The sequence below is a fragment of the Podarcis melisellensis genome (genome assembly GCF_964234715.1).
Source record: "Podarcis melisellensis genome assembly, chromosome: 6".
Taxonomy (NCBI): Eukaryota; Metazoa; Chordata; class Lepidosauria; order Squamata; family Lacertidae; genus Podarcis; species Podarcis melisellensis.
This window is the reverse complement of record NC_138538.1, coordinates 93426078-93484926: the sequence shown is the minus strand read 5'-3', so window position 1 is coordinate 93484926 and position 58849 is coordinate 93426078. Positions and strand designations below refer to the sequence as shown.

At 48.5% G+C, this 58849-nt stretch overlaps 1 protein-coding gene across 3 annotated transcripts; it reads right to left on the bottom strand.

Annotated features, from left to right (window-relative positions):
- Positions 1-507: 507 nt before the first annotated feature.
- On the bottom strand, positions 508-41217 carry LOC309371938 (ADAMTS-like protein 2). Of its 3 annotated transcripts, none has more exons than XM_081915064.1 (18): positions 40903-41217; positions 35679-35821; positions 33425-33500; positions 28972-29074; positions 27691-27836; positions 25772-25895; positions 20918-20998; positions 19842-20017; positions 18157-18568; positions 16546-16969; positions 15123-15229; positions 13168-13294; positions 11258-11471; positions 8280-8435; positions 6649-6819; positions 3708-3884; positions 2319-2463; positions 508-1763 (listed from the first exon to the last, which is right to left on the bottom strand). In XM_081915064.1, exons 1-18 carry the CDS (start codon positions 40987-40989, stop codon positions 1645-1647), a joined length of 2988 nt encoding a protein of 995 aa, XP_081771190.1. In that variant the 5' UTR covers positions 40990-41217; the 3' UTR covers positions 508-1644. The 3 variants fall into 3 exon arrangements, with proteins under 3 accessions (XP_081771190.1, XP_081771192.1, XP_081771191.1); XM_081915066.1 differs by having other exon boundaries at positions 35679-35816; positions 40903-40998; XM_081915065.1 differs by lacking the exons at positions 508-1763; positions 2319-2463; positions 3708-3884 and having other exon boundaries at positions 6655-6812.
- Positions 41218-58849: the final 17632 nt, after the last annotated feature.

Genomic DNA, 58849 nt, shown 5'->3' with positions numbered 1-58849 from the left:
TGTACAAATTCCCACAAATCTTTGACAGGAGTGATGGATAGTGATAACTGAAAGGCAGAATGCACAGCCTCCGATCTGTGGGGTTGGGATGAATCAATGCTTGCAAAAAAGTGAGGTAGGGGATCCTTCCAAGTAATATTTTTCAAGAGGCCTCAAAGAGGGATATTAAGCTGCTTGTAGACGCCCTGCGTTCTCCCGATGACCTCTCCCAAGGTCACAGCTTCATCCTTGGAAGAGCCCATCTCAAAAGGCTCATCCTCATCAAGAAGCGTAGCTGCGCATGTCCTGTGCCTACCTTGGGTGCGAGATATGTCCCCATCATTCCAGGCCGAAATCCCACCCAGCAATTTCACAGAAACATTGGAGAGCTTCTCCCCTCCCCTCAAATTCCCAAGTCAGCCACCTCCCCATTCCTGCTACTTCTTGCCACAGAGGTGCAACTTCCATTGCACGGGCCCTTTTCCCATCTCCTCACATTGTGGAAGCACAAGTGTGTTTTTTCCCCCTCTCTCTTTATTGTAAAGTGATTTTAAAAAAGATTTTGTAGATTAATCACAGACAACTTGCTATATCTGTAGGATGGAACATTCAAAGCATCCCCCTTCTCTCTCTCCCCTTTTGTTTATCCATGCTGTGGCATAGCTTTCCTCCAAGCATATGTCTGCACATGAGATTCCTGTGTACCAAGTTCCAAGACTGACGCTGGGCAGAACACTTGATGCACCCTAACCAAAGAATGTTTTTGAGCAATGTTCTGCTTCTCCTGCCCTGTATGGGGTCCGCCTCTCGTCTCCATGAATTCCCAACTGCTATGCGCAACGCCAGAGGCATCGTATGGGTGGTATAGATGGATACTACGCAGCTTGCAGTTGTGCAGAATTGTTGCAATGGCACCGCTCCGAAAATCTCAGAGAGCACACGCTCCCGTTTTCCTTTCGGATTCATGAACTCTCCAGGTGGCCTTCAGCAAAGAACAAATTCATGAAGGAAAGTTCTATCGGGTGGTGCTAGCTACAACAGCTAAATTAAATGTCTCTGGAGACCCAGAGCAACAGCAAGAGGAAACCATCACGTCCGGTTGGTGAGCTTCCCAAAAGGAATCTGTTGCCCAATGTGAGAAGTAGAATGCTGGACTAGCTGGTTTGATCCAGCAGGGCTGTTCTTTACATTTGAATGACTGCAAATGCTCCTTGCAATCTGATGCACTACATAAATGCAAAGGCCTGGATTCACCTAGATGCCAATATCAGCAGGGGACTGCCTACAGGCTAAAGGAACAGGTAGCAGTAGCAGTTTATTAAGCCCCAGGTGTTCCACAATATGGGGGAGGTCAAGGATTTTAGCATTTCACGTAGCATGATAAAGCACCTGCGAGGGGCACTCTGAAGTCTGATAGTTAGATGTTGGTACTGTGGTTTCTAGAGACCTGATGTCTTTTTTTGAAAGGCCGTGTAAACAGGGTCCTTTTGACTGCTACATGAAAAAAAAAATACTTGCTAGCTGGCTAGGATGTTCTCTAGGGTTGTTGCAAGTCAGGAACCATGGCTTCCGGTCTAGAATGCAGATTTCAGTAAAGTCTTCTGGTGTTTAAGGACATTTTGCTCCTTGTTCTGGGCAGGGAAGTTACAACAGCCAGAGGTGGAATCAGGGCGACTTGCTCCTGCAAGATCTACAGCAAGCCTTCCTGTAGTACCAGTGTGAGCAGAGCTTCACTTTTAGGACCAGAACACAGTTAGCTGTCGTTTTGTCTTCACAGTCTTCATCTAAAGAGTGGAAATAGGACAACAGGCGTCAGTAAAAGAGTTGCTTGATCCCTCCCTGACCATCCCACACCGACTGAGCTAATTTATTTCCAATATGTGTCTGACTTCGAATTTATATGGGGACCGTAGTCTCCTTATCTCTGCAGTTCTTGGCCAACATGTACCCTTTATTCCATTCTCTTCCCTAGTTTTTGTCCTCCTCCTCCAATCCTTTCCTCTGGCCTTCCCTTCTGCTCATTTGTCAAGACCACCCTTCCACAAATCCTGCCATCCTGGACCCAATGTTTCACCACCGCCCCATTCTTTTCCATGCACCTGCCTGCCCCCCCTCTCTCTCTCTCAGAGCTAAACCGGTCCTCCAATGGCAACCACAGACCCTCCTGCTCGCATCACCCTTCTGTGACATCACAGCCGGTCAGTCAATCATTAGCAGAGCCAGTCAACGTTGCTGTTCTGCTTCTCTACCGCACAACCCCCACGTGCATTACAAAGCAAAAATAGCTGTGACCCTTCTCTCTCTCCAGCCGGAGCCTGAAAGGAAATTGTCCCCCTTACCTGGGGCATCTGTGGGACACAACTGGAGCTGGCATGTCTGCTTGGCTTCAGGCTTGGTAGCTGACTCACAGCCTTGCCCCAGGACCTCTCCTTGGTAGCATTTCACCTCACGAAAACGCAGGCCTGTGCCACAGGTCTTGCTGCACTACGGGAGGCAGAGGGGGTCGGGGGTTTAAAATCAAGATAACTAAATGTTCCCCAGTGGTGGGAAAGGGGGATACGGACTGCAACGTTTATAGCAACAGAGGCGTCCTGTCAAAAGGGATCCCCGGAGGCTGTCCTGAAATGATAGAAAGCTCTTGCCCTAAAGGGACTTGCTCTCTCGGCTGAATTTTGCAGAGTTGGCCTAAGCTGGCAAAGGGCTGCTGTGGCAAAGCAGCACTGTGAAACGTAATTTAATATTTTAATATTTGGAGCAGGGGTTCAGCGTGCACAGAAGCCAGGGTGGTTTGCATGTGGGCCTGATCAAATCAAATCTGATTGTGGCCGAGGAATGACTCTAGCCCAGGGGTAGGCAACCTAAGGGCCATGGGCTGGATGCGGCCCAATTGCCTTCTAAATCCAGCCTGTGGACAGTCTGGGAATCAGCGTGTTTTTACATGAGTAGAAGAAGAGTTTGGATTTGATATCCCGCCTTTCACTCCCCTTCAGGAGTCTCAAAGCGGCTAACATGGTCCTTTCCCTTCCTCCCCCACAAGAAACACTCTGTGAGGTGAGTGGGGCTGAGAGACTTCAAAGAAGTGTGACTGGCCCAAGGTCACCCAGCAGCTGCATGTGGAGGAGCGGAGATGCGAACTCGGTTCCCCAGATTACGAGACTACCGCTCTTAACCACTACACCACACTGGCTCTCACCAGTGTGTCCTTTTATTTAATGTGTCCTTTTAATTTAATTTAATTTAAATTTAATTTAATTATAGAATGTGTTCTTTTATTTAAAATGCATCTCTGGGTTGTTTGTGGGGCCTGCCTGGTGTTTTTACATGAATAGAATGTGTGCTTTTATTTAAAATGCTTCTCTGGGTTATTTGTGGGGCATAGGAATTCATTCATTTAAATATATATATATATAGTCCGGTCCACCACATGGTCTGAGGGACGGTGGACCGGCCCACAGGTGAAAAAGGTTGCTGACCCCTGCTCTAGCCCCCTGCTTAAGGGTGCTCCTGTTGGTGATCTGTCAAGGCTGGGTGATGAACAGGATGAGGACCCGCACAGGTGTGTGTAGTTCCTCATCTACTGAGTGGATGAGACCCATAGTGCGTCCATCAGTTAAGAAGGCAGTTTCTGCAGGGCCTGTAGAGGGAAGTGAAGAGCAGATGGGGCTCATCTACCCTCTTTTCATCCCTATCTTAAGCCCCACTACAGAACTACCCCCCCCTTCCTCTACCTGGGACCAAGAGGTGGAGAACCAGGTGGAGCAGGGTCTCTTGAAGCAGGACGCCTGAACTTCTGGCTTGGGAAGAGCGTCGCAGCGCTTCTCGGGGTACTCCTTGTACAGTCCATTTTCCAGCCCCACACACAGCACTGTCCGCATCTTGACCCCTCGGCCACATGTCGCATTGCACTGGAAGGGAAGAACAGGGGTTTCATTCAGTGGTCAGCATGTTGAATGTTGCATGAGAATGTTGCATGGGGTGGCAAGAATATTAATGGCCCAAAAATGGAAACAAGAGGAACTACCGACCATTGAAGAGTGGAGAATGAAACTTATGGATTACGCAGAATTGGACAAAATGACTGGGGAAATTAGATACCAAAGGGATCACAAGTTCATCGAGGACTGGGGAAAGTTCACGGATTATCTGAAAAACATATGTGATGAACAGACAACGCTAGAGGCTTTGTGATAGTTAAAGGTGTATTGTAAAAAAGAAATAGAGATGAAAGGATAATATTAATTGGCAATATTATATATAGAAAATGTGTAAAGATAGAAACTATGGATGATTGGTGGAGGAGCTGGTGGACGTACAAAAACTGGAAATTTGAGAACATGGTTATGTTGATCAATTTGTAAAGGAAAAATTTAATAAAAACTTATTATAAAAAAAGAGAGAATGTTGCATGGGGTTATGCTGGGCAGTTGCCCCGTGGAATTGCCCCTCCTGCTTCTGACAGATGCCAGTTACCAGCTCAAGATGTGCTCTGGCGAGGCAGGTGTTGGAAGGAAGGCAAAGGTACAGTTGCTTCTTTTAAATCTTACACATAGCAAAAGTTAACTTTTATTGATTCGAGACTCAATCTATTCCCATTTTCATTATGTCTACCCTTACTGCAAGGGTGCAAGTTATTTTATTTTCATTATAAAATTTCCAATCCACTCAGTAAATATTTTTTTAATAATGATTTTCATCAAATCTTCCAAGTTATTACACAACTCCAATCATATATATAGGGGTGCTTTTCATTGCACATTTTCTTTTTGACTTCCCATCCCACCTTTGTTGATGTTTTTGTTTTTATTCCCCCTTAATAGCTGTACCCCACCAAGGACTCAGCTACACTGGAAAAGGAAAAAACACTTTGTGTGTGTTGTTTGTGCAGGCTAACACTGTGACGCCAGAGGGCGCTGTGGAATTTCTTTTTTGCCAACCCGATTTCTCATGCAAATTTTGCAAAGCATTTAACCGAAACACTTCTTAGATGTGTCCAGATCCATTCTCGGTAAACTGGAGGTAATGTAGTTTTCCTTTCTGTTTTGTTTACTTTTTTCATAGTTATACCTCTTTCTTCACTAAAAGGAAAAAAGGAGCCAGTTATCTTAAGAAACATGAAATATAAGCAGCAGTCTCTCTCAGCAAGCCAATGGGCTGGTGGGGAGGGGAGGGGGGAGGAGAGAGGATGGCAAAAGGGGAGAAATTAAAGCACATCTAATACATATTTGGACACGGGTGGCACTGTGAGTTAAACCACAGAGCCTAGGATTTGCCAATTAGAAGGTCGGTGGTTCGAATCCCCGCCACGGGGTGAGCTCCCATTGCTCGGTCCCAGCTCCTGCCAACCTAGCAGTTCGAAAGCACATCAAAGTGCAAGTAGATAAATAGGTACCACTCCGGCGGGAAGGTAAACGGCGTTTCCGTGCGCTGCTCTGGTTCGCCAGAAGCAGCTTAGTCATGCTGGCCACTTGACCCGAAAGCTGTACGCTGGCTCCCTCGGCCAATAAAGCGAGATGAGCGCCGCAACCCCAGAGTCGGCCACGACTGGACCTAATGGTCAGGGATCCCCTTTACCTTTTTAATACATATTTAAAGCACATGACATCCCTCAAAGAATCCTGGGAACTTTAGTTTCCACCTCACAGAGATACAATCCCCAGCACCCTTAACAAACCACAGTTCCCAGGATTCTTTGGGGGACGTAATGTCCTTAAAATGTGTGTTGGATGTGCTTTAAATTTAAGGTGTGGCTCTGCCCAGAAAGAAATCCCATGGCTCCCTGTCATCTGCTTATAAAAGGGTAGTTTATTTTTAAGGTTGCTATTTCTCCCCCTAAATTTTATTTTGTAGTGTGTCATTTTATGCAAGCTGCCTTGTGTCCTTTTATAGAAATTGGGGGGTGGGGGTTATAACAGAAACAATGAACCCACTGCTTTGACACCTCTGATACCCTACCAAGAGAAAGCTCAAGGCAGATGAAGTTGATGGACTACATGGAACTGGCAGAAATGACTGGCAGAATCCGAGACCAGGGAGAAGAGTTGGTGGAGGAAGATTGGAAGAAATTTAAAGATTATTTACAGAAACACTGTAAAATTAATGAATGTCAGAAGGATGCTGGAATGAAGTTATATGGCTTTAGCAGAAATGTTATAAAGAATTAAGTAAAAATAGATTGTTAATGGGCCAAAGGGGAAAAAAGTAAGGTTAGATTGTGTTAAGATAAATTATAGGACAAAAATTGAGAAAGATGGGAAGGATTTGCTGAAATAGCTAACTGAACTAGAACACAAAAAAGGGAGGTGTGAGGAGGTCGTTGAAACAAGTAAATGAAAGATAAGATATGGAAATTTTGGATGTGTTTTTAATTGTTTTTGCTTTCTGTTTCTGTTTTGTCAAGATAAGTAGTGTTTTGTGTTTTTCATGTATTGTATTGTATTGTATTGTTTTGCTTTGTTTAACTTTTTTTCTTCTTTTTGTAATCTTTAAACTCTTAATAAATATTACTTTAAAAAAAAAGAGAGAAAGCTCAAGGGAGATCAGAAGCAGAAGGCTATGGCAAAGCACAGAACGGAGTTAATAGTTAGTCAAGAAACACACCCAGCAGTAGGCAAACCACTGTTGGCAAGAGCATCCTGTTCGTATGGAGGGCGTGACCAAGCACGGACTCACCTGGTCCCATTCCTGTTTAACCCAATGCGCAGGGCAGTTCTTATCTCCACAGGGATAGATGGCTAGAGGCTTGGTGTTGGGGTTGCACAGGGAGTCGGAGATGACCTTCCCCTCCAAATTGCGACACGTGACAAAGCGGCTCATTCGTCCCTCGCCACACAAACCTGAGCACTTGGAGAAACAAAGAGGCCTTTCAAGGTAACAGCGGCTGAGCATCAGTCTCTAATCAGGAAGGCGTTGGGGACATCTGTAAGACTTTGGACACATTTATGGTACGGGTGTATTCCATGCAGCCACAAGTAAAATGACCGGGATGCAGAAATTGACGCCTTCTTTTTTTTTTTTAAAAAAAGTACCTAACTAAAGTTACCAGATGTCCCCGTTTCCCAGGGACAGTCCCCGGGTTTACAAATCAGACCCCATTCAAAATCTATTGAAGTTGAAAAGTGTCCCCGGATTAATTGGAAAAAAATCTGGTAACCTTAACCTAGACCTCACAATTGCAGAATAATTTCTAAAAATATGCATGCAGGGTCTGATCCAGGTACAGGACTCCCAGGCTATTACATGAGCACTGTTCCACAGCATTTGATATTTTCATTTACATACATCCATTCAAAATAAGATGGGTTTATGAAGCAATTCTATATCCTCCCATCATGCTGACGAAGAATTCTACAGAACAGTAGTCAATATCCGGAATCACTGTTCAGTGTTGGGCATCATATTTGCTGTATACACAAAGCTTCACAGCTTGTCTTTCATCGTACAAAGTTTGGTACCTCGCTTCATTTAAAGATTTTCAGAGACTTTGAGACTAAAGATTTCATTTTGTACTGGTTTGAAGGAATTCTATAAAGATTGTCTGTTGCATATTGTCAGGGAACTGCCATTGGAGCCAGAGGCGGAGGGAAGGCTCCAGAGCGATGCCGGAGAGGGTCCCAGCAGGGAGAGAGGCAGCCCATCTGCTGGGGAAGGAAATCAGCGTAACACCAGGGGTGAAGGGGGGCAGATGGGGGAATCGGAGAGAAGGCTCCAGGACTCTTCACCGGAGACCAGTGGGGAGAGTAGGAGGAGACTTGGCGTCAAAGAACTTCTTTGCTGGAAGAAGTTCAAGAAACGCCCACTGACGGATTCTGCCAGCGACTGAGACAGCCACAAAGTGAAAGGCTGTCCAGACAGAAAGGGTTCACCCAGGTAACCTAGCCAGGAGTGGCGGCAACTTACGCACCAGCAACCCCTATAACCATTACACATATGTACATGGTCATCGTGTTGCCTAGACATTGCTGACGAAGCTTCCCAAAAAGACCGTTGTTGTGCTTCTGCCAACCTTGCCCAAAAACATATACAGAAAAAAGCTGAAAGCATACTCTCATTCCAGGGAGGCAGCAAGTCTGACTGGGAACTGAGTTTGTGACACGCTGGGATCCTTTGCCAGCCTATTTTCTTGGTTATGCAAGCATGCAGCAAAGAGACAGGAACTGGTATGAGTCGCCGGCTGCCCACCTCAAAACCCACAGGCTCCCCACGGATGACAGACCTGTCACCTCCATGCCCTCTTAATCCGAGATCCTCTAAGATGGGGAGGGGAGAGGAGGAGAAAATAGAAAGAATGTTCTGTGACTCACCGGCCCCCAGTCAGAGGCAGCCCAATGCCAGTCGCAGGGGGGGCCGGAGCATTCCCGCTCACCGACAGGCCTCAATGACTCACTGCACAGATTGGGCTCTACAGAGCAGCGCACCTCCCTCTTCATCGTCCCTGGGCCACCGCATCGAGCAGAACACTATAAAGATGGGAACAGGGTGATATGGGACAGGGGAAATGAAAAACAGCGTCAAAGATGCAAGCCCCAAGGAGGCAATTCTTCTTCTGTGGACAAGCTTGTTCCTTCATAAACAGTATGGGATCACCCTTTCCACTCAGGAAAGAGACCTAATATTCCCAAAGTGATTAATATCGCAAACAATTTATGTCAGCTCAAGGTCAACATGCATGCCTTCCTAACAGAGCCATCTGCCCCAGGCAGAAGAATTTAAGTACGGTTTTAAAAAGCAAATGGTAACTAATTTATTCACAGTATAGTTTATTATGGGGAGGGGAGGTTGGGGGGCGGTTTTGCCTCAGATGTTGAAATAATAATAACAATATTAAATAATAATAACTATTATTATTATTATTATTATTATTATTATTATTATTGTTTCTACCACACCCATCTGGCTGGGTTTCCCCAGCCACTCTGGGCGGCTTCCAAGAGGAGGTTAAAAATACATTAAAACATCATTCTAGTTACAGGTAGGTAGCTGTGCTGCAGGCACACAAAAGCTCATACCAATAACAAACTTAGTTGGTCGACGCAGGTGGCGCTGTGGGTTAAAGCCTCAGCGCCTAGGACTTGCCGATCAAAAGGTCGGCGGTTCGAATCCCTGCGGCGGGGTGCGCTCCCGCTGCTCAGTCCCAGCGCCTGCCAACCTAGCAGTTCGAAAGCACCTCCGGGTGCAAGTAGATAAATAGGGACCGCTTACCAGCGGGAAGGTAAACGGCGTTTCCGTGTGCGGCTCTGGCTCGCCAGAGCAGCGATGTCACGCTGGCCACGTGACCCGGAAGTGTCTCCGGACAGCGCTGGCCCCTGGCCTCTTAAGTGAGATGGGCGCACAACCCCAGAGTCTGTCAAGACTGGCCCGTACGGGCAGGGGTACCTTTACCTTTTTAAGGTGCTACTTGAAGGATTTTTTAAATTTTATTAAAACATCAGTCATTAAAAACTTCCCTAAACAGGGTTGCCTTCAGATATCAGATAGTTGTTTATCTAAACAACTAATGTCTAAATGTCAGATAGTTGTTTATTTCTTTGACATCTGATGGGAGGGTGTTCCACAGGGCGGGTGCCACTACCGAGAAGGCCCTCTGCCTGGTTCCCTGTAACTTCACTTCTCACAGTGAGCCTTGGAGCTAGGTCAGAGCCCAATACATAAACACAGTGGTACCTCTAGGTACGAACTTAATTTGTTCCGAAGGTCCGTTCTTAACCTGAAACTGTTCTTAACAAGAGGTGTGCTTTTGCTAATGGGGCCTCTTAATGTTACTGCGCCGCTGGCACACGATTTCCGTTCTCATCCTAGGGCAAATTTCTCAACTTGAGGTAACTCTTCCAGGTTAGCCGAGTTTGTAACCTGAAGCGTTTGTAACCTGAGGTGTTTGTAACTCTGTAATAGTTGCTGTGTACCACTGTACCACTGTAATAGTTGTTGTGTAGACTAAGATATCTCGGTTCTAGCAACTGCCCACCCACCCCTGGCAGGAGTATACTGGAAATTATGGTCTAGATTTCAAATTACTCAGAAAAAGCAGAAAGGGCTGAACATGTCTTTCTTTTATTCCTTAGATGGGGAGGGGGCAGTTAATACAGGTGGATGACACGGCAGTAGACTAAACATGCTTTCCCTTGGCTTTCTGAATACAGTGGTACCTCAGGTTACGTACTTAATTCGTTCCAGAGGTCTGTTCTTAACCTGAGGTACCACTTTAGCTAATGGGGCCTCCCGCTGCCGCTGCACGATTTCTGTTCTCATCCTGAAGCAAGGTTCTTAACCCTAGGTACTGTTTCTAGGTTAGCGGAGTCTGTAACCTGAAGCATCTGTAACCTGAAGCATATGTAACCCGAGGTACCACTGTACTTGTGCTAAGCTAATGACTTGCAGCGTTGAATTGTGGAGCCACTGAGCGCTCATTCCAAGTGAAATGGGACATTAGGTTATTACCACCACTGATTTATTAATTGTTTGCTATGCATTGATGTACAAGGAGCAGTCCCGGGGTGGGGAAATATAGAAAAGGTGCCATAAGGGGCTGTGAACGTGGTTGAACGAGAAGCAGAAATGCATGGAGTGCTCTTTCCTGGGAGTTTGTGCTGTTGGGCAACGAAATTTACTGACGGAAATAAAAATAAATGAAAACAGATAACACCAGTTTGATCCTCACACTTGAGCCCACCCCAATTCAAATGATAATAATATGCTAAGGCTGCTATCTTCCTTAAAACGGATTTCATGCCCATGATTCTATTGCGTAAGATGAAGGTAAAAGTAAAGGTAAAGGGACCCCTGGCCATTAGGTCCAGTCGTGGCCGACTCTGGGTTTGCGGCGCTCATCTCGCTTTATTGGCCGAGAGAGCTGGCATACAGCTTCTGGGTCATGTGGCCAGCATGACTAAGCTGCTTCTGGCGAACCAGAGCAGCGCACGGAAACACGGTTTAGCTTCCCGCCAGAGTGGTACCTATTTATCTACTTGCACTTTGCCGTGCTTTCGAACTGCTAGGTGGGCAGGAGTAGGGACCGAGTAACGGGAGCTCACCCTGTTGCGGGGATTCGAACTGCCAACCTTCTGATCGGCGAGTCCTAGGCTCTGTGGTTTAACCCACAGCGCCACCCGCATCCCTTAAGATGAAGGTAATCAGGGTTAAAACATCACAATTCCCTTCTTTTGCTCCCCAAGTCCCTAAAAAGGACCTTTGTCTCTGCTCTTGCAGAGAGGCTCGCTTAGCTATTTCCCCCGGCCCATGCTGTAAACCTTTTTTTTGCTGCACTTGCCAAGGAACCACATACCTCAGACCACTCTGACAGCTCCCACTGTGGTCCACAAGCTTTGTTCTTGCAAGATTTCCGCTCCATGGGCCTGACTAGCCCTGCCGACTCGCACATGTCGTCGTAAACAGAGCTGTCAAAGCCCGGAGCCAGCATCTTCCAGCAGCGCACCGTTCGGTACTGATAGCCTTCGCTGCAGGTCCTGGAACACTCGCTCCACCGGCTGGTCTCCCACCTCCATGCAGGCATCAATGGCGAGAGAGAAGAGAGAGCAGCCATGGCTTAGTCTGAGAGAACTTGGAAGGTCAGAGCAGCAGAATTACCCGAGTCAAGAAAACAGAAGAACCTTCCAAGCTTCCAAACTACATAAGGCTCTATAACAGGGGTCAGCAAGGCTTACCGGGGAAGGGCCGGATCACTCCCGCAGAGATCCTCCGTGGGCCGGACTGGCGCAGCGTGACACCGGAAATCGTGTCAGCACGTCTCCGGCGCCGGAAATCGCTTCTGCACATGCCCAGATGCCGGAAACCATGCCTGCACAGAAGCAATTTCCAGAGCCACGGAAGAGAGCCCCCGTGCCATGCTGCGCCAATTTAGTGCAGCGCACGGAGACTCACCGAGCAGGCAGCTCAATTCGGGGGCAGCTAGGGGGCCGGTTAAACAGCCCCAATGGGCCGCTTCTGGCCCATGGGCCTTAGGTTGCCAACCCCTGATTTATAACCACACAAGAGTGAACTGCATTTCCCACTAAAAATATCAACTCTGCAATTCATTATACAGTGGTGCCTTGAGATGCGAACGGGATCCATTCCGGAGCCCCATTCGCATCCTGAATAGAACATAAGATGCGACTGCGCGTCTGCGCATGCGTGGGTCACGTTTTGCCACTTCCGCGCATGCGCGTGACGTCATTTTAAGCGTCTGTGCATAAGTGAGTGACGAAACCCGGAAGTAACGCGCTCCGTTACTTCCGGGTTGCCACGGAGCGTAACTTGAAAATGCTCAACCTGAAGCACATTCAACCCAAGGTATGACTGTATATAATTTCCCAGTAAGCTTTAACCTTACTGCAAGACCAACACATATGATAAAAAGAACCTTCTTTTTACATAATGAATTGAAAAGGAATATGGATGAAAACGAATTCAAAATAACTTTGTTGTTTTTTTTAAAAAAAACCAGAAGCTTTTCTTTTGGGAATTATAGGGGCAGAACTATGTAAATTGTATAGAAATTTATTTATGGATGCTACTACAGCAGCAAGAATGCTACTCGCCCCAAAATGGAAAGAAACAGAAGTTCCAGCAAAGGAAGAATGGAGACAAAAACTTACGGAATATGCAGAAATGACAAAACTTACCGGAAGAACAAGAAAATCAATATAACAAACTTTTTATAAAAGAATGTAAATGGTTTATTGAATATTTACAGATAAATTTCAAACAGATAAAAGCATTGGCAGGATTATTGCAATAACCTGCAGTTTTGTAAGAGTATATATTTAAAGTAGATAATCAAATGAATTTGGATATGCAGAAGATATTAAAAAATAAATTTAAGGAACTGCAGAAAGAGGGGGAAGGAAGTCAAGCTTAGAAATTTTAAATTGATTGTAAAACTAATAAAATGTATAAACTTGAAAAGTATAAATAAAAAATTTATATATATATAAACTCTGCAAGCTGATTTTGGTTTACAAATTAAGTAAACAACCACAAAGCAGACACGTTATAATAAGTCCTGCAGTTGTTTATAATTTCCCCAGCATTTTGCAAATGTAAAGTTTTTGCATTTGGTAAAGAAAGACAGAAGAACATTACAGTTAACCACCTTCCATCAACCTCAAACTATAGATTTCATATTCTGGTTCAGGATTAAGATTGCACACCTACAATCCCACCCCAGTCTGGGAACTGGCTCCTTTCACTCACCTAGGCTGGCAGTCTCTGCCTGTGCAAAACTCATGGGTGGGCTCAGGGCGCGTCAGGGCGTCACAATATGCTTCTTCCACTTCCACGCCATCATAGCGGACGCACATGGCGTAGGAGCTGCTGATCCCTGGGTGGACAACCAAAAGTGTTTCTTTTTAGTCCCTGTTCGTTAAATGGCCCCTAGCAGCTTCCCTGACGGCTGCTAAGCAGCCTAAGCGACTGATATTTTCCCACTGCTGCAACCAGCACTTTTCCAGATCTCATCTGATGGGAGAAGATGGCCTTGCCTCCACAGGAAGACCAGCATCCTGTCCCCACAATGCCCATCTTTCCAAAGGGACTTTGTAGACCTCTGTTTTCCAGAGAAGATCCAGAAACATGGGAGGGCAAGCTACTCGTGTTTCCTTTCTCATCTCTTCCTTGAAAGACATGAAGCATAGCTGTCAATTTACAGATTTGAAAATGAGGGACTCGCAGCCTCGAAAATAAGGGTTCAGCAGCCAAAATAAGGGATTTTCCAAGCACAGGTATGTTCAACTTTTGAGCCCCTCCGAGACAAAGGCAGAAAGCCCAGCCAGCAGCCAAACGAAGCCTCAAGTGGTGGTTCCCACAGCGCAGCAACCCGGCAAAGGGGGTACAGCAAGGGAAACCACCATCACCTCTCCGCTGGGAAGCGCTGAGCAAAGGCGAGTCCCCAGGCAATGCGGCTGATTTGATCGGCACAAGGTATGCAAGCTCCACCCCCCAGTCATTCTTAGACTCCTTATTGGGTGAGCAACGCAGCCAAGCAACACAGTTGGAGCCTCCCTCCTCCCTGGCTGGCAGGGAGGGAGGGAGGGAGAGGAGCTGCTTCCTTTGAAACCTGGGAAATTTAAGGGACATCCTCAATAAGGGACAGCAGTGGGACACAGCGCTGGGATAAGGGACTTTCCCACCAAATAAGGGACAGTTGACAGCTTTGACATGAAGAGGCTCTGAGCAGCAGAGCTGGACAGCATCTTAAAGCTGCACAGTTAATGCTGGGATATGAATGAAGAATCAAGGCTGTGCAATGAACAATTGTGTCATTAAATTTAATTCGTATCAATTAATTTAAAAATACGATAGTTTATTGCCTATGTGCATTGTGGCGGGTTAAATGCTCCAGGGCAGCTAGAGAACAAACCTGCTAAAAACTCATTGTGCCATATGGATACACAGAGTGGCTTAGAACGGGAAAGGACTGCAGGTCACATTTAGGAAGGTCCAAGTTCAGCTCCCACCAACCCCAGGGACTGGGCAGCAGGGAGGTCCAGCTCCAAGGGCCTTCTGGCGGTTCCCTCACTGCGAGAAGCAAAGCTACAGGGAACCAGGCAGAGGGCCTTCTCGGTAGTGGCGCCCGCCCTGTGGAACGCCCTCCCACCAGATGTCAAAGAGATAAACAACTACCTGACATTTAGAAGATATCTGAAGGCAACCCTGTTCAGGAAATTTTTAATGTGTGACATTTTCATGTATTTTTAATCTTTGTTGGAAGCTACCCAGAGTGGCTGGGGAAACCCAGCCAGATGGGCGGGGTACAAATAATAAATTATTATTATTATTATTATTATTATTATTATTAGGCAGCACTGCCTGTCCATGCAAGCAACAGTAGACTAAATGGACCAACTGGCTGTGCTAGGAAGGGCTGATGGGAATTGTAGTCCAAGACAGCTGGAGAGGCACCAACTTTTGAGGGGCCGCTCCATGCAGAATTTGTGGTTGAAGAGTTAAGGATGCAGAGGCAAAGTAAACAGCCAACGGATACCTGAATGAACAGCAGGTGCATTCCTGTCAACCTACAATACCAGACTTTCAGGCTTATTTCTAGAAAAGATCTCTCTGGGTGTATGAAAACGAGGCACATTCAAGCAAAAGGTTGGGTCCCTCGCGAGAATTGCTCTCGAAAACCACCACCTTCGCAGCAAAGCTACCTGAGGTGCACGTCGAACTGCAAGGGGCGTAGGCCGACACCTTCCAGCGATACATATCAGCCAGGCTGATGTCGTCGTGGCCGAGGGGATTCAGCTCAAAGTCGTTGCTGTAGGGAAAAAGGAGCTTGCATGAACTCACGGGTGGATGGTCTACTCTGGGAAGGAAAGGCCATCCTTTCTGGGATTCTGAGGGGACTAGGAAAGGAGCCAGGTGTGAATGCAGTCGTTGCTCCCCCAGAGTCTGGCGCATACCAAATCTGACGCATTTCAAAACTCAGGCGCCGGTGGCCTGTCAAGGATGCCATTCTTTAGGCCAATAGAGTGGTACCTCGGGTTACGTATGCTTCAGGTTACATACACTTCAGGTTACAGACTCCGCTAACCCAGAAATAGTGCTTCAGGTTAAGAACTTTGCTTCAGGATGAGAACAGAAATCGTGCTCCGGCGGCGCGGCAGCAGCAGGAGGCCCCATTAGCTAAAGTGGTGCTTCAGGTTAAGAACAGTTTCAGGTTAAGTACGGACCTCCAGAACGAATTAAGTACTTAACCCGAGGTACCACTGTAATTCCCAAAGAATGCACTCAGACAACTTAGCATGCCACAAGGAAGGCATAAATTAAGAAGATGAAGAGGAGTTTGGATTTGATATCCCACTTTATCACTACCCTAAGGAGTCTCAAAGCGGCTAACAATCTCCTTTCCCTTTCTCCCCCACAACAAACACTCTGTGAGGTGAGTGGGGCTGAGAGACGTCAGAGAAGTGTGACCAGCCCAAGGTCACCCAGCAGCTGCAGGTGGAGGAGCGGAGACGCGAACCCGGTTCACCAGATTACGAGTCCACTGCGTAAGCAGGGGAAAGCTTCAGTAAAGGCCAGCATGACTAAGCCCCTTCTGGCGAACCATGGAAACACCGTTTACCTTCCCGCCAGAGTGGTACCTATTTATCTACTTGCACTTTGACGTGCTTTCGAACTGCTAGGATGGCAGGAGCCGGGACCGAGCAATGGGAGCTCACCCCGTCGCGGGGATTCGAACCGCTGACCTTCTGATAGGCAAGCCCTAGGCTCTGTGGTTTAACCCACAGTGCCACCCGCGTCCCGAAAGCTTCAGTGCGGCCTCACAAAAGAGGCTGCCCACTGCGCCCCTAGGTGGGTCCCTGCTCTTGCTTTGCGGTCTTCCCATCGGTCTTCACTGTGACCCACAGAACTATTGTTGATGGGTGGGTAGCACATCTGAATCCTGGGGTTTGGAGTAAGACCGAAGACAACATGCTGGTGTGTTTGTCAGCCATTCAGATGGCGAGGCTGAGAGGAAACCAGCCTCCCCACATGGAGGAGGTGCTCTGCTGGGAGTTCACATGACATCTATCTTCCCCCTAAGAGGACATTTGGTCCTTTGCTCCAGGAAACGTTCGTTCTACTTGCCTTTCAGTGCCAGGAGCCTGAAGAGGTTCTGACAGGAGTTTGGTCCCCAAACCGGCCTGAACGCTGGTGCTGGAACTAGGCTTGGACGGCATCGCCACGACCGTATCGTTCGCTGCGCCGTCCACCGCATGCGCTTCCGCATTCGCATCCTCCAGAAAGTTCTTTTTTGCCGGTGGCTTGTGCAGCCCTTCGGACCACTCGACCAAAGGTTCGCCCCAAAAGCCCACCGTCGAGTTCTTCCTCCCCAGCTTGATCGCTAGGTAATGCAATTCCCTGCAAAAAGCGGCGTTCTGAGGGTCCTGCAGACACAGTTTCCTGAAGAGACGTAGCCTGGATGGCCCCATCCTGCTGGCCTCCTGGAGCTCAGGCCTCGCTGCACCGTGGGGAATCGCTGTGCTGATTGTGAGGTGATTGAGTCTGAGGGCTTAAAGAAAACACAGGATAGCAGCCATCCAGTTTAAGGCATTTGTTCCTCAAGGGACATGGGACAAAATTCGTTTCCCCTGTTATGCTCACAAGACAAATCTTCTGGTGTGATTTGCAATCTAGCATCTTAAACAGGACACACTCTCAGTGCTTAAAAAAAATGAGTTTCCAGTCCTCATAATTTCAGAGCTCTCACAACTACAAAATTTTAACGTTCAGGGTTTAGGGATGATTTCAGATTTTGGCAAGGAGGTGTGTGCGTATGGTTGCCATGTGTCCTCTTTTTCCAGGACACGTCCTCCTTTTCAGGACACATAAAACAAGTGTCATCCTAGCGATCCATAGTTAAAAGTTGGCAAATGTGTCCCCTCCCTTTTTTTGCTCTTCAAAATTCAGCAACCCTAAATCTCAAAGTTTGAATTTCCAAAAAAATTAAATTCTCATAATAGCTATTAGCTATTCTGGCTTTGCACATTATCCCTTACAGCCCTTCATCAAACCATAGTTGTCCCCTTACCTCAAGACTTATTATTATTATTATTATTATTATTATTATTATTATTATTATTATTATTAATTGAATTTCTATGCTGCCCTATACACAAAGGTCTCAGGGCAGTTCACAGAACAAAATCAAAATATAAAACCACAAAATAAATAATCAAAATAAAAACAACACCCCCCCCCAAAAAACCCACATTTTACAAGGGCATAGGATGTCAATCAAATCAACCAAAGGCCTGGTTAAAAAGGAATGTTTTTGCCTGGCACCTAAAGGTGTATAATGACGGCGCCAGGCAAACTTCCCTGGGGAGAGCATGCCACAGACGGGGAGCCACTGCAGAGAAGGCCCTGCTCTTGGGTTGCCACCCTCCAGACCTCTTGAGGAGGAGGCACATGAAGAAGGGCCTCAGAAGATGATCTCAGGGTCCGGGCAAGTTGGATTGGAAACCAAGCAAACCCACAACAATTATTTACTTCCTCCCAACCCCCCACAGAAGGCTCCGGATATATGGGTCAGGAATAAGGCATTACATAACTAAGAACAGCAATGCAAAAAAACCGTGGATTTTCAGTAGGCAGCATTGGGAGGACATGGCTACCCTGCCCCACCCCACCCCACCCTTCATGTGGGGGCAGAAGGAATCCAACACGGCAAATATAGTGGCAAGAAAATATACCAACCCAGATCTGCTTCTATCTTTTCATCATCACCTGCTCCGTTGGTGTGGTAGACCTGTTGGACTTGGAAACCAAACTTTTCGTCCTCTGCCCCATGCTTCCAGCCCCAGTCCTTGCCTTGAGCAGTTGAGTTAAATGGGAAAAAGCCCTGGTTTTTGAAGGCCACCCCTCCATGCTCCTCCCCCCGTGGGAAAGGCTCCCCGACGTCATCCGGTGCGAGAGATAACCAAGTGGCGTTGAAATCTTGGGATATGGGCGGGACGGCGTCCTGGCGATTGTGGCTGGGCTCCGGCAAGTGAAGGTACAGCGTTGGCATCTTGATGGCAGGGGGAACGGTTTGAAGAGCCGGCGACAGCGCCCTGGGCACTGTGTAGTCGTAGGTCACATGGGGGACTTTCCCATTGAAGTTATAGTACTGGGTTCAACAAGGAAAAGGAAAAAGCAAAGGGAAACAAAATTAATCCATCGGCACTAGCACTTGGGAATAACAAATAATAATAATAATAATAATAATAATAATAATAATAATAATAATAATAATACTTTATTATTTATACCCCCGCCCATCTGGCTGGGTTTCCCCAGCCACTCTGGGCAGCTTACAACTGAATATTAAAAACAATACAGTGTCAGAAATTAAAAACGTCCCCAAACAAGGCCACCTTCAGTTGTCTTTTAAAAGTAAAATAGTTGTTTATTGCCTTGACATATGGTGGGAGGGCTTTCCACAGGGCGGGCGCCACTACCGAGAAGGCCCTCAGCCTGGTTTCCTGTAGCCTCACTTCTTGCAGCGAGGGAACTGCCAGAAGGCCCTCGGAGCTGGACCTCAGTGTCCGGGCAGAACGATGGGGGTGGAGACGCTCCTTCAGGAATACAGGACCAAGGCCGTTTAAGGCTTTAAAGGTCAACACCAACACTTTGAATTGTGCTCGGAAACGTACTGGGAGCCAATGAAGATCTTTCAGGACTGGTGTTATATGGTCTCAGCGGCCACTTCCAGTCACCAATCTAGCTGATTCAGTCCACGTGAAGGTAATGTCATGGACTGATGGGATGTAGAGGAATGGTGGGAGAAACTAGCTGGGGAACCAGCAAGGGAAGAAGGCTCAGAGCCCAGGGATTGGTGGTGGGACAACAGAGGGAGAAGACTAGGAAGACGAGGTATCAGAAGCTGAAGGAGTAACAGGGCTCAGTGAGCAGGGAGAGTCTGTGGCAGACTGTGTCCAGAAGCAGGAGCAGGGAGGCCAGGAGGCAGAGATGAGTCAGCCTGATGAAGAGTCACAAGTGTCTCCCCTTCCTCCCCGCCCCACCTGTCTCACAGAACCAGAAGCGGGCTGAAACGGGCAGAGCAGCAACAAGCTACATACAGGTGCAGTCTCTGATTGCTTGGGAAAAGCCCCGGAGAGGAGGGGACGAGCCCAGGACTTTCAGTCTCAGCAACTGATCTATGGGGCAAAGGTACTCCACCAAGTCTGTGCACATCTTGTTCTTGCTATTAAAGAGTTCATTCCAACTTGCAGAGCGTGATTAACTGCCACCTCGCTCCTGACATCTAATGCGATTTGAGAACTTTGCCTCAAGCCACTGTTGCGGATCAGGCCCCCAAGCCCCCTTTAACTTTGCGCTCCCATTCTTGGGGCTCACACAAGGAAGAAGAAAGCAATCTTTTCGTAGCCTCCATCACTTACCATGGCGTTGAGAGACTGGTTGGTGGGCCCCTGTGCAATAATGTACTCGAGGCCGTCGGCGTGCAGGCTGGAAGGCCGGCGGTATTTGAACACAGTGCCAGCTACTCGGAAGTTCTGTGGGTTGTCGATAGCCGAATTCCCATTGAAGAAGAAGCGCCCAGTTTCATCCGCTAGCGCTAGCAAGGAGACAGAGAGGGGGTGAAAGACAAAGGCATCTTCTTTGCAGCTGCTTGCAGGGGCTAGGGTGCATGCTTGTTCCATCCTTCTCAGCTGCCCCCTACCTGGAGGGCACTGTGAGAAGGAAGCAACAGCTCACAGTGCCCTCCCAAAAGCACTGCTGGGCTCCCAGGGGTCAGGGCACAAGCCTATTGCATCCTTCTCAGCTGCCCTCCAGCTGCAGGGCACCAGGGTGCTGTGATGTGCACCCCAAAAAAACTGTGCCCAGGGTGATGGCCCCCTCAGCCCCCCTCCCACCATGCTACGCCGCTGGATAGAGGCTCTCCCAAGTTTTCAGATCTCAGGACAAGCCCTGGACGTGCTAGAGATTACAAAAAGTGTAACTCAATGGTAGCATTTTGGAGCATGTGGCCTGCTACTTTTGTTAAAATATTGTACCAATTTTTGTTATATCTGCCATGTGTCCAGGAGTGGGAACCATCAGAGTAGAGGGATTGAGTGTACTCCACAAATGTATCTTAGATTTATTTCCCTCCTCCTTCCCCTAGACATAATCTAGGTTAAATAGGAAAGGGATTTAAAAAAACAAAAAGACAATGCATGCTTTGAGAGAGTTTTATTATGTCCCTCTAACTAAAAACTTGCTTGGTCAGAACCAATTCATTAGTTTAAAAGTTCTTGATAAAAGGCACTGTAATTTTAAGGCTTTCCTCTTCTTTGACGCCACTGGAGCTGAAATCAAGGGAGAGCATTTACTCTGAACAGATTGGTCAAGAACAAAAAAGCCCTCTCCTGAATGCTCTTTAAGGCTTGCATGCAGTAATTAAGTCAATTAAGCACTCTCCTTGCTGTGCTGCGGGACAAATTTCCCCAAGGGAGCATTTCTGTCCATCGCTTACCTAGGATGTTCTCTGTTTTCCTCCGCTCTATAATGAGGATGTCTGTAGCACCTGCAGGGATGTTGGTGATGAACACATAGCCTAGGAAACAGGAACCAAAAACAAATCAGAAAACTAAAATCAGGGGAACTGGCATTGCTCCATGAAGCAGTTTCTCTGTTTCCACTTGGTCACAGGTGTTAATTTAGTTGAGTGTGTTTGGACACATTGAACAGAGGCAAACCCAGGTTTGCCAAAGATTAGACGCTCAATAACGCACTGCAACCAGTGACTGAATAGTGATACCTGTAGGATACACATTTTTCATGCATTCCTTTTTTAGTTGTATATTTAGCTTAGCTGTATATTTAGACCATCTGAAGCCTAAACGACCTTGGCCCAGTATACCTGAAGGAGCGTCTCCACCCCCATTGTTCTACTGAGGTCCAGCGCCAAGGGCCTTCTGGCGGTTCCCTCACTGCAAGAAGCAAAGTTACAGGGAACCAGGCAGAGGGCCTTCTCGGTAGTGGCGCCCGTCCTGTGGAACGCCCTCCCATCAGATGTCAAGGAAATAAACACTATCTGTCTTTTAGAAGACACCTGAAGGCAACCCTGTATCGGGAAATTTTTAATGCCTAACATTTTACAATTTCTTGTGTGCTGTAAGCAGCCCAGAGTGGCTGGGGAAACCCAGCCAGATGAGCGGGGTATAAATAACAAAATTATTATTATTATTACTGTCATCTGCATGGTGAAAGAGAGTGGGGAGGCCATTTCTCCACCATGAGAGGGCCCAACATAATGTATGAACTGTGTGTGAGCCTAAGTTACTGGGTAAATCTGCCAAGGTGTTCTGTTCTAAGGATTCTAATTCATGAGCCTCCTAGAACATGCATATATGAAACACATGTCTGTTGAGGAGGCTTGCAAAGCACAGATAATAAATAGTTAAACGTGACGGACCCCAGAATGGTTAAGTCTAGTCAAATTTGACTATGTGGTGCGGCGCTCATCTCTGCTTTCACGCCCAGGGAGCCAGCATTTGACCGTGGACAGCTTTCCAGGTCATGTGGCCTGCATGACTAAACTGCAATGAGTGCCAGAGCTCACAGAAACACTGTTTACCTTCCTGCTGCAGCAGTACCTATTTATCTGCTTGCACCGGTATGCTTTCGAACTGCTAGGTTGGCAGGAGCTGGGACAAAGCAACGGGAGCTCACCCCATTGCACAGATTTGAACTGTCAACCTTATGACCTGCAAGCTCAAGAGGCTCAGTGGTTTAGACCACAGTGCCACCCACAAATTAATAATAATAATAATAATAACTGACCCTCAGCTGAAAATTGTTTCAGCTTTAGCTGCCACAGATATGCATATTAATATTAATATTGGGGGGATGGGAATAGGGACAAAGAAAATGCTGATGAGTTGATTGAAAGGTGTAACATTTCTATATCTTGACTATATGGCTGTCCCAGCTAAACTTTTGGAGAGTATGCACCTTGAGGTGGATGATTTCAGAAAAGCAAGGGCCACCTCTCAGTGACAGAGCAGGTATTTTGCATGCATAAGATCCCAGGCACGTGCAGTTTGCAAGTCAGGGAAAAACCTTTGCTTGACTTCATGGAGCGCCTCTGCTGGCCAGAGTGGAAAATACGTATTGTGCTGGATGGGTGACTGGCCCAACATAACAGAGGGCAGCAACCTATCTATTCTTCATTGCACATCTCCCTAGGATCTTGATTCCCAATTAGCCCCTTCCTCTTTTTCCTGTGGAATGTTTCCTGGCATCCAGCATGCAGCCCAGAGACCTCGCTTATTGCAGGATCCGGGATGCAGGGATTTGAAAATAAGCGAATACTTGTCCTTCAGCAGCCTGCACAAGAACTGGAGAAACCCTACCAAGAACCCAGAAACAACACAGCACTTTGGGTCTTGAGGCACCAGGCCTTCCTGAGCTTTCCGAACAAGTGCAACTGGCTGAGGATGTGGGAAGAGGGATTTCAACCTGGAAATAGGGCAATATTCCCTAAATATAGATTGTTGGGAGGTGTGATTTATATGGCTTCTGTGTTGGTATCAGTTTTGTGTGCCTTCATTTATAAAGGCAAAACAATTTGAATCTGTGCTTTATTTTAACACAGAAATGTCGCTGTGCACAAGGAACAGTACTCTACCCCCATCTAGTGTTGTGATGGTCATTGGAAGAGTCACCGATTTGTGAGCCTGACTGAACAAACAGCCCCAGCTGTCTGTGTTTAAAGGACAAGGGTGGTGGGATTCCCTGGTTTCTGTCATTCCACTTCTGCCAAGGTCACTATCTCATGCAGAATCTGGAGTCCTCCATTTCATCTGTCTCTATTGTTTCCCCGTCCGCTCAGAGGGAAAGAAAAACACAGATAGGATATCGTGCTCACGCAACATTGCTGCACTTGCATGCAGTGCTTTCTAACCAGCCTTCTGGCTATCCCATGCCTCCGCTCCAAATTGTCCTTCACTTCCTTTCCCGCCTCTACCCATAAACTCTTTCACACTTACACAAAAGTCTCACGTTTGGCAAAAGCACAAACACGTAGTGCAGAGTAAAGTCTATTTGTTTGCAAAAGATCATATGGAATTGTTTTAAAAACAGAATCTGAAGGTTCGTTGATATCATCATCATTAATTTATTAAATTAGTATACCACCCTACAGGGACACGGGTGGCGCTGTGCGTTAAACCACAGAGCCTAGGACTTGCCGATCAGAAGGTCGGCGGTTCGAATCCCCACGACGGGGTGAGTTCCCGTTTCTCAGCCCCTGCTCCTGCCCACCTAGCAGTTTGAAAGCACGTCAAAGTGCAAGTAGATAAATAGGTACCGCTCCGGTGGGAAGGTAAATGGCGTTTCCATGCGCTGTTCTGGTTCGCCAGAAGCGGCTTAGTCATGCGGGCCACATGACCCAGAAGCTGTACGCTGGCTCCCTCGGCCAGTAAAGCGAGATGAGCGCCGCAACCCCAGAATCGGCCACGACTGGACCTAATGGTCAGGGGTCCCTTTACCTTTATACCACCCTACAGCCATAGATCGCACGGCATCAGATATTAACATCCTGGAAATGAGCTCTCTCCTAAGGCAGAACTGCATATCACGTACAAACGCATTTAACAAATACTTCCCAGACATCCCAGGGGTGCAATTGTCAGCATCGCCCTTGAGCCAGTGCCACCAACTGGACTCATCCACTTCAGCCCCGACTGGGCTAGGCGAGCTGGGTAGCACTTCCAGAGACCACCTTCTGGACAGGAACAGGTCAAAGTGCTGTGGACTCACAGCTTAGAGTTGTGAGCACCGGATTCACTCCCACAAGAAGACAGTCGTCGCACAGCCGAGTATAGCAGAGTCCAGCAGAGCATAAATGACTCGGAGAGCAGCTCTGTAGAATATCTTCTTTCTTCTATCTACAACTATAATACAACTATATACAGAGCTAAATGAGGTCTAAACAAAAATGAATGCTGAACTGCACTGAGTGTCTTCAGCTGCTCTTAGCAGCAACCTTATCTATACACACGATCTCTCTCTAACACTCAGTCTCTCTCTCTCTGGCACACTGACTGACTGACTCTGATGTGGTGCTGGAGCGGAATAAGTAGAGAGCAGAAAACCGCCCCTCCTCTCTGGAGAATCAGCAGAGCACATCAGCAGATTCTTGGATATGGGAGGGGTGAAATCTCTTCAGCAATAGCCCTTCCTCTGCCTCCTGCTTTTCTGCTGAAAATGTCCACCAACGCTCTAGCTGCTTCCCCCCTTCACAGGACTGTAGATGTGTGTTTGCAAGGTAAACATGCAACTGGAACCCCTTAGGGTGGGAAATGGTGACAACCCCCTAACTTTCCATAGAAAAACAACAGGCAGGTGAAGGATTAAGCGCCACATCCCATTCCTCCGCTTTAAATTGCCCCATTCTGAAACCGCTTTTCCTCACCAGAAATTGCCTTTGGCGGTTTTGTCGTACACCTTTGTATGTACAGTGGTACCTCGGGTTAAGTACTTAATTCGTTCCGGAGGTCTGTTCTTAACCTGAAACTGTTCTTAACCTGAAGCACCACTTTAATTAATGGGGCCTCCTGCTGCTGTCGCACCACAGGAGCACGATTTCTGTTCTCATCCTGAAGCAAAGTTCTTAACGCGAGGTAATATTTCTGGGTTAGCGGAGTCTGTAACCTGAAGCGTATGTAACCCGAGGTACCACTGTAATGTGTAGTTCTGCTCTTAAGCTAACGTGATTTCTCAGTTCAGTTCTGCACCTTCTAATACAAAGGCTCAAGGTAAAGGGAAAGGTAAAGGGACCCCTGACCATTAGGTCCAGTTGTGACCGACTCTGGGGTTGCGGCGCTCATCTCGCTTTATTGGCCAAGGGAGCCGGCGTACAGCTTCCGGTTCATGTGGCCAGCATGACTAAGCCGCTTCTGGCAAACCAGAGCAGCACACGGAAATGCCGTTAACCTTCCCGCTGGAGTGGTACCTATTTATCTACTTGCACTTTGACATGCTTTCGAACTGCTAGGTTGGCAGGAGCAGGGGCTGAGCAACGGGAGCTCACCCTGTTGCGGGGATGTGAACCGCCGACCTTCTGATCAGCAAGTCCTAGGCTCTGTGGTTTAACCCACAGCGCCACCCGCGTCCGCACAAAGGCTCAGTAGCAGCCAACTATATTTTATGTTAATTCTTCAAGCTCCTTCTTGGTTGTTGCTTTGGCTTCAGGTATGGGGCTGTGGGGGGGGGAGCTCCTTCTCTAGCCTAAGCGATTCTTCTGCCAACTTCCTGTGGAGAAGCAAGAGGGGTACTAAGAGGCAGCGTAGGAAATAGCTTAAGTGCTGTTAGCAAAGTGTACCTAAATGCGAGATCCCCTTTCGGAAGCTACCCGAGACGCGGTAACAAGTAGTTCCATCTCCTCCGCATACTTGACACCGATCCATCACCTGGGAAGAGTAGAGGCTGCCATCACACCCGATTGGCTGGAGAGAGAGAAAAGTGGAGGCACACTTGAGAGTGTGAAAACTTTCCGTGAGCCTAATCCATACCCCAGACGAGAAGCCATCTCTTCTGAAGCCCTTTAATCACTTTCAAAATTGAAACGCATGGATCGCTGTGCATTTGCTCACGTTCCATCCTTTGTACAAAAGACTGTAAGAAGAGCCCTGGCAGCTCATGCTGAAGGCCCATCTCACCCAGCATGCTGCTCTCTCTGTGGCCAAACAGATGCCAGTCAGGCTGCTGCCAGTGGCTGCCGTGGCCGGTTGCCCAGGAACGTACAAAGACAAGGAATGTTCTTACCGTCCACTTTTTATTTAGTATTTACAGAGAGAGGCTTTATAACCCAGCCGATTGGGTAACACGAATATGGCGGGAGGGACAGGAAACATGTCCACAGGCCAGTTAAGTGGCTTCCTTCCTGGAAATGGCTCCCAGTACGTTTCCAAGCTGACCTTTAAGGCTCTAAATGGCCTCAGTCCTGTATACCTGAAGGAGCATCTCCAACCCCATCATGCAGCCCGGACATTGAGGTCCAGCTCCGAGGGCCTTCTGGCGGTTCCCTCATTGCAAGAAGTGAAGTTACAGGGAACCAGGCAGAGGGCCTTCTCGGTAGTGGCACCCTCCCTGTGGAACGCCCTCCCATCAGATGTCAAGGAAATAAGCAACTATCTTACTTTTAAAAGACATCTGAAGGCAGCCCTGTTTAGGGAAGTTTTTAATGTTTAATGCTGAATTGTGTTTTTAACATTTGGTTGGGAGCCAGCCCAGAGTGGCTGGGGAAACCCAGCCAGATGGGCGGGGTATAAATATATTGTTGTTGTTGTTGTTAGTAGTAGTAGTGTTGTCCCGAGTGAATCTCTACCCCACCCCCGTCTCTCCCAGTGTCAAGAAGGACACTCACAAACTGGAACGTGTCCAGAGGAGGGCAACCAAAATGGTCAAAGGCCTGGAAACGATGCCTTATGAGGAACGGCTAAGGGAGCTGGGCATGTTTAGCCTGGAGAAGAGGAGGTTAAGGGGTGATATGATAGCCATGTTCAAATATATAAAAGGATGTCACATAGAGGAGGGAGAAAGGTTGTTTTCTGCTGCTCCAGAGAAGCGGACACGGAGCAATGGATCCAAACTACAAGAAAGAAGATTCCACCTAAACATTAGGAAGAACTTCCTGACAGTAAGAGCTGTTCGACAGTGGAATTTGCTGCCAAGGAGTGTGGTGGAGTCTCCTTCTTTGGAGGTCTTTAAGCAGAGGCTTGACAACCATATGTCAGGAGTGCTCTGATGGTGTTTCCTGCTTGGCAGGGGGTTGGACTCGATGGCCCTTGTGGTCTCTTCCAACTCTATGATTCTATGACTTCCGCATTCATGTCCTCTATGGGTGCTGCTACGTGCCCTCTGAGCTCTTTGCTCTCCTACTTTCAAGGCTCGCTAGGTTCTGGGAGATGGAGGGTCTGGGATGCTTTCTAAGACACTGTGTCCGTCAGCTGTCGCGCCCTGGTGGTGCTTCCTCCTCCTCCTCTCCCATTATTTCCTAGCTTTTCCCCTCATCTGCCTCCGAGCTGTGACCTCCCTCAAACCCCTGTTGTAATTCTAAACTGACAATGTCCCTGACAATGCCTGTGGGAAGCTCACAAACAGGGCATAGGCTCCCCTCAGCCCTTGTGATTCCATGCAACTGATATTCAGAGGCATACTACCTCCAACAGTGAAGAAAGAACATAGCCAATGTAGGTCATTCCTGAGTCCAGGAGGTGGGTCCTCCTTACAGTGCTTTACCTCACACTTCCCACTGATGCAGACCCCTTGGTAGGCCCTGTCCTTGCACGACGTGCCATCCTGGGCTCGTGCCATCAGCTGCCTCTCTCCGTTCCTGGTGGTGCACTGGAGATCGCATGGCTTGTTAGAGATGCTGGTGTAATCATCTAGAGCAAAAACACAGGAGAAACTGGAACACAGGGTGACATGGCAGTGGTCCAGGAGAAGAGAGGCGGAAGATGCTCTCCTCTAAGGACCAATGGGATCAGGCTGACTCTGCTGGAGCTTTGTGCAAGCTGGGTGCTAAGGTCAGTTAAATGATTTTAACATCCACTGCCACCCAACTGAGACATTGGGCGATCCTGGGAGAGGAAACCTATCGGCTGAATTTACACTACCGACGCAAACGGATTTCGCCATCAGTCCTGCCTCAACCGAGGGCACCCTGGGTACTATTGCTTGTTGTAGCTCCTCAAAAGCGTAGCAAGCTTTATTGTAGAATGGCTTTTTCATGGACTAGAGTCCACTTTACTCAGAACAGTGATTACTCACTGATGGTAACACATTTTCCAAGCTTGCAAATCCTCTCCCATTACCTGAATTAAAGAACTATAAACTGTGGGTTAAACCACAGAGCCTAGAACTTGCCGATCAGAAGGTTGGCGGTTCGAATCCCCGCGACGGGGTGAGCTCCCATTGCTCGGTCCCTGCTCCTGCCCACCTAGCAGTTCAAAAGCACGTCAAAGTGCAAGTAGATAAACAGGTACCACTCTGGCGGGAAGGTAAACGGCGTTTCCGTGTGCTGCTCTGGTTCGCCAGAAGCGGCTTAGTCATGCTGGCCACATGACCGGGAAGCTGTACGCCGGCTCCCTTGGCTAGTAAAGCGAGATGAGCGCCGCAACCCCAGAGTCGGCCACGACTGGACCTAATGGTCAGGGGTCCCTTTACCTTTAAGCAAGCTAAGAAGGCTGTGTTATCACCAGTGACTGATGCTGGAAATGGTCACAATCTTGTTGAAGAATTCCATCTGAACTTTAGCCCACCACTGTTTCTCTTGCATTTCATACCGTTTTGGCCCCACCATTAACACTTTCTGTCTATATATCTAAGCCCGTGTGTCATTGCGTGCTGCGGTTTCTACTCTACAAAAAGTTAGGTCACAATGAATCTCTGTCTTTATAGTGCCAGGGGGACTTCTGCTGTTTTGCTCCTAGAGTCTTACGGATTGAAGACTCCACCAAGCCTTGTAAGTGCAGCAACTTCATCTGAAAGCTTCTGCTGAGTAACGTAGCGAAGGCAAACCTGGGTAGAGAGGCATCCACTGATAGTGCTGCTTCCCAAAGGCCTTGGCGTTGAAACTGGCGCACTGGTACTGCTTGAAGCTGGCGGTGTTGGCAGGACAAAGCTGGAGGGAGAGAGAAACTCAGCTCATCACGGAATCCCCTTTCCTCTCAACGAAAGGCAGGCCAGGGTAGGTCTCACCATAGCTGTCAACTTACAGATTTGAAAATAAGGGGCCAGCAGCCTCGGAAATAAAAGATCAGCAGCCAAAATAAGGGATTTTCCAGGCACAGGTATGTTCACCTTCTGAGCCCCTCCGAGACAAAGGCAGAAAGCCCAGCCAGCAGCCAAACGAAACCTCATGCAGTGGTTCCCACAGCGCAGCAACCCGGCAAAGGGGATGCAGCAAGAAAAACCACCGTCACCTCTCCGCTGGGAAGCGCTGAGCAAAGGCGAGTCCCCAGGCAACACGGCCGATTTGATAGGCACAAGGCATGCAAGCTCCACCCCCCAGTCGTTCTTAGACTCCTTATTGGGTGAGCAATGCAGCCAAGCAACACAGTTGGAGCCTCCCTCCTCCCTGGCCGGCAGGGAGGGAGGGAGAGGAGCTGCTTCCTTTGAAACCCGGGAAATTTAAGGGACATCATTAATAAGGGACAGCAGCGGGACACAGCGGTGAGATAAGGGACTTTCCCGTCAAATAAGGGACGGTTGACAGCTATGGTTCTCACTGTATTTGCAAAGGCTCTGAACTTTAAGATTTCATGCAGGTGGGGGGTTTAAGATCTCCAGATAAAAAGAGAAAGATTCAGGGCTAAAGTAGGACAAGATGCCAGCAATGCAATTGCAAGATTGGCTTTTTAAAAGCAAGCCATTTGGGGGGGGGGGGGTCGATCTGGATCCTGGCGTGGCAAGGAGACCCTCTGTGGTCTTGATCCAGATGGTACCCCTGACTGAGAAGCAGTTTCCATATGTACCGGAGGGGTTGGTCAGGTTTTTTCTCTCTCTGCTATTCTAAATTACCTTACAGAGTTGTTAATGTAGATAACAGAGGACCACATGGGCCACACATGGCTTCTTAGAAGGGTGGGATAAAAATCAAACAAACTCCTTTATTTCTGAACTCCCTAGAGCAGCGGTTCTCAACCTGTGGGTCCCCAGATGTTGTTGGACTACAACTGCAATCATCCCTGAGCTCTGGCCTTGCTAGCTAGGGGTGATGGGAGTTGTAGTCCAACAACATCTGGGGACCCACAGGTTGAGAAAGGCTGCCCTAGAGCCTATGGGTGCTAGGGCACTCACAAATGCTTGCTGTAGCACCTGGGAAAGGTCTTTGTAAACAACCCCTCAAAAATCCAAAACGCCTGAGACGGTTCCTTCTTCACACTAAGCTAAGTTTGACCGGCTCTGCATCATCCTGAAACATGCCCATGTTTCACTGAGGAGCAGGATCAGACCACGACCCACCCTTTCCTTTTGAACAGAGGGCAGGTGGAAAGAGCTTATCTCTGCGAGCGAGTTTAATAAGTGGGGCAGCCCAGCCAGGTGGGCGAGGAATAAATAATAAAACAGACACACACACACACAGTGGTACCTCGGGTTACATACGCTTCAGGTTACATACGCTTCAGGTTACAGGTTACATATGCTTCAGGTTACATACACTTCAGGTTACAGACTCCACTAACCCAGAAATAGTGCTTCAGGTTAAGAACTTTGCTTCAGGATGAGAACAGAAATCGTGCTCCTGTGGCACGGTGGCGGCAGGAGGGCCCATTAGCTAAAGTGGTGCTTCAGGTTAAGAACAGTTTCAGGTTAAGAACGGACCTCCAGAACGAATTAAATACTTAACCTGAGGTACCACTGTGTGTATGTCTATCTATCATCTATCTATCTATCATCTATCTATCTATCATCTATCTATCTATCATCTATCTATCATCTATTTATTTATTTATCTATCTATCTATCATCTATCTATCTATCTATCTATCTATCTATCTATCTATCTATCTATCATCTATCTATCATCTATCTATCATCTATCTATCTATCTATCTATCATCTATCTATCTATCATCTATCTATCTATCTATCTATCTATCTATCTATCTATCTATCTATCTATATCTATCTATCATCATCTATCATCTATCTATCTGGATTGATGGGGGTGGGGAGGGCCACAGTATTTTGTGCTCCTGTCTCTTTTACTGCTCTTTTAGTTGTGGCAGCTATTTTGTGTTCTAGCATGGCCCCACAGTGCAGCCATTTTGTGACTGGCGGCCCTTTCTCCACCCTCCAATTGTGCCCGCTTCTTTCAACCATCATGCATTCATTTCCTGTCACTCTGTCTCTCATGCACACCCATTGACACAAATACATGAGCACCCACCGTCTCTCTCCCCTTCATTCATCCACTGCCCACTCATTCATTCATGCTCTCTCTCTCTGTGCCTATCTCAGTTTAGGGGTGGGCATGTGGCCCCCAGGTTGCAGATTTTGCCCATGTAGTCTAGGACGATCTAACCTCACTATTCCTTTATAACACCCCCACCCAGAATGCGGGGGGGGGGGGAGAATTACTGCCAGATGTTCCCAAGAGTACAGTGGTACCTCGGGTTAAGTACTTAATTCATTCTGGAGGTCCGTTCTTAACCTGAAACTGTTCTTAACCTGAGGTACCACTTTAGCTATAGGGGCCTCCTACCATAGCTGTCAACCTTCCCCTTTTTTGGGGGGGGGGAATTCCCTTATTCCAGTGCCGTTTCCTGCTGCTATCCCGGATTGTTACATATCCCGTAGACTGACAGGTGAGGCTGCTGATCCCTTATTATCAAGGCTGCTGATCCCTTATTTTCAAATAAATAGTTGACAGCTATGCCTCCCACTGCCAGCGCACGATTTCTGTTCTCATCCTGAAGCAACGTTCTTAACCCAAAGGTACTATTTCTGGGTTAGCGGAGTCTGTAACCTGAAGCGTCTGTAACCCAAGGTACCACTGTAATCTTTGAGCAGACCTGAGCACCCTTCTGAGGTTACAGTCCTGGGAATAAGACCCACTAAACTCACGGGAACTCAATGGTGCTCACTTCTGAGTAGATGCATATAGGACCGAGCTGCAGCTTGCAGCCTGGCAAGTCCAATAACCCATTCTCAAGTTCCATACATATTGATGCCTCCATATAGATACAGTGGTGCCCCGCAAGACGAACGCCTCGCAAGACGGAAAACCCGCTAGACGAAAGGGTTTTCCGTTTTGGAGGCGCTTCGCAAAACGAATTTCCCTATGGGCTTGCTTCGCAAGACGAAAATGTCTTGCAAGTTCCTTCGCATTTTCCCCCCTTTTTCTCCCCTTTTCCTAAGCCCCTAAGCCGCTTATCAGCTGATCCACTGATAAGCCGCTTAACAGCTGATCGCTAAAAGCCGCTAAACCGCTAATAGCACTAATCCGCTAAGCTGTCAATGGGCTTGCTTCGCAAGATGAAAAAACCGCTATACGAAGAGCCTCACAGAACGGATTAATTTCGTCTTGCGAGGCACCACTGTAGCAGTAACCAACCAATTGCTAGTTGAATTCTATTTGATTTCATGCTCATAGCAGCAGGGGCGGGGGAAGGGGGCGGTGGGGGTGGACTGCCCCGGGTGTCATCACTGAGGGGGGTGACATTTGGCGTGCCGCGACTCCCAAGCCTACCCCGAGCCGTTGGGGAAAGGGGCAGATCTGCGCCACCTTGCTAGCAGCCTTCCCCACTTCCCCCTTCGTTTTGACAGCTTGGGGAGGCTTGGGAGTCATGGACAGGTGGTGTGGCATTGCGCCCTGGTCCTGGGCTGCTTCGGGGGGGGAGCCTCCCCCGAGCTGTCAAAAGGAAGAGGGAAGGGAGGAAGGCTGCTGGCAAAGCAGTGTGGCTCCCCCCCCGCCCCCGCCCAGGAATCAGCCCGCCATGGGCGGCTTGCCCCCTGGGACACTCGTCCCATCCCCATGGCCCCGCCCCCAGGTGCATAGCATTTGCGCCGCTCCAGGTGCCAGTGGGACGCAGGTGGCACTGTGGGTTAAACCACAGAGCCTAGGGCTTGCCGATCAGAAGGTTGGCAGTTCGAATCACCGTGACGGGCTGAGCTCCTGTTGCTCGGTCCCTGCTCCTGCCCACCTAGCAGTTCGAAAGCACGTCAAAGTGCAAGTAGATAAATAGGTACCACTCCGGCGGAAAGGTAAACAGCGTTTCCGTGCGCTGCTCTGGTTCACCAGAAGTGGCTTTGTCATGCTGGCCACATGACCCAGAAGCTGTACGCTGGCTCCCTCGGCCAGTAAAGTGAGATGAGCGCCGCAACCCCAGAGTCGGTCACGACTGGACCTAATGGTCAGGGGTCCTTTTACGTTTACCTAGGTGCCAGAGCAGCTAGCTCCGCCTCTGCACATCATCCCACAGAACGAATCCATGTCTAAATAAGGATGCAGGAGACTTGATCTTACCTGCTGCTGGCACAGTTGGTAGTGCTTGGACTGACCGAGGCACATGCTACTATTTGTCCCCTGAGAAATTTGCAGCCTGCAAAAGAAAAAAGCAGTGGAAGTTTTTGGCTTCCCAGGCTCAGGGGCCCCATAGCCCAGGCACAGGCAAACTCGGCCCTCCTCCAGATGTTTCGGGACTACAATTCCCATCATCCCTGACCACTGGTCCTGTTAGCTAGGGATCATGGGAGTTGTAGTCCCAAAACATCTGGAGGGCTGTTTGCCTATGCCTGCCATAACCTCTCCTTCTATGCAAGGTTTGAAATGCCATTGCAACACCCGTAACAATTTCTGTTGTCCTTCTTTGTCAGTTTGCTATTGCCATCATACACAACCCAGAAGTGGAGAGGAGAAGCCATCGTCTCCCAGACTGGGATGGGTATAAGGACTCCCATTCCTGGGCATCTATCTGAGTTCATTAGACCTGTCCCAGAACCTGCTTTCGGTCCTGGAACATGTTCAAAGTGCCTCTGAACATGTGCAGAGTGCAAAGATGGAAAGATACAGCCTTGCCCACTGCAGAGGAATTTAAAAAAAAACTATTGCACTTGGCGGAGACAGCAAAGTTAACATGTTTAATTAGAGAAAAATAATCACTGACGCTTCTTAAGGACTGGAAATTAACTTGTAATATCTTGATTTGAAGATTGAAAAAATACTGGTGTAAGGAAGATAGAACGGTTGGATTTTAATGAATGAATGCTATATTTGTCTGCAGGAAAACTTTTATCTTTTCTTCTCTCTCTGGGTTTTTCTTTTCTTTTCTACTTTCTGCCCTTTTTTTATAGGATGGTATTATAAAAAGATAATCTGTAATGGATATGTATTTCTGTTTATCTTTGAATAGGTATCAATAAATAACTCTTTTTTTAAAAAAAGAACATGAGCAGAGTGCTGTTTTCTCAGCGATAAGTAACCCCAGCCAGGACAAATGCATGCTGCAATTAAAGGTAAGTCAGGAGCTATTAAGTGTGTGTCATCTAGACAGGCACGGGAAGTAGGATAGCTTCTCTCGGAAAATGCCTGTAACTACCAAAAGCAACTACCAAAAAAGAAAACCCCACAACCCAACACTCCAAACCCCTGAAAAAGCACAGCTTTCCAAAACCACCATCATTACTGGCCCTAGATCTATGGAGTCCTTTAGAGCAGACTTCCTGATCTGAAGTCAGGAGGTTGTAAGGCTCAGCTCTGAGGGACTGGAAGGACCATGGGCAGAAAGACAGACGCCTCCTTCAAGCGCCTGGCTTTGTGTAGCTTCTTTTCATAGTCCTGTTGCATGAACTCGGCGGGGCTTTGATGCACAAACCGACGCCTTCTTCCTTGAGCGAATACTGTCATTACATTCCGTGGAGTGTGCATAGATAAATAGAATTTTTTTAAACGGGGTGACTGGGGCTGCTAGCTGTAGAGTTGGGTTTGCTGTTTTTAAGAGAGACACTGGTGTGCCTTGTTAACGGCGCAGTTTATTTCAAAGTATGTTTGAGAATCCTGCCATCTCCAGACGGAAGGCACCTCGGCATATCTGGACCCTAATTATGCAGCCAGCCAGCCCACATAAAAGAAGTTTTCCCCACCTTTCCTTTTGACGGAAGGAAAGAGGAAAGGAAGGGGGGCCTTCATCAGGCTTTCTCCGCTCAGAAGTGCGCTCATGCAGAATAGAAAGGAGGGATTTGGGGGTGTGAGGGAAAGCATATTGAGTTCTTGGTTGGCAGCCCTCATTAGCGTCATGGGATCTGGAGTAGCAGGTTCAAAGAGGTGCCTCTTCAAGGCTTCCCATTCAGCTCTTGGGAGGGGAGGCAGGGGCTTCTGCAAAGGCCTCGCAAGCCAATTCTGGACGGGAATTTGAGTGGGCGGGCCGAGGACGGGAACGCGGCTGGAATTCGTGAGAACGAAATCTGTCATCATCATTGTGCAACGCCTCCCCTTCCCTTTCAGCCGGGGAACCGGCTCAGGATGTGAGTTGTCGTACCTCAGGAGGATGAATAGAGCAGCCCGCTGGGACCCTGGGAATACAATGATATTCAAAGGAGAAGGGGTCGCAGAATAAGAGCGGAGAGGAAATGAGAGGAACTGAGCCAAACACAGAGAAGGGGGACTCAGGAAGAACCTCGGCTGCCGGCAACTTTCCCCTTCTCTGCTCTTTTTATACTGCAGTGGCGACAACAGCTTCAGCTATTTGTCGTCGCAGCGTTCGTGCCAAGCTGGTACTTACCTCTGCCGTAAGCAGTGCCTCTCGCGGGACATCACCCCCCCTCCGCAGGTGCGCGAGCAGGTAGACCAGGAGCCCCATTCCCCCCACCACTTGGTGACCTCTTCGTTCCAGGTACCGGCTCCTTCTGGTGCCTCCCGACTGTCCTGACAAAAACAGGGAATGGTTAGCATGGGAACTCCATCCCCGCGTGTTCTCCTAGCCACACAGCTCTGCTGCTGTTCATATGCACATGCATTTTGAGCTAGCCGGGGGTTTTTTGTTCTATTTTTGTGGGTAACAAATGCTCCTCCTTATTCGGTCGAGACTGAATGGCACCACTCACGAACGCTTGCCGCATGCCCTGCGTTTTGCTTAATTTCATGATATATTTTGAGTACGAGGATTTGCGTTCCCCTGCTGCGGAGCTTTGGGTTTTAAAGTTTGGGTCCCATTTGCCCTGTGCTTTTAAAGCTGTAGCATATCACTAACAACTCCCAGCACTTGTAAGAAACTACAATTCCCAGGACTCTTTGGGGAAAGCCATGACTGTTTAAAGTGGTAAGATACTACAGTGCAGATGGGGCCTTCAATGATTTCAAGATTTCAGTAAACAGAGAGTGGGTAGCCCTAAGTATGATTATATTGACATATTGTCCAACGGTAGGAAAAAAAACAAAAACAGATTGTCTTTTTCTGAAACTCCCATAATGCTTGCTGCTCTGATTCAGCTGTGGATTAAATTATTTGTCCGGAACTACAGAACTTTGTGCTGGCATTCTCAGTCTGTCCTCTTTCAGGCCTTGCCCAAGACATTTTGCTGCCTTCGGTGGAGAAATGCATACAGGCCGCATTGCATAGGACCCAACTTGTTTTGGCACCTGAGGCAGAAAATCTCAGTCACCTCTCCCACTCCCTGGCAGGAAAAGTGCAACAAACTATATTTTAAAGCTTTTTTTTTTAGCCTTTCCTGAAACCCAAAATCTACCAGAGTCACCCATCTCACTCTGCCTAATGGTAGAACTGGTCCCACGTGGCACCTAGTTTCACCAATCCTACTAAGCCCATAACCAGATGTGTGGTATAAAAAAACACACCCTACACACGATTCATTGTGCAGGATAATACAGAGACTAAGCTATTCTAGGATGAGAGTGTTTCACAACACTCTCGGCTTGTCACGGGCTCAATGGATAAGAGTGACATTTGGCTAGCAATCTGCAAGGGATTATCAGCAATCCGAGACTTCGCTCCTACTTCTTGAACACTCCAAGAAAACATGGCAACTGGATGTATCAGTCTGCAATCTGTCTTTGTCAAAGTACACCTGCAAACGTGATGTGGAACAGCTTGACTTCAAACACATTGTAGGCATGCCCCAAGGAGACCATCCACTGTTCCTAGCCCTAGTCCTGAGTATTTTGAAGTTTACATGCATCCTAGCCATGGTAAAAGCGTGAAACAGCTCCAAATTCCTCTGTGTGGACAAAATGTGTTTGTCTTGGTCCTTCTGTCTTTCTCTTGTCTCCTTTCCGAAAAGCTCAGTTGTGTCAGACAATGATGAGAGGGTAGAAGCCACTTGCATATAAAGGAATGGAAGAATATGTCCACAGTGCAGTGTCCGAAACTCCCATTGTTCCAGGCGCATTTTGCGACAGGGAATTTCATTAGCGCGAGCTGTTTCTGAGCTCTGGGAGCAATACTGCGCCTAAGATTTCAGATTAAAATTGCAGAGTGGAAGGAAAGAGGGAACTTTTTCTGCCTCCCCACTTCCAGCCACTCTCTGAAGAGAAGAGGCCCTCTTAAGAATATATGGGGAGTGGACAGAGGAAGACTAGATCATGTGAAAAATGAACATGTAATATTTTAGATGCAGTTCAATTCATTTTCAGCTTTGTATTCTTGTTATAAAAAAGTGTGCCTAGACATTCCGTTGTTGCGCCCATGACCTCGGTTTAAGGTGCCATTTAGCTCCTAGCTTTCATATCCCAGTTTCTAACACTGCCACAGTGGGAACATACAGAGCACCATGATTAAGGTGAACTGCGTGCCAATATTGAACCAATATTAAGAAAAAGCTTAGCTAAAAGATTGAAGAATCGCTGTGCAGCATGGGACGAGCCTTCCTAATCAGCTTTTTGTAAGGACAGATAATCTGCTGCGTCTGTCCATCGGGATTGCCTCCACAGAGGAGGCCACCTTGTACTTCTGCGTGAGTCCCTGCTCTGAGCATGCCTCTTCCCAGAGGCACTTCTACAGCAGCAACTCGCACAGAGATGCGACATAATACCTCCGCATGTGCATTTGGGAAGGCGAGATCCGTAGCAAAGTAAAGAGAGCCAGTGTGGTGTAGTGGTTAAGAGCGGTAGTCTCGTAATCTGGGGAACCGGGTTCGCGTCTCTGCTCCTCCACATGCAGCTGCTGGGTGACCTTGGGCCAGTCACACTTCTCTGAAGTCTCTCAGCCCCACTCACCTCACAGAGTGTTTTTTGTGGGGGAGGAAGGGAAAGAAGAATGTTAGCCGCTTTGAGACTCCTTAAAGGGAGTGAAAGGCGGGATATCAAATCCAAACTCTTCTTAAATAGTTTGTGGAACAACAGGAAAGTGTGCATCCAATTTATTTCAGGCGAAGAGTGTGTCTCGGCTGCCGGAAGTTTGCGGCACAGTGGCAAGAGAGAACGTAGGCCTCATTTGAGAGGGGGCGACAGCCCCTCCCAACCTAGACGCGGAGAGAGATGTCTCCCTCTGGCTATTCACAGTGAGGAAACGGCAAAGGGCTTCCTCACAAGCCTCTGAGAAACAGGGCCACAATGGCTGCAGCGACCCATGAAATCTGGGAGGCTCAGGCAAGCTGATTGAAGTTAGTGGGGGGCGGGGTTGCCTCCCCCATTTAGAATAGCAGAGGTAGAGCTTGCTGGCCTGGCCTCTGAATGGGTGTTCTGTAATAATGAGGAGGATTTGACAGAGTTTTTACAGCTGCAGGGAGACAAGTGTTATTAAAGAGCACAGAGCTCTAATTAGAGCTTCTCTGTCAGGTCCCAAGGTGTGTCTTTGCCTCCCTCCCCAAATGAATGGCCCACACCTGCTGTTAATGGGAAAATGGCAGAGGGAAAGGAGGGGTGCTTAAGGCTAGTTTACCCCAGAGACAGAAGGTCCAGTAAAATGGGGGTGGGAGTTTTCTGCTGGTTAAAAAAAAACCCATCAACCTCAATTCTCTTTCCAAGGCAAGTGCTTTGTAGCTGTGGTTTCACTTTATCCAAATATCAAAACATCTACCACTATAGATTCAGCCCAGCAGAACATGCCCAACTGATGCGATTTAGAGTGGGTTATATTTGGACCACTGCTAAGGCATTTTCGGGGGCAGCACCCCCACTGTGGAGCCCCTTCCCAAGGAAAGGTGGGAACTCCCCCCTCCTCACCTGCATTCATGAAGCATGTAAATACTTTTTATAAAAAAATGTTTCCAGGATTTTGGCTGATAGCGTTAAGTTTTTCACTCCTGGTTTTTAACGGCTATGCACAATGATTTGAATTGTTTCATACAAAACTATTGTTGCGAGCTGCCCTGAGCGAAAAAGAGGAGGTGAAAAAAAATGAAATAATAAATGAATAAAGAACGGTCGGATGCTAAAACAGGGTACGTAGAAGTTGGAGCAATGAAAGTGCATGGGATTGATCCTGCATGTGAACTAGGCTTCCTTCCATAGAGTTTTCTTACCACAAGTGTCTGTACCAACTATACACCATCTAAGTCAGTCCCGGGATCCCATGCGACAGCACAGGAGGTGCTGGAGCACAACGCTTTGGTTATGTATGCATGCAATCCAACCGCTGTGCTGCAGCAAGACTGTCTGCAAGGGGGATCCTGAGGGGGGGGGCTTCTCAGTACAGCCACTTGTCTGGGAATCACATGCACATAATGCAGTGAAAATATGGATACAGTGAGAAGTTTGCATAGCACTGTAGTCTTGGGTCCTCCCCACCTGTGAATTGCCCTCATTGCCACCTAATGTATTTAGGATCAGGATTTTGGACTCTCCAGATGTCAGCCAGTGTGGTGTAGTGGTTAAGAGCGGTAGTCTCGTAATCTGGTGAACTGGGTTCGCTTCCCCGCTCCTCCACATGCAGCTGCTGGGTGACCTTGGGCCAGTCACACTTCTCTGAAGTCTCTCAGCCCCACTCACCTCACAGAGTGTTTGTTGTGGGGGAGGAAGGGAAAGGAGAATGTTAGCCCCTTTGAGACTCCTTAAAGGGAGTGAAAGGCGGGATATCAAATCTAAACTCTTCTTCTTCTTCTTTGTACTCTGTTTCCACACATTATTATCCAAACCAGGCTTTGCTCTTCTCCAAGTCTCTAACTCAAATGCAATACAAGTGCATTATAAAAAAAACCCTCCTGTACGTTTTTTCCATCCGGCATTAACGTTATTCACACGTGAGCAGAAACAGCCGGAGAGGATCAGAGGCTGTTCTCCGTGCCATGTGTTAAAAACGCCTCCACTTCAAAGGGAAGACGACTTGGTAGCTGAAGCGGCCAGGGGAAAGCAAGAAGGGGGTCTCCAGAGCCAAAGGAAATCCTAGCAGGGGACTTTTCAAAGCATTTCGCTTTCCGGGTCTCCTAATCCCTTGGGAATCCAAAGCAGCGAAGGGAGTGGCTGGCGCAAACTGCCACCCGTTCCCCTCTTCCTGCTTAAATTCGTGATAAAATGATCTCTGGCTTGGAGACGGGGTGGTTTTCGGGGCGAGGAAGAGAGGGTGACCAACAACCAGTGGCGTAGCGTGCGGGGTGCAGGGGGGCCGGCCGCACCGGGCGCAACATCTGGGGGTTAGGGGGCGCAAATCCACGGGTTAGGGGGCGCAAATCCACGGGTTAGGGGGCGCAAATCCACGGGTTAGGGGGCGCAAATTACTTGCCTTGCCCCGGGTGCTGACAACCCACGCTACGCCACTGCCAACAACAACAAAACAACAACAACAAAACCCGGGCGCGTCAGACTTTGGGAAAAGGAAGGCGCGCGCTAGGGCGCATTTCTTCGGTTCCCAGGCCCTGGGCGGCTGTGAGCCGACTGCCTTTGCCCTCCCCAGTCCCGGAGGCTGAGCCGGAGCCGGCCAAGGCAGCCAGCTGCCCCCTGGCAAGTCGCCCCGCAGAGGATCCCCCGGGGAGGGCGCACCAACCCTGAGCGCGCCAGGGCGCACGGCAGCCCAGGCTCCCCGCGTCCCTGGCGGTGGCCACCAGCCCGCTTACCTTAGCGCCCAGGGCGCCGGCCAGCAGCAGAAGCAGCGAGGGCGCGGCGAGGAGCCGGCGGGCAGAGCAGGCAGGAGGCGCGGCCATCGTGCGCGCTGCTAGAGCTCCATGGGCAGCCAGGAGGCGGCGGCGGCGGCGGCAGCAAAGCCCCGGCGGCGGCGGCGAGAGGAGCCGCCTGCGCGCAAACCTGCATGGCCGAGCGAGTAATTAATGGCTTTCCAACCTGTCGGGCGGCGGCCAGAGCGCGGCGCGCAACCCGGCGGCTCCTGGGCGGCCGTGATTGACAAGGCGACCTGAGAGCCACCCGAAGCCGTGGCAGCCAGGGGGGCGGAAGGCGGGGGGAGCTGGGTCAGCCCCCGGCGAGTCAAAGGGAGACAAAGGAGGCCGGCTTAGCAGCATCCTTCCTGCCGCGGCTTCTGGGGGAGGAAGAAGAGCGCGCGGTGGGGGTCGCATCCTTTCCACCGGAGGGGGGGTCCTTAACTATTCCCCCCCCCCAGAAAAGTAGGGTAATAATTGGACTTTTCCTTGGGATCCTGCGCGTGCAGGCTTCCGAGTTTAACAGAGCTCTTTGTCACCAGCGCATCCTTCCCTGCTTCTGAAACAGTGGCTCTCAAACTTTTCCTCCACACTTAAGGAATAGATATTTGCTCGCGCCATGCCGACTTCTTTTATTGGGAAGAAATAAGCAGAGGCTTTTAAGCAGAGGTCGGATAACCATTTGTCATGGATGCTTTAGCTGAGATTCCTGCATTGCAGAGGGTTAGACTAGATGACCCTCGGGGTCCCGTCCAACTCTAAGATTCTATGATTATATGAAATACATTGGGAAACCAAAAGGAGCCACTCCTAGCTCAAGTCTTCTCCAGCAGTCTGTTTGAACTGCGACGATTCTGGATCACAACTGGGATTGTCTGCAGTGTCACTTAATGTTCCTGCTGTCCTTTAAAAGAATATTTAAAAATCCGTTTTCTGAAAAAAAAAATTAAAAAGTGTTTTGATACGGCCCAAAAATGGAAACAAGAGGAATTACCGAAAGTGGAAGAGTGGAGAATGAAACTTATGGACTTTGCAGAACTAGATAAAATGACTGGGAAAATTAGATACCAGAAAGATCACAAGTTCACTGAGGACTGGAGAAAGTTTATGATTTATCTGGAAAATATCTGTGATGAACAGACAACGCTAGTTGGTTTTAAAGAGGCTTTGTGATGAGAAAGGGTATTGTAAAAGAAAACGAGATGAAAGGATATTATTAACTGGCAATATATTATAAAGGAAATGCGTAATAAATATAAAATATGAGGATTGTGGGAGGAGCTGGTGGAAGTCAAAAATTTGTAATTTGGCAAATATGGTAACGTTTGAATAATTTGTAAAAGAGAAATTGGTAAAAAAATCTAATTTTAAAAAAGTGTTTTGATACTATATGAAATGCTTGTTTTGTCCTTGAATTTTCCCACCCCGTTTGCCCCCCTCTCATGCCACACCAGTGTGGCAGATGCTGCCCCATTTGAGTAACACTCTTCTGAGATCACCACGACTGGATTGGTGGATTGTTGTGGGCTCAATTATTGTAGGACCCTGTTCAGCAAGAGAGTTCCTAGAAGACCGTTCTGAGAAGAGGACGAAGAGCAAAAAGTCCCCCCTCATTTGCCCCTGGCACACACAGAGATGACGCACCCCTCCCCAAAGTGGCTGTGAAGATGTCCCATTGCTGTTTCCACCATTCAACACTCTCTCACGCAGAGACACTTCTGTTCTCTGTATTGACAGTTAAAGGGACATCTGGAATTTCTCTCAGCCAAATTTAGCCCCGGCCGGGGTCTTCAGTTGCTGATATCTGGGTAAGCTTCACTGAGATAATGCATGAGAAGCACTTAGAAGAAAAGCTATATATACCCTTTGTGCTTATGGTTCACCCTCTTCCTTTGCCCCACCCCCCTCAAAACAGCCCTGTGAGGTAGGTTATGCCAGGCGACTACTGCATAAAATTGTAATTCTGCAAATGTAGACCTGAACTGTCAACTTTTTATAGACGTTTGTACATCATGGAGAGAGCAGTCTTGTTTTCTGGGCAGCCCAGGACCTCCCTACGCACTGCCCAGGCTTGCGCCCCAGAGGGGTCACTTTGGTGCTACTAACACAGCAAAAACAATGTGGTTGGCAGCAGTTTATGAGTTAATGGTCTCTGCAGCTACAGCAGGCGCTGTGATTCTCCAGTGGTTTGACTTCACCTCCACAAATGCACTCCATTGTCTCTTGAGATAGACAGATGCCAGCCAGTATTCCCAGCTATTATGTACTGTGTTGAATAGGATCCAAATGCAGCAGTCTGATTGGTCCTAGAACAATAGGATTCAGAATGCAGCAGTCTGATTGGCCCTAGAACAATAGGATTCAGAATGCAGCAGTCTGATTGGTACTAGAACAATAGGATTCAGAATGCAGCAGTCTGATTGGTCCACAGGAGCCACCCAATCCAGCTGACGGTGGAAGTAAATCCACAACCTGATTGGCCTACAGGAGAATCCCGGAATTAGCCAATCATGTGGGGCCCATTGTGTAAATAATGTATATAAAGCAGACATTCTGGGGGAACTTCCATTCCTCCTCACCACCATGAGCTGAATAATGAGCATGAAATCCACTCTCAACTCTGAGTATATTTCACCAGCATTAACTGGATGTTGCCAGGAACCAAAAAGAAGAAGCTGAATGAAAGCAGAAACATTTTGGCAAATCTCTAGTGGTTTTTTTCAATCCTTGAAATTAGTGATATGGTTAAAAGAAATCTTGCCCTATCTGTACAGAGTACCACTGCGGTGAAGAGCTATAGTTCAAAGGTGAAGCAACTGCCTTTGCAGGTCTCATGTTCCTTCTCCAGGCATGTCTGGCATTGGTGAACCTACAATTTTGGGCCCCAAAGCTTGAAATGTTATGAGGGCCACTCCCGTCACAACCAGCAACAAGCTCTGTGAAACCAGTGTTACCTTCTTCAATGGGGTTGTTCCACAACAGATCAGCACAAATTTTCCACAAGTTTGCATTTTTGGTATCCACTTAAATTAGGGTTGCCATATTTCAAAAAGTGAAAATCCGGACACAAAAGTCTTTGAGCTATTTCTAAAGATATTTGCCAAAATCTAGACTTCCGATATGGGTTGCCATAGTCAGGATTTTCCTGGACATTTCAGCATTTTCTGCCTGGACACTCTTTCCGACTGCCATTTTCCGGCTATGTCCAGTAAATTCCAGACATTTGGAACCCTAACTTAAATACTTTTGTGAACTCATTGTTATTCCTAGAGTCTTGACCTCTTTTAAAAAGGGGGTGGGGAGATTAGCCATAGCAGAACAGTCTACTTACCGCAACATTCCACCTTTACAACATCTGTGCTACTGACTCTCAACCTTTGGGATTGTTGAGATATATGCAACCAAAAAAGAATCGTTTGAGCAGGGGTAGGCAAACTAAGGCCCGGGGGCCGGATCTGGCCCAATCACCATCTAAATCCAGCCCGCAGACGGTCCGGGAATCAGCGTGTTTTTACATGAGCAGAATGTGTCCTTTTATTTAAAATGCATCTCTGGGTTATTTGTGGGGCATAGGAATTTGTTCAGTTTTTTTCTTCAAAATATAGTCCGGCCCCCCACAAGGTCTGAGGGGCAGTCGACCAGCCCCCTGCTGAAGAAGATTGCTGACCCCTGGGTTTGAGTCATGCAACTCAAATTGGATCTATTAGACCCCAAGATTTTAAGCAATATGAGCTAAAGTTGCTTCTGGGGCCCTGAAGCTTAAGCTCCATTATTTTCAAAGTAGATCCAACCCTGGCAGCTGGGAATGCCATTTCTCTGAAACTCAGTCAATGTGGACAACCTTGAGTTGGTTGGACCAGAAGTCTTCTTCTACACAAGGCAATGTCCTTTGTTCCCGTGTGTAGTGTCATTCATACATTAACCCTTCTCTGTTTGTGAACTCTCTGAGTTGGTTCACAGATTGGGGGGGGGGCATGTGTCCCATCCAGTAGTGATGTATGGAAGTGAGAGCTGGACCATAAAGAAGGCTGATTGCCAAAGAAGTGAAGCTTTTGAATTCTGGTGCTGGAGGAGACTCTTGAGAGTCCCATGGACTGCAAGAAGATCAAACTTATCCATTCTGAAGGAAATCAGCCCTGAGTGCTCACTGGAAGGACAGATCCTGAAGCTGAGGCTCTAGTACTTTGGCCACCTCATGAGAAGAGAAGACTCCCTGGAAAAGACCCTGAGGTTGGAAAAGATGGAGGGCACAAGGAGAAGGGGATGATGGAGGACGAGATGGTTGGACAGTGTTCTCGAAGCTACCAACATGAGTTTGACTAAATTGTGGGAGGCAGTGGAAGACAGGAGTGCCTGGCGTGCTCTGGTCCATGGGGTCACGAAGAGTCGGACACGACTAAACGACTAAACAACAACAACAACAAATGTGTCCCATGTTTCAGAAGACAGCCCTCTGAAAGGCTGTCTTGTCCTAGTTTGATTTAAAGATAAGGGAACCATAAGAAGGAAGGGCAGAGACCTTAAAACTTCCCTCCAAAAGTTAGCACCTGAACAGTATATTAAGGAGGCACACAGGTCACCTGATGACACTTTCCTGCCCTAGGGTCAGAAGTATTGGATTTCTTTGTAAATATTAGTACAGTGGTACCTCTGGATGCGAACAGGATCTGTTCTGGAGCCCCGTTCGCATCCTGAAGCGAATGTAAGAAGCGTCTGCGCATGCGCGGGTCATGTTTTGCCGCTTCCGCGCATGTGCGTGACGTTATTTTGAGCGTCTGCGCATGCGTGAGCGGTGAAACCCGGAAGTAACGCGCTCCGTTACATCCGGGTTGCCGCGGAGCGGAACCAGAAAATATTTAAGCTGAAGCGTATTCATCCCGAGGTATGACTGTAATTATTTTGAAAAGTGCAAATAGACATATAAATTAGCATATGCAAATATATGCCCCTTTTCTGAGTAATGCATAAGTGCATGTAATCACTTGCTTATACTTGATGAGTGACACATTGAATGTGTGAACTAACTCCATGGGGAAATTCTTAATACAGGAATAACAAAAAGTGTCTGGGACATTCTTATGCAGGGATAGGCAACCCAAGGCCTGGAGGCCAATCGCCTTCTCGATCCGACCTGCGGATGGTCCGGGAATCAGTGTGTTTCTACATGAATAGAATGGTGTCCTTTTATTTAAAATGCATCTCTGGGTTATTTGTGGGGCATAGGAATTTGTTCATCCCCCCCCCTTCATAATATAGTCCGGTCCCCCACAAGGTCTGAGGGACGGTGGACCGGCCCCCTGCTGGAAAAGGTTGCTGACCCCTGGTCATATGCAAAGATAGTGACATGGCTAGCCAAGCCATCTTTGTGACTGGAGTAACCCCATCAGATGGGTGGGGTGCAATTATTATTATTATTATTATTATTTTGAGTTTACTTGGCACTCGATATGTGTGTGCACAGTGGCGTAGCGTGCGTTATCAGCACCCGGGGCAAGGCAAGTGATTTGCGCCCCGTAACCCATGGATTTGCGCCCCCTAACCCGTGGATTTCCCTAACCCCCAGATGTTGCGCCCGGTGCGGCCGGCCCCCCCTGCACCCCCCACGCTACGCCACTGTGTGTGCATGTCTGTATTTTACCAAGAAAGGCTCCCCATATATCTCAAAGGGTCATTGGGAGGATGAATGAGATTGTGCCACAAAGCACTTTGCACAGTTAAAGAATTTCATCAATTACTAATAATAGCAAAGGCTGGAAAGGAAGAGGGATCTGGTTGCCAGATGTAGCGTTGGCTGGTGCAGGAAGTCGGTCAAAGCCTCACCATCTCCCCCTTCCTCCCCCCCCAAAGGTCTTGGCCTCATAGACACAGCAGAAAGAAAGATGAAAGATGTTTGTGGGAATCCTGCGCTGGAAGGAGGTGATACTGGAAACCATCCGTCTAAGGGATGTCCTGGACGCCAGAGCTGTCCGAGAACAGCTTCTCCAAAGCTGTTCCTAAACCGACAAATTAATTCATCTGCCCTATGCAGAATACCAAGCAATTCATTTGCTCCTTAAACCTCTCCCTGCTCCATTTTCCTGCTACAAATCCTCTCTTCGTTCTTCACCCGGTCCAATGCAAAACCCTGTTAAAATGAATGGAAGTGGCAGAAGTGTAGTCGTGTGCCGTGCATTTTAATAGAGCTTGGCTTGTGCCTGAGATCTTCTTGGTAGATTGTGTCTGTGGATCCTAAACCCACTGGCTTTTCCGAAAGGCTCCAAATATATATGGTCAGATGGAGTTCATTTATCTGAGTATCCTGAAGATAGAAGGAAAACATCGCCATACCTGGCATGGAGATATACCGTATTCTATTCTATTCTATTCTATTCTATTCTATTCTATTCTGCTAAGCAGGTAAAGTTTGGCTAGACTACAATCAGAGTGAGTGTTATCCGCAACTTCCAAATGCATTTGCCCCAACATTTCCCTTATCCCAAAAAATCCAGTATTTTGAGGAAGCAGGTTTGGTGTCCAATCTAAATTTGCTGGCAGGTGATTGAATTCCACCTGAAAATAGTGGCAGTCTGGAAGCATCTTTTGTGTCCCAAAATGGTTCACATCAATTGACAGGGGCAGGCAGGCAGGCCCTGCCATGATGAGGCTTACACACCAAATCAGGGGTAGGCAACCTAAGGACCGTGGGCCGGGTGCGGCCCAATCGCCTTCTCAATCTGGCCCACAGACGGCCCGGGAATCAGCGTGTTTTTACATGAGTAGAATGTGTCCTTTTATTTAAAATGCACCTCTGGGTTATTTGTGCGGCATAGGAATTTGTTCATTTCACACACACACACCTCAAAAATAGTCCAGCCCACCAAATGGTCTGAAGGATGGTGGACCGGCCCATGGCTGAAAAAGGTTGCGGACCCCTGGACTAAAGGCCAGGCCAAACTGCTAACTTACTGACTTATTTGAGAGATAATTAAACCCTGCAACTTTACTCCAAACTAAGATTTCTTTACCTTCGATGTCTACAGTGCGCACGCAAAGAAAATGCAAAGTTCTTTATAGCACAACCCTACACATATCTGCATTGAGTTCAAACTTGCTCCTAGTCCCATGGAAGCATGAAACCTTAGTTTCATGGCAGGCTTCATTTTGGACCAGTTTGGACCAGACACCCTGTCCTGCCATTCAGCTCACAATTACAGTTATAGAGGGCTGTGTGTATGCAGTATAGTCTGTGTGCGAGTTTGAAGTTGTACACTGCTAAGAATATCTTTCCAAAGAAAATGAAAATAGACTGTGGTTCTTCCCCCCCTTTTTTTCTTTCTTTCTTTAAAAACAGAAATCAAAGAGAGTTGCACTGCATGAATGCACTGTTAGGAGATCAAGAGAGCACAGGAGTCTCAAGAGCTTAGCTCAAGTAGGACAAAATATTTCCGAAAAGGGGCCTTCAAGACCTTGAACCAAGACCTGGAGGACTCTAGAACATCTGGCTCCCTAAGCTACACCACACCCTTCTTGCCAGATTTGTAGAATTGTAGAGTTGGAAGGGACCAACCCTCTGCAATGCAGGAATCTTTTGCCCAAGGTACAACCTTGAGATTAAGATAAGGTTACCATATGTTTTTCAATGAATCCAGGGACACAATAAATAAATAAATAAATACTACACGTTCGGGATGGTGACGCTGCAGCGATGGCGGTGGCAGAGGGGCGGCCACCGCCTTGACCTCAACAGCCACGTTTCTATCTCCTTTCTCCATGAAACTGGGCGCCCCTGAGTTGTTGGTTCTTCGTTGGTGGTGGTGGGGAAGCAGTGTGCAGTGGGTCAGGCATGGAAGGCGGAGAAGGAGCGCCGAGAGCAGCGGTGAGGCTCGGGCAGTGCGATGCCTCCCTTCCCATTGGAGCAGCCCCAATCCCATTCCTACTTGCATGCAAGCAGGAGGGGGCGGGGATCCCTCAGCTGGGAAGGGAGGCTTCCCGTTGCCTAACTGAGAGATCTCTGCCCCCTCCTTCTTGCACGCAAGTAGGAGTTGGGCAGCTGCTCCGATAGGCAGCATGAAGCCTCCCTTCACAGCTTAGATGCTGAGGTCAGGGAAATTGGAGGCAGCCCAGAAGCTGCATCTTTGAGCCCCTGCACCACCATCGTATGGGGACTTCCGAGCAGCTCCTGAGGCCAGCCAGAGCCACCTGCTCTGGGCTGCTGAGACTGCCACTGCTGCGTTTCCCGGGGACATTAGATGAAATCCGGGGACATTACGGGGATGGAAATTGTCCGGCAACTTATTCACAAATCTGGGGACTGTCCCCAGGAAACAGGGACACCTGTTTGTGTTTTTTTCAAAAGATATTTATTAAAGTTTTACAAAAAGAAAGAAGTTACAGAAGAAAAAAGAAGAAAAAAGAAAAGTACAAAAATACAGAGAAAAAATACAAAATACAAAAAAAAGAGAACAGTTAAAAACAAACCAATCTTTTCATATCTTATATTTCATTTACTTGTTTCCCTGACCTCCTCACACCTCCCTTTTTTGTATTCCAGTTCGCATGGTTAATTCAGCAAATCCTTTCCCTCTTTGTTTTTATCTTAATTCTATATCTTAACATATTATAGCTTTATATTTTCATCTGTTATCAATCCATTTTTACATATTCTTTTAGGAAACAGGGACATCTGGTAACCCTAGATGAAGTGTCTCATGCCCTGCTGAATGAGCTACCTACCCTGTACCATCTGATTTATGCTGATGGACTTTCATCCCAAACCTCAATTCTTTCCTCAGTGTGAGGACTTGAAGCATGAACCTCACAAGCTCAGGCTAGTGAGCTGTATGAGCTCAGAGGCCAAGAGCCTGCTCTGGTCATAAGGGCAGTATTATACAAACAAAAGTTGTCGAATCTAATACTACTGACCAAGCCATGGTTGTTTTTTCTTAATGTTACCTTGGCAATGCTAAAGAGGGGGTGTGTCTTATCCAGGGAGGCTCCTTATGAGGTCCCAGTCCATCCCAGAAATCTGAATCCCTCTTCTCACTAAACTGGCTTTCTCTTGAAAGCAGAGGAGCCAAATAACCGCCTTCTCAATGTCTGTCTCAAGCATATAAGCCTGCAAGGTACATTAGGATTTGACAGCAGCCGGCATCAAAGTTTATGGCTGCCAATCCATGCAACCCCAAAGGACTGGAAGAGAGCATTTTTCTAATGAGTCCTGATGGGATTTCCTTTCCCCAGGGCCCATCTGGGCATGTTGTTGTTGTTGTTTAGTCATTTAGTCGTGTCCGACTCTTCGTGACCCCCTGGACCAGAGCACGCCAGGCACTCCTGTCTTCCACTGCCTCCCGCAGTTTGGTCAAACTCATGCTGGTAGCTTCGAGAACACTGTCCCACCATCTCGTCCTCTGTCGTCCCCTTCTCCTTGTGCCCTCCATCTTTTCCAACCTCAGGGTCTTTTCCAGGGAGTCTTCTCTTCTCATGAGGTGGCCAAAGTATTGGAGCCTCAGCTTCAGGATCTGTCCTTCCTGTTATGTAGTGTAGTTTCACCCTGGGCCAACAGGGGGATACTGTATATAGTTTTCACTCAGGTCTGTAGATAGTTTTCACTCAGGTCCGCAGCAGTTATTTTAGGCGGGAACTCTGCGCTGTGGTTGTTACAATGTTGACAGCCGGCTGCCTATAAAAGCAGGCCGGCTGAGCTGTTTGCAGTCTGTTCTATTCCAGCTTACAAAATAAAGAGCTACTTGAAGAAATCGCTGTGCCGGCTGCTATGTCAACCCACAACTTAATACTGGCGACGAAGGTGGGATGGATGGACATCAGAGCACAGCCAGATGCGGCCAGCCTCTGAACTGAGCTGAATCACTGAGCTGAATCACAGAGCGAAATCACAGAGCGAAATCACTGGGCAGAACCAATTCAGAGCTGACTGTTCTGGCTAGAGCACTGTGTTCCATCCATCGCCCTTCACGCCGGCATCGGAATCATGGCTTCACTTGTGCCTCTACTGCCGTTTGCGCCAGCCTCTGAATCATGGGACTCCTACCTCGCTCGGTTCGACTGCTACCTCCAAGCCAACGAGCTGACAGCAGTATCAAAGGATCGGAAGCGGGGCCTATTCCTCAGCCTCTGTGGGCCTGAGGTGTTTGAGACGGCCCGAGCATTGGTTGCGCCTGAAGCAGTCCAGGCAACACCATGGGACACGATCCAAGAGAAGCTCCGCAACCACTATGCACCAAAGCCGTCCAAGATTGCTGCCCGCCATGCGTTCTACCACCGGAACCAGGCAGAGGGGGAGTCAGTCAACAACTACACCACCGCCCTGCGACAGGCTGCAATGCACTGTGAGTTCCGAGACTTAGACGATGCCCTGATGGATCGAATCGTCTGCGGGGTCCGGGACATCCATCTGCAACGGCGTCTCCTAGCCAAGCCAGACCTCACGCTACAGAAAGCCATTGAGGAGGCTGTGGCCTCAGAAGCTGCTGAACGCTCCGCCCAGGAGATCCGCAAGTCCAGCAGCCCGCGTCTTGCTAGGGAGCCAGTTCCGGTGCATCATGAAGAGGCCAGCAGTGATGAGGCATCCTCCAGTGAAGACGATGACGTGCACCAGACAAAGCGGGAGCGCAGGAAGTTCCAACAGAAGTCCAAGGGCCAACCGGAATGTGCCGGCTGCGGAGGCAACCATTCCCGTGCCAAGTGTCGATTCAGAGACGCCATCTGTAGGAAGTGTTCCAGAAGGGGCCACATCGCTAAGGTCTGCCGATCGGCTCCGTCTGACACCCCCCCTTCATCGACTCGCAAGTCCAAGTCTTCACTCCAGTCTGCCAAGGAAAGTTGTTTCGCTCTCACCAACTGCCGCTGCCCGTCTGGAACCACAATTGGCCAAACCGACTCGCCTACGCGACGCAAGCTGAACGTCACGGTGCTCATTGAAGGAGCTCCATGTGACATGGAGATCGACACCGGGTCTGCCCTGTCCATCGTGTCATGGAGCACCATCAAAAGACTGGTACCCAGAGTGTCCAAGAGGCAACTCAACTCCCACCGCGTACACCTGAGAGACTACCAGGGAAACGACATTCCCGTGGTAGGCGTTGGCCGGTTCCGGATCGCCTTCAAGGATTTTTCGGGCCTGCTCCGGTTGGTGGTGGTCGAAGGTCAGCGGCCAAGCCTCCTAGGGCTAGACTGGTTTGATGCCCTCGGCCTGGAAGTCACCGGCATCAACTGCATCTCTAACGCAGAGACTGAGGGTCTGGTCAAAGACTTTGCCGAGGTTTTTGACGGCACCTTGGGGCAATATACAGGTACGCCCATCTCCTTTAGCCTTGATCCACAAGTCGCCCCAATCAAGCTAAAGCCACGCCGGGTTCCCTTTGCTCTCAAGGCTAAGGTGGACGAACAACTGGACAAACTGATTGCCCAAGGAGTTTTGGAGCCGACTGACCACGCCAAGTGGGAAACCCCCATCGTCACGCCTGTCAAGCCAGATGGGTCGGTGAGAATCTGCGCTGACTACAAGTGCACGATCAACAAGGCACTTCAGCAGCACGCTTATCCGGTTCCTGTTGTCCAACACCTGCTGCATTCCCTGGGTGAGGGTAAGGTCTTCGCTAAGCTGGACCTTGCCCAAGCATATCAACAACTGCCAGTTGATGATGCCACTGCTGAAGCCCAGACGATCGTCACCCACCGGGGGGCATTCCGTTGCCGCCGGTTGCAGTTCGGGGTGAGTGTGGCTCCTGGAATCTTCCAAAGCCTTATGGAGCGTCTCCTGCAAGGGCTTCCGGGCGTGGTACCATATTTTGATGACGTCTTGGTGTCTGCAGACTCACACCAGCAGCTGTTCGAGCGCCTCCGTGCCGTGCTGACCAGGTTCCAAGAGGCCGGGCTCAAGGTAAAGAGGGAGAAGTGCCAGATCGCCGTTCCACAGGTAGAGTTCCTGGGCTATCTTATCGATGCCTCCGGCCTTCACCCAACCACATCCAAGATCCGCGCTATCCAGCAGGCCCCCACCCCAAAGAACAAAACGGAGTTGCAGGCATTCCTGGGGCTGCTGAACTTTTATAACATGTTCCTGCCCCACAAAGCCACAGTGGCTGAGCCTCTTCACCGACTCCTTAGCACTAAGACGCCTTGGGCCTGGGGTCATCGGGAGACGGCGGCCTTCAACGCGGTCAAGGCTCTCCTTTCTTCAGACAGTGTGCTGGTACAGTACAGTGAATCCAGGCCGCTGGTCCTTGCCTGCGACGCCTCACCTTTTGGCATCGGTGCTGTCCTTAGTCACCGTTTTCCAGATGGAAGAGAAGCACCGCTCGCCTACTTTTCCAGGACACTATCTCCGACGGAACGGAATTACAGCCAGCTCGACAAGGAGGCATTGGCACTTGTGGCTGGAGTGAAGAGGTTCCATGAATACCTCTATGGCAGGACTTTTGACCTCATCACTGACCACAAGCCACTCCTGGGCCTCCTCGCCGGTGATCGTCCAACTCCACCGGTCCTCTCGCCACGCATGCTGCGATGGACTGTTTTCCTGGCTGCCTACCACTACCGGCTCATCCATCGCCCGGGGAAATCGATGGGCCATGCCGACGCCCTCAGCCGTTGCCCTCTTCCAGCATTTGTGGAAGACCCGGCTCCAGCTTCATCGCTCCTTCTGATTGAGGATCTTCCGGCAGCGCCTGTATCAGCTACCACTGTGGCCTCCGCGTCTGCCCAGGATCGCACCATCAGCCGGGTGCTCAACTGGGTGTGGAGGGGGTGGCCACAAGGGCCTTTTGCATCGGAGTTCCAGCCCTTCGCAACCAGACAACATGAACTCTCAGCTCATCGCGGCTGTCTGCTGTGGGGAGACCGCGTCGTGATTCCCCAGGGACTCCGTCAGCGCGTCCTGGAGGCTCTGCACGTTGGCCACCCGGGAATTGTCAAAATGAAGGCATTGGCTCGGTGTTACGTCTGGTGGCCTAATATGGACGATGCCATCACTGCCTGGGTGTCTGCCTGTCAAGCGTGCCAAGAGTCGAGGCCTGCACCACCGGCAGCTAAGGGACACACCTGGGAGACGCCAAAGACACCCTGGTCGAGGGTGCACGTCGATCTGGCTGGCCCCTTTCACGGCCGGACCTTTATGGTAGTGGTGGACGCCTATTCCAAATGGCTGGAGGTCGCCCTGATGCCCTCCACCACTACCGAAGCTGTCATCCGGGTGCTGCGAGGCCTGTTTGCAACGCATGGGTGTCCTGATGTCCTTGTCTCTGACAACGGACCGCAGTTCACGTCAGGCACCTTTGAGCGGTATCTTTTGGGACTGGGCATCCGCCATGCCCTAACGGCACCCTTTCATCCATCCAGCAACGGGCAAGCGGAAAGAATGGTGCGCTCGGCAAAAGAGGCACTGGCGCGCCTGGACCGGGGAGACTGGCATGAGCGGGTCGCCGAATACTTGTTCGTGCAACACATCACCCCTCATGCGGCCACAGGGAGGAGTCCTGCTGAACTGCTTATGGGCCGCCGCCTCAGGTCACCACTCGACCGGCTACACCCGGACTTTGCCGTGGCTGAACCCCCAGGCTGTGCCAACGCGCCACGGTCATTTGTCCCAGGAAACCAGGTCTTTGCCCGGAACTATGTGGGGGACATTCCTTGGGTGCCAGCCACAGTAGTGGGAGTCACTGGAGCTCGCTCGTACCAGGTGGCACTCGAAGATGGACGCTTGTGGCGACGGCACATAGACCAGCTTAGGCGCAGGGTTGGGAACTTGGACACTACCGAGGTGCCCCCAACTGCGCTTGCAGCTCCAGAAGAGACACGTACAGATGGCGAGGCCCCACCTACACCTCCCTCGCAAACTGCCAGCGTGGAGCCGAACCAAGCCGCTTCAGAACAGACTCAGACCACTCCACTTGCGGAGGCTCCACCCACAGCAGCGGATCCAGGGGAGTTGGTTCCAACGCCACCTAGGGTCGCACCACAGCCTCAGCAAGAACTGTGTGGCCCTCCGGACTTGGCTACCAGTCCCCGGCGGTCTGGCAGAGTTTCCAAGCGCCCAACTTATTTAAAGGACTATGTTGTTGGACATGTATCACTGTTGGTCTAAGTATGGGAAATGTAACCGATATGCTTTTGTGCCTAATTGAACCATTACGCGTAGTGCTGTATATAAGGAAACCATTACGATTGTAACTAACACCTTATCTCGGTGGGGAGGGGTGTTATGTAGTGTAGTTTCACCCTGGGCCAACAGGGGGATACTGTATATAGTTTTCACTCAGGTCTGTAGATAGTTTTCACTCAGGTCCGCAGCAGTTATTTTAGGCGGGAACTCTGCGCTGTGGTTGTTACAATGTTGACAGCCGGCTGCCTATAAAAGCAGGCCGGCTGAGCTGTTTGCAGTCTGTTCTATTCCAGCTTACAAAATAAAGAGCTACTTGAAGAAATCGCTGTGCCGGCTGCTATGTCAACCCACAACTTAATACTTCCAGTGAGCACTCAGGGCTGATTTCCTTCAGAATGGAGAGGTTTGATCTTCTTGCAGTCCATGGGACTCTCAAGAGTCTCCTCCAGCACCAGAATTCAAAAGCATCCATTCTTCGGCGATCGGCCTTCTTTATGGTCCAGCTCTCACTTCCATACATCACTACTGGGAAAGCCATAGCTTTAACTATACGGACCTTTGTTGGCAAGGTGATGTCTCTGCTTTTTAAGATACATCTGGGTATACACAGATGTAAAAGGTCTTCAGAAAGCAGTGGCCCTGGATTATAAACATTGGAACTCCTTGAGATGCACAAGAGAATTTAAATGGTACCTATGAAGCTCTTTGGGTCCATCATTCTTGGTGTTCAAAGCACAATGTCTCTGATTTTCAAACGCCGCTTGGGAGACGCCGGTCTTCCTTTCGTAGCAGGTTTAACTTTCCACTCTTCCTTTCCTTGACTCTGCTTCTGCTTTCTGTTCTTCTCATTCTTGGGGAGATGTAGTTTCCAGAGCCGTCATTTATACAGAGCAATGCAAGGAGGGACCAATTTCAACACTGTAAAAAAAAAGGCAGCGGTGCTGCTAAGGCAGATTTTGGAGCAGAAGTCTAGGACCGTACTCAGAAGGAGGAACAGGAAGGTCCTCAAAGGCAGCAGGGCAGGCTTACCGTATTTTGAAACAAAGAGATTTGAAAGAGGTGGGTCCTTGTAATAATATTAAAGCCAGGGTCTAAAATTACCTAATTACCCTTTGAGAATCACTGTCTTATTCAGACAACTTGAATGGTTTCAGCACACTTTGGCAGACTTAGGCCCTAAATTATCCTATGTTCAGACATTGTCCATACCCTTTCAAACATATATTGGTAACTATACAGTCTTAGAGGGACGCGGGTGGCGCTGTGGGTAAAACCTCAGCACCTAGGACTTGCCGATCGCATGGTCGGCGGTTCGAATCCCCGCGGCGGGGTGCGCTCCTGTCGTTCGGTCCCAGCGCCTGCCAACCTAGCAGTTCGAAAGCACCTCAAAGTGCAAGTAGATAAATAGGTACCGCTCCGGCGGGAAGGTAAACGGCGTTCCGTGTGCTGCTCTGGTGCCAGTTCGCCAGAGCAGCTTCGTCACACTGGCCACGTGACCCGGAAGTGTCTGCGGACAGCGCTGGCTCCCGCCCTATAGAGTGAGATGAGCGCACAGCCCTAGAGTCTGGCAAGACTGGCCCGAACGGGCAGGGGTACCTTTACCTTTTTATACAGTCTTAGAAATCTTTTTTTTTTTTTTAAAGTAAAAGCTAGGATGCATGCAACTTTGAACATAGGTTGGGAGCTAGCATTGATTGCTCATGTTCTGTGCTCTGGCTAGGCAAAATCTCCGCAAAATCTAGTCCCTGTGGCACAACTGAGATGACGGCTCTTGGTTTCCATTTAAAACAAAGCAAGTGGCTAGTCCACATGATGGCTGGCATATGTCTGAAGATGTAAAGGAGGTGAATGCAAATAATTGTGAGGAGTCCCTGCTTCTCACTGCCCCTCCCCTTCAAAGCAAGGCCTAGGATTTCAATTCCATTAGAAGTGTGAAGTCTCTCTCATGTAGATCAGCATTAATTAGTGCTAACACGGTTATATGTGCCTGCAGTTTGTTGGTAGATTTTAGGTAACTTTGCTTGGGAGGGTCTCCTCAGTTATGTATCTCCTCAGTCCATGGGGCAAATCTACATAAATTCGTTAGTTATAATGTAAGAAATGTGTTATAAAAATGTGACACCAGGAGGTGATCTGCCGGCAATGTCAAAATGCATTGAGCATTATATAACATTATTTAACATTATTTTTAATAATGTTTTTACAGATCCATGTAGATCCAGCCACACATGTATACTGATATCTCAAGGAGTTCTGCAGTTTCATACACCACAAGGATCCTACAGAGCCAATATGTGCAATGACCAAGGTGTGCATTCTCTGGGACCATTCTATTCTCCAGAGAATGACACGTGTGTGTGTGTGTGTGTGTGTGTGTGTGTGTGTGTGTGTGCGTGTGTGTGTTTCACAAACCAACTCCTTCACAGGTGGTCAGGCTCCACAATAAAGGTTTGTATCATTTTGCAGTAAGGCCTTTAAAAAAGAACACATGTGTTTCAGGCACAGCGCTACATGCAGACATGTGCGCCTACATATTTTATAACTTATTGCATGCCGTATCCAAAACGATGTAACGTTAAGAAGTGAATTTTCTCTATTTCAGGCATCCTGGGAATATTTATAGTCTCTTTATGAGTGGAACTGTCAGCACTTTACCAAACTGACTGTGGGCTGCCAGCTGGCCATTTCCATTGCAGACTCCTGATAAGATCTGCGTGGAAAACAGGCCTATCCTCCCTTTTGTGGGGAAAGTAAAATATATTAAGGCCAACCCCAAATCACGATGCGGTAAACAAACACTTGAGTTTCCCAAAATTCTTACGTGGGCTAGATATTAAGCCAGGCTTCCTCAACCTCGGCTCTCCAGATGTTTTGAGACTACAATTCCCCTCTTCCCTGACCGCTGGTCCTGCTAGCTAGGGATCATGGGAGTTGTAAGCCAAAAACATCTGGAGGGCTGAGTTTGGGGAAACCTGTATTAAGTAAAGTAAATAAAATAAAACAACCAGCCTGAATCTACCATTTTGTGATTTGGAGTTGGTCTTAAAGTACTACTGTCTTACAATCCCTGTATGGGGTTCCTCCCCACATTGGACAAATTCTGCTCCAGACCTCACCTGGAGTACTGTGTCCAGTTCTGGGCACCACAGTTCAAGAAGGACGCTGACAAACTGGAACGTGTCCAGAGGAGGGCAACCAAAATGGTCAAAGGCCTGGAAACGATGCCTTATGAGGAACGGCTAAGGGAGCTGGGCATGTTTAGCCTGGAGAAGAGGAGGTTAAGGGGTGATATGATAGCCATGTTCAAATATATAAAAAGGATGTCACATAGAGGAGGGAGGGAGAAAGGTTGTTTTCTGCTGCTCCAGAGAAGCGGACACAGAGCAATGGATCCAAACCACAAGAAAGAAGATTCCACCTAAACATTAGGAAGAACTTCCTGACAGTAAGAGCTGTTTGACAGTGGAATTTGCTGTCAAGGAGTGTGGTGGAGTCTCCTTCTTTGGAGGTCTTTAAGCAGAGGCTTGACAACCATATGTCAGGAGTGCTCTGATGGTGTTTCCTGCTTGGCAGGGGGTTGGACTCGATGGCTCTTGTGCTCTCTTCCAACTCTATGAATCTATGATTCTATGATTCAATCTGTACTGTGGAGACAGCAACCTTGAACTACCTTAAATGACTTTTAAAGGATTTGGCAACAGCTTGGCTGCAGGTGTTGCTGCAAGGAGGTTACAAAATGCCACCCAACCGTCTTAGAAATTCCACTCTGGATTTGTATAAGGCTTGCTCCTTAGCCTTTTATTCTCCCATAGG

What these genes read in the sequence shown, in the direction of transcription:
- LOC309371938 (XM_081915064.1), bottom strand. Translation starts at nt 40,989, where the DNA reads ATGGCCGCGCCTCCTGCCTGCTCTGCCCGCCGGCTCCTCGCCGCGCCC. An exon ending in ACCAACTGTGCCAGCAGCAG is followed by an intron (nt 29,075 to 33,424) that starts GTAAGATCAAGT and finishes CTCTCCCTCCAG; the next exon opens with CTTTGTCCTGCCAACACCGC. An exon ending in ACCAGTCTCTCAACGCCATG is followed by an intron (nt 18,569 to 19,841) that starts GTAAGTGATGGA and finishes TGTTGAACCCAG; the next exon opens with TACTATAACTTCAATGGGAA.